At 43.2% G+C, this 72,089-nt stretch overlaps 1 protein-coding gene across 2 annotated transcripts; it reads right to left on the bottom strand.

Annotated features, from left to right (window-relative positions):
- Nucleotides 1–5,555: 5,555 nt before the first annotated feature.
- APOB (apolipoprotein B) lies at nt 5,556–43,395 on the bottom strand. 2 transcript variants are annotated; one of them, XM_036434702.2, is made up of 29 exons: nt 43,194–43,395; nt 42,802–42,840; nt 41,720–41,835; nt 40,125–40,270; nt 37,994–38,147; nt 37,038–37,193; nt 35,608–35,732; nt 34,873–34,958; nt 33,692–33,911; nt 32,706–32,933; nt 32,369–32,486; nt 32,118–32,264; nt 31,191–31,402; nt 30,677–30,914; nt 29,976–30,152; nt 28,381–28,572; nt 27,324–27,491; nt 26,657–26,871; nt 25,703–25,867; nt 24,102–24,223; nt 21,762–21,972; nt 20,990–21,165; nt 20,679–20,866; nt 20,071–20,204; nt 17,223–17,596; nt 9,166–16,707; nt 8,631–8,745; nt 8,345–8,528; nt 5,556–7,507 (listed from the first exon to the last, which is right to left on the bottom strand). In XM_036434702.2, exons 1-29 carry the CDS (start codon nt 43,258–43,260, stop codon nt 5,855–5,857), a joined length of 13,668 nt encoding a protein of 4,555 aa, XP_036290595.1. In that variant the 5' UTR covers nt 43,261–43,395; the 3' UTR covers nt 5,556–5,854. The 2 variants fall into 2 exon arrangements, with proteins under 2 accessions (XP_036290595.1, XP_045436454.1); XM_045580498.1 differs by having other exon boundaries at nt 24,102–24,232.
- Nucleotides 43,396–72,089: the final 28,694 nt, after the last annotated feature.

The following is a 72,089-nucleotide window of genomic DNA, read 5'->3' on the forward strand; positions in this document are numbered from 1 at the left end:
TTTCCAGAAGAGAGCAGTATGTGGACTGAGTAAAGCAGATGGTCCTCACCCATTTAAGTGGGCAACACCCAATCTGGTGAGGCTTAAATAGAAGAAAAGGTGGAGGAAGGGAGAACTGGCTTCTCCTTGAGCTGCACTTCCATCTCCTGCCCTTGGACATTGGTACTCTTACTTCTTGGGCCTTTGGACTAGACTTCACCATTGGCTTTCAGATTCTTGGGCTTTCAAGTTCAAACACCACTGGTTTTCCCAATTCTTCCTGTTGCAGATAGCAGGTAGTAGAATTTCTGAGCCTCCATTTCCTAGACAATTCCTATAATAAATCTCTTATCACTCTCTATCTTCTCAGTTCCACTTTTCTGGAGAACTCAGACTAATACATCCATCCTTTCCCCTGCCTCTCTCCACCAGATGTAACTTACCCTGAATTTTAAGTTTATTATTCCCTTTCTTTAAAACTATCATTCTGGAAAACAAATTATTTGGTTTTACATAATTCTAACTTTATTAAAAGGGAATCAGTGTTGTGTTTAACTTTCTGGGACTTACCTTTTTACTCCATATCACACTGGTAAAATTCTTCTCTACAGTTGTGTGTAATTGTAATTATCCTTCATTCATTTATCTTCTGTCAACATGATACAATCAATTTATCCACTCTGTGTGCAGGCACTTGGCATACATAATTTTATTTAATCTTTATTACAGTCCTGTAACAAGAGGGAACCACTTTTTACTCCTGTTCAGAGTGCCTCAACCTATCCTTCTTTAATGATACCCATTTTAAAGATGAAACCAATGGTTAGAAAGGTTAGGTTACCTTCCTGAGGCTACATAGTTCACCAATAGTGACAGTTAAATTTGGCCTCAGAGTTTAGGCCTTCTTTTGAAAAGAGGAACATATTAACTGCCCCAGGCTTTTCAGTACTCCAAACTCTCCCTACTGTTTCCCCCCATAATTTCCCAATGCATCATGGGGCCAGCTAGCCCAGCCCCAGGACAAGGACCTTAAGGCTTCTGGAGTTATCCTGGGCCCACTGCTCTACAGGGACCTACATGCCAGCCTGGTGGGGTCTCACATAATGGATGATAAGGAGTAGAGAGGCATGTTGGTGGAGCTGAGCTGTTGCTGAGCTGTCCTTCCTCACACCAGACTCTAGTTTAGAGCCTACACTCTGGGGGCCTCTGCTCAGTATGGCTTTTGGTACAGTTGTAGCCATAGCCATTGCTTTAAAACCAGGATGGACACAGGTCACCAGCCCATAGACCAGGCTTGAGTTATTCTTTTCACCCAAAACCAAGTCTCCAATGTGCCGTCAAGGGATAAAATTGACATCAGGGTCAGAGCTTGGTGCCTAGTACCCAGTATCACTGACCTGAAGCACTGCTCGGACCTGAGGCATGTGTGAGTCTGTTTGTAAAGAGAAGAAGGGCTGGCCCCTCTCCTCATAGAACATGTGTACCTACTCCACCAACTTTTATGAGGCCCTGGAATGTTATTTGTTGTTGGCCACTCAACTATCCCACCTGCAAATGGAATTCTCTGAAGGGAGTTGTAGCTGACCTTTTACTGTGAAACAATAAGACGAGGAGATGAGCTAAGAGGTGGGGTCTGTTTCTGCACATTTATCTCTGGTTATTAGACACTTTTAGAGGGAACATCTGTTTGTCCACTCCGGCTCCCATATTATTGCGGGCCCCTTTGAGGTCCAGCGTGGTCCTTTCTCTGACTGAATGGGGACTAAGTCATAAATTAGAGCCACAAGAGGGACCTGGAATATGAAGTCAGAGGGGGCTTTGATCACCTCACCAAAAAAAAAAAAAAAAAAAAAAAAAAAGGGCAATTGGGGCCGAAATCGGTTTGGCTCAGTGGTAGAGCATCGGCCTGCAGACTGAAAGGTCCCGGGTTCGATTCAGTCCAAGGGCATGTACCTTGGTTGTGGGCACATCCCCAGTAAGGGGTGTGCAAGAGGCAAGTGGTCGATGTTTCTCTCTCATCGACGTTTCTGGCTCTCTATCTCTCTCCCTTCCTCTCTGTAAAAAAATCAATAAAATATATTAAAAAAAAAAAAAAAAGGACAATTGGGCTCCTCGGCTGACCAGCTGAAAAGCAAAGAAAATGGAGGTAGCTTTGAATTCACCTGGTGGTGCCCACTCCCAACTGACCCATTTATGACAAGGCATAGTCTGGGGACAGCGCGACTAGTCTAGGCAGGATGTGGGAGTCAAATCAAAGCACACAACTCAAAAGTTCTTCCAAAATTCTATGAACCTGGGCTAGGTTCCATGATTTCATTTTTCCTTTGGTTTTAAACTTTGGGTATTTGTTTTACAGGAGGAATATCTGTGTTTATAGCAGGACTTTCCACATTATTGTACAGTATGTTCTTAGGTGATATATACACATTGGCTGACTCTCAGGATAATTGGCCAATTAGTAATTAATTGTACAAGAGGGAAAACTCTGTTTTCTTATTTAATTTGTAAAGGTACTTATAAGAACATCAAATCAATGCAACAATTGGTTAAAATATTCCTTTTTTAAAGAAAACAGATATTTTATTCTTTTAATTTGAATAACATATTTTATTGAATCCATCATATCCAAAATGTCATTTTTTCTTTATTGATTAAGGTATTACATATATGTCCTTATCCCCTCATTGCCCCCACCCCACCCCCACTCATGCCCTCACCCCCCTGGTGTCTGTGTCCATTGGTTAGGCTTATATGCATGTATACAAGTCCTTTGGTTGATCTCTCCCCTTTACTTCCACTCTCCCCTACCTTCCCTTTGAGGTTATGATGGTCTGATCGATGCTTCTCTATCTCTGGATCTTTGTTCATCAGTTTATGTTGTTCATTATATTCCATATATGAGTGAGATCATGTGATATTTATCTTTCTCTGACTGGCTTATTTTGCTTAGCATAATGCTCTCGAGTTCCATCCATGCTGCTGCAAATGGTAAGAATTCCTTTTTTTTTTTTTTTTTTTTTTTTACAGCAGCATAGTATTCCATTGTGTAGATGTATCAGTTTTTTAATCTACTCATCTGCTGATGGGTACTTAGGCTATTTCCAAATTTTATCTATGGTAAATTGTGCTGCTATGAACATAGGGGTGCATATATCCTTTCTGATTGGTATTTCTAATTTCTTGGGATATAGTCCTAGAAGTAGGATCACTGATCAAATGGGAGTTCCATTTTTACTTTTTTGAGGAAATTCCATACTGTTCCTCACAGTGGCTGCACCAGTCTGCATCTCCACCAGCAGTGAAAATATTTCTTTGGATATTGTTTCTCTAGCCCACATTTCCAATTCAGTAGTCTGCCAGATATTTCTGCTTGGACATACCACTGAAACTTGAGACTCACCATGTGACCTCAAAGTCCCTTTCTAGCTCTGAGAGTCTCTGAGTCTCTGCCTTACACTAAGAATATCCCTCTCCTCAACACACTCCTTTTGTTTCTATTGGTGCCCGCAGCTCTTCAAGTTATGCAGCTTCAAAATTTCATAATCCTGAAGTCTGCTCTTCTCAATATTCACCCTTGCCCTTCTTATCTCTCCCATTCTAGGTTCCAAAGACTTACCAAGACAGCTCTACTTCTGGCAGCTTTTGAATCTGACCCTTCTATTCTAACCAATCCGCCTTCTGAATCTTTTGATGTGCCTTCATGATGCTTCTTATATCCAAACCCTCCTCACCATTCCCAGCCTCTACAAAATGCTCAGCATCTTCTACTTGGGCCCTGGCACAGTCTCATCAAGATTCATCCATTTACAGTTCACTCTGCATGAGTTGCCATTTCAGTTTTTTATAAATCACAACTCATATCAACCTCTCACTCAAAAACTTTCATTGTATGTTCTCTCTCTCTCTCTCTCTCTCTCTCTCTCTCTCTCTCTCTCTCTCTCTTTCAGTAAAGAGAGTGAGATCTGATAAAAATGGCACTTTGCTTCTTTATAACGTTAAAAGTTACAAATCTTTCCACATCTGATGTTCATGAACAGCCCTTCAAGGCAGGCAGGATAGATATTATTCTCATTTTATAGACACAAAACCTGAGGCTCACAGAGGGGAACTAGGTTGCCTAAAGCTATAAGCAAGTAAAGACTGTAGCCATTAATTGAACTCAAAGGAGTATCCTGATACACGGTCAAAGACTAAGGAAGAAATCAAATGAAGCCCCAGCCATCCCAAGAACCCCTGCATCTTTCCACTTTATTGAAAATGATGAAGATATTGTAAGCCAGCCGGGAGCACCTCATAACAGGTTATTAGTCAGGGACCTGGGAAGGTGGTGCTGTGTAAATTACATGATCATTTTAAATTTGTGTCAATTTTTTTTAGCCCCAGATAGACATATCATCATATGAGCACCAGGAACCTCTTTCCCTTCAAATAAGTCATAACTCCAGGCCTTTTTTCAATTTAAACGTTCAGTAGATTCTGGCTGCTCATAATTCATCAGGAAACTCTGGGATCTGGGCCTAATTTCTTCCCTTTTCACACATCTGGAACTGACCCCTAATATACTTTTCATTCACTTATTCATCCATTCGATTCATTATCTAATATATTTTCTATTTACTAGACTTTTCTTGAGAACCAGATCCATGCACTGCCATGGATCTCACTTCCTAGGGCACTTTCTTAGTTCCAGGCTGAAGAATCCTGCAAAGTTCCCAATGGGCTAACGTGTTTTCTTTTCTAGATAACGTGTGCTCCACCAAGAGAATGTGAAGGCTTTATGAAAGAATGGTGGAGGTTGAAGGCATTTTTGGGTAAGAAGGGCCTTTTCCGAACAGGCCTCCTGTAAGACTTGGGGTGATCACTCATTTCCTGTTCCCCAAACTTACACAGCCTTCCTTTGTTCTTCAGTGCCATGGAAAGGAAAGCCATGTTTCGTTTTCCCAATGATATTAGTGAAAGTTGTGTTGCATAGGATCTTTGCCACTTCCCCTTACTGAAGCTCAGCTAGGATGTTCTGACGGGACCTCTCCAATGTTTACAATCAGAGTTTGAAGTGAGTGGATGTGGCAAGGGGAATCTTCGGGTCTTAATTACACTTGGGATTGTTAGAGATTACACTTGGAAGAATAAGGACATTCAAGAGAATAAATATGTGAGGAATTCATATCCCCCTTCTCTTCGACCCTTACTTTCTTTGCATTCAATGGATCCTGCCTGGGCTTCCGGGAGACTTCTGGGGTCAGGTTATCTCCACACCTAGCAGAGAGCCTGGCCTGGCAGAGGCAGAGGGAGGATTGGTGAACAAGGTTGTGGGTACACGAGGACAAATGACATGCTCCTCGGGATCAAATTATGTGACGACCTTTGCAAATTGTTTTTCCTTTCTACTTGGCAAACATAATCCCTGAGATCAGTTACCTATTTTTTTTAAGTGGCAAAATATTTCCTTTCACAAATTCTCCCTTTTCCCTTTGTCACTCTAAATACAGTGTGTTCTGGGGTTTTTGAAACATCAGACATATGAATCAAAACCCTCATTTTGCTTTCAAGAGGAATGAACCATATGAGAGAGGTGATACATAATAAAGAATTCATTTATTTGTCCTCCCTCCCCTTCCCCAAGTTTTAACAAAATAATTCGGATACTGATTTCCTTTCACTTGCAAAAGAAAATGTTTCCCAGAGTTCAGAGACCTTCAGAGACCTGCCACCAACCTCAGTGCAGGTCTACTTCCCATGTGCTTCTGCTCAGTCAGCTGCCTGCTCCAGGACTAGTTCAGTGTATAATTATGTCAATGCATCCAGTTTGATTTTTTTTCTACTATATGGAAACTTAATTGGAGTAGAAGAATAAATGAGAATCGCTTTACACAAATTAGAAGGCGACAGTTAATTCTCCTGGAACAATCTTTAGATAACGGCTTATGTCATAGACTGTGGTCGATTTCAGCTCTTCTAGTAACCCAATGATATATATCAGAAACAAGTGGTATGTTTGAATGGACAGGTCAATCAATCTTTGGATCTCAGCAATGAATTTTTCATAGTAATCAGAGAGTCGGTCTGAAAAATTTTCTAGTATATATTTGAACTGCTGGTGGTAATCAGAAATGATTTCCTTCATTGAAGCGGTCCAGCTTTTAATTATTTCCTGAGCACTGGTATAAAGCTCTTCAGCCTTCTCTTTCCCTTTTCCATCTGCATCAACAAGAATGCTAAGATATTTCTGGATTGCTTTCTGCACTAATTGCTCAGCTTCACTATAGAGTTGGGAAGCAGTGCCAGCAGCATTGACAATATATTTGGAATGAAAGTCCTTAAGGGCATGTACTAACTTCTTGACCAGGTCGATCATCTTTCCTTCAAATTCATAATATTTCAGTCGCCAGCTGACCACATTTGAATCAAGATATTCTTTGCAAAGAGCCTTTATGTACTGATGCAACTGCTCTAACTCTTGAGATGCTTCTTGAAATTTGTTTTGAACAAGATCATTTAACTTATCAAAGTCAAGGTTTAGATTTTCTTTCAGGAATCGAGAAACATATTGAATACAACTGTCGAAGGTGATCTTGATCTCGTGTTTGAAATTCTGAATGATAATAGGAAGTCTCTCCCTCTTTAAGTGGTTAATTTTTTCTCTTATGTATTCGAAAACACCTTCCAAATATCTCTGAAGATCACCTAGTATTACGGTAGTTTTGTTTGTTTTGAAGGCATTCAATGTCCTTTGGACCATTTGTGAGAAAGAGTTCAACTGTTTTCCATACTCCAAGGTTACATTGGTTAGTTTAAAACTTCTTGAATCAAAAGGAGATTTAATCTTTAGGTCCTTTATTAATTCAGATTTCTCCATCAGGTCTTGGACATAGGAAAACAGTATTTCTAACCCATTATGGATTTTTGAATGTACCTGCAGCAGTACCTTCCCTACTCCCCTCATGACCAAAGTTGAGAGTTCATCTGCAGTGTTTGTGAAGGCTCTTCCTGGGAGGTGGAATCTTGTGAGCTTCAGGTAATCAATAAGCCAGGAAATCACCTGCCTGACTATTGTTTCCCATTCCCTAGTAATATTTATTAGGATGTTAAGCACCTTATTTTGGAGTTTCTGGAGATCGATGTTGCCCTCTTCATCCAACAGACCCTGGTAGAGAATCTTGAATCTGTCATTATACAGCTGGTAGGTTCTAGCAGCATCTCGGGTCACCCTCTTGAATTCAAGTGTCTTGTCCACCTTGTCAATCAGAATCAACGCTCCTTGGTAGGTCTCCTCAGCCTTGTTCTGCAGACTTCTTCTCAGTTTTAAAGAGGCCTCTCTCAGATTAAGTCCTGTGTACTCCTGGTGGCACTTGTTGACATAGTTAAAAAGGGCCCCTGTTGCCTTGGGCACATTGTCTTTCAGAGAACTGAGCAATTGAGACACTGCTTCCTTTTCCCAATTAACTTTCATCTGAAATTTCTCATTAGATTCAGAGCTAGGGTGCCTAAACTCAATTTTGAATATGCTGAGGTTTTTATCTGGAGACGACTAAAATCAAAAGAAAAAAAAAAGAATAAAAAGAACATGCTTTCAATTATCCTGATTACATAATATACTACACTAAAACTTCATTAGCAGTTAAAAGTAAAGATCAGAGGGCCTTTCACATTCTCAAGGGAATTTATCTTTCTCATGTCAGTTCATGTGTTTGTCTTACGGTTAAACAAGTCTACTGTTGTTAATTCCTCTTTATCACGCACCTCAGAAAGGATAAAATTATGCATGGCATTTATACACAGTAACACTTCACATTAAGGCCTTCCTAGGACTGACGATCAGAGGAGGAGCCGGGGAGGGGAGGAAGTGGAGAAAGAGATGGGAAAAGACTAATTCAGAGAAAAAAGTAGTAGCAAGACAGGCCAAGCCCAGAGCCCATCCAGTAGAGGTCTAGAACACCAGCAGCAGAAGCCATTCATTTTTCCAAGCCTATGACAAACGTTAGTCATAGAATCTCATAGCTTCTTCTCATCTTTGACTTGACCCCGGAGAGTTTGCAAAGTACAATGAGAGCAATCCGGGATATCTCAAATTCTCCAGAAGCCACTGTCTGGAAATGTACTCAGCATTGCTCATGCCTCAGGTGGGGAGCCAAACCTTCCTCTTTCTCTATTTGCCCAATAGTAGTAAAGTAACAGTGGTGAAATGATGTCACAGGTACATCTAATAATTAGAATCGATGAAAGACTCATTGTAATATTTCCCAGAGAACCGTTCAACCTGCTCATTGCTGTGTTTCACCTAATCTGGGAAAGCCCTGAGGCAACACTTTGCACTGAATTATATTTATCTGCCCTAAACCTTTACTCCGCATTAGGGGGGACTCACCTGAGGGCGGTAGTAGACATTGTATGTTAAGGTGTTATTATCAGATTCCAAGTCCAAGGCCACCATGCCTATGGCCGGAGAGGCTGCTGAGTAGTAGACATTTTCACGCACACCACGGCAGTGAATGTGGACGTCAGTGAATGCGGGGCTGGTGATGTCCAGGCGGAACTCTACTTTCCAGTCCCTGCGGGCAGAAAAGCAGATGAGCCATCATGAAAGGGGTACAAAGGTGGTAAAAAATCACAATGGTCTGAAAAGGAACTAAGTTTCAAGAAAAGTTTTATACGGATATCCTCGTAATTTGGCATCTTCTTCATATTCCGCGTTGATGTCACGGTGTGTAAATGTTCCTTTACCCTCATAGACAAACATGCCGTCTTCAATCTTGTATGTTCCCATAACTGTAAAGGAGTAATTTTTCATTTGATTAATAACTGTAGGACACAAACATTTTCACTGTGAAAAACAGGAGAAATCTATCTCAACTCAAATGATATATATATATATATATATATATATATATATATATATATATATATATTTGAAACATGTAGCCACGTTTTTAAAAAATAAATAGGAGACATCAGTCCTAAAGTCATTATAGAAAATTCTATTTTCTTTGAACATGTTCTTCTTAAGTGTCAATAGATTTCTACAGGATGTTACATGTCGGTATAGATGAATCTCTTCTTTTAAATTTTCTATAGAGAGTAATTGTGCCTCTAGTCATATCTAAATACATCATTATTGATTCACGACTCTCACTGAAAACATATCCCATGTAGAATTTTTATACAGGAGGAATCGGGACATTTCCTTACCTTTAAGGTCATATTCCAGGAACTGCATGATTGAACTGCAGGTGGAATTCAGGAATGTTTCAACATGATTGTCTTTGTTTTTCAAGCCAGCATTCCAAGTAGCATTATACAGGGGAGAGGCCACTCCGAAACGTGCCGTCAGTGCTCCAAAGGAAGGGATGTAAATCCCAGCAGGTATAGAGAACTTAATGGAAGGAATCTCAATAGTCTGATCAGGAATGGTGATGTTTGGGAACCTGAAGTCTGCAATCTGGCCAGCCATCTCATTTAGATCCAAAACAGTAGCACCGACAGAAATACTGTTTGGATATGTAAACTGGGGCATGGTTAACTGAAATCCAGGCACAGTTATCTCAAAAAAGGGAACTGAGGACTCCTCTGATCCAGAATACTTTGTTAACACATCAACCTCAGGGAATTTCACTTTGGGTAGTGCTGGTACATTGAGGGCAAATGGAGAAGTATGTAGCTTCTTGTAGATCTTTATTTCACTGAAGTCAAGTGTGTAGGGTGGGACATGGAGATCTGTAAACGGGACTATGAATGCAGGTGTGAGAAGGACTGAGTTTAGATTATTCAGCCTCAGTCCAGGAATAACAAATTTATCAGCCAATTCTTGCACAGGTACAGAGAAAGTATAGCCCTTGGGGTTTTTGGTGTATACAAGGGCTGTGGAAGCATGAAAATACTGTTTCCTATCCTTACTGGTGGTTACATCCAGCTTAAAGAATTCCCATAAGGTCTTGTCATAAACAGGTAGGGCAATGCTATCCAGGAAACTTAGGTACCCTTCTAAGGAACCTGCAATGTCAAGGCGTGTCTCATCTTGGTCATTGGAGAGTTGTACATCATTCTGGAGAGACAAGGAATCAACCTGGATCTCACCTTTCCAGCTGGCCTTCTGGTTCTCAGGGTTAACATTCAGGGACATTTCCTGGCCAAGGTGTTTGAGATCAAGGAAGAAACTGAGCTGACTTGCATGGACCTGAGCAAGGGCTGACATTTTCCATGGGGAGAGTTCCAAGGTGGCTTTGCCTGAATGCTCTCCGGATGTTAAGGGGTACATTAGCTGAAAGTGGTTTTTGGTGTTGTGTTCCCAGGTGGCATATATGCGTCGGAGAGAGGCTTCTCCAGCAAAACTTTCTTTTACTTCAAGGTTCCAGAGTCTATCAACTTTGGAAGCCCCTTGTAGCTTCACCGAAGACCGAGTCCCCTTGGAATTTAAGTAAGTGCTGACCTCCTCGGCAATCATTCCTGAATATTCCCGTGAAAGGACTGAACCCTGGATATCTCCTTTGTTAGCTAATTCAATGGAAAAGTAAGAAGTGAGGCTTTCTAAGCTGAACTTGTGGTCAACTGTCCCTGTAGCAGTAGAGTGCAGTTTGGTGGAATTGAAATCATACTTTAATTCAATGGAAGAAGAGACAGTAGGTTTTGACTTGGTATTGCCATTCAGTTCTTGCTTGAAATTCATCCTTAGAATTGGAATTTGAACGTTTGCTGTTGTTGTCACTGAAGCTTCCATGGTTTTGGTTGTTAAGCTAATGGTACTATCATGATTGCCTTCCACATATTGGTTACTCAGAGACAAAGCTGTGGCTAACTTCAACCCTCTTTTCCTTGTCAAACTCGAGGTGCCCTCTAATTTGTACTGCAGTGCATCAATAACTGAAGAGGAGGAAGAAAGGAACTGAGCAACAATATCTGATTGGTTGTAAAGTCCGACATTTGTATTCAGTGTAATGACACTTGATTTAAAGGAAAAATCATAGGTAAGATTTCCCATGGCTGGAATTAAAATGTTTGGGATAGTTAATACCTTCAATTCTGGAAGAGAAAACTTGAGAAAATTCCTAGGGAGTTTAAGGGCTGGCAGCCCTAGAGATGGCAGGACTATTGCATAGGAGGGCACATAGAAGTCAGAATTTGGGGTGCTGATGTTGGGGGTGCTGACCTCAAAGCCAAATGTCCACATCTTTGCTGTGAATGGAGATAGTTCAGTGTTGATGACTGGAATAGTGTATCCAGGAATCTGAAGGGTTATGGGTCCTTTGTTCAGAGATTTTTCAACTGTGTACTTATCAAGCTTACGTTTTGCTTCATTATAGGATTTGGTTAAAAGATATAATGCCTTGCCTCTGACTTTCTCAAAATGTCTGTTAAAGGACTTGATGTTCCGATTGATAAACACACAAAATGTGTCCAAAGGAATTGGGATAGAATGTTTGTCTTTGTTTTTCTTATACTGAGCCTTTACACTTAAATCAAATGATTGCTTTGTTGTTTTCAAGAATTCCTTCAAGCCTGTTCTTTCCCATAAGGAGAAATCTTTCACCTGGGGAATTTTGTATCCTGTATAAGGTAGAGTCATTTCAGGAATTGTTAAAGGACTGTTGAGGAAATCCAGGTTGGCTTCTCCACTTAATCCTATATGGGCGTCGGTGCTGTTCTCATTGTTTCCAGCAGAGAAATTTTGATTGTACTTATACTGATTGAACCTGGCACTGGCTTGCCAACTTGCTTGCTGGGCATTGGGACTCAGGAACAGTGCATAATTATTCAGGAAGTCTATTTTCCCTGTCAGTTTTAATGGGAAAATAACTTTCAGATTTCCTTCATTGTTTGTGGATGCAGTAATCTCAAATGGAACTGCTAAGAAGAAAAGAGAATTTTTCAAACTTCCGCTAACTTTTCCATTTAATTGAGCATCATGGTTGCCAGTTACCTCTATCTTCCTTTCTCCAAGCTGTGCTGTGCCTTTAGCAGTGAGAATACTGTGGCCTACATGCTGGGATTCAACTTGTGACTGGATTTCCAATTGATAATGGTCGAGGAAGCGAGATTCATAAGCCAAGGTTTGGTTTAGTCTCAGGTGTTTGCTATTGATCTTATTAGAAAATTCAAAGGAAGTGAGGGGTCCTCTGAGAGTGAAGCTAATTTGTAATTCACGTGTCCCTTCATCTGAGAATTTGGGGCTGGCCAATTTCCATGATTCTCTCCCAGAAGAAGTCCATGCTATCTGTTGAGCGTCCCACAGGGCCTTGATTTCTTCGTGTAGGTTAGCCTGACTGGAGAAATCCAATTTGGGGATGTGCAATTTGTGAAAGTACTTTGTGTTGCTGTCCAGGTTAATCTGATTACTGTTAATCTTGATTAGCACACCATTACTAAGCTCCATTGTATTTTTTTCTGTTTGCACACCTGCCACTGTGTTTGATTTCCCCTCAATAGCATTTTCAAAAAATAGCACTTCGCTCTTATGCTCCGTGTTCAGGTACTTGCTGGAGAAACTCACAGATTCCTTCAGAATAAGTGGTTTCATCTTCGGGTACAAAAGTTGTGCATTTGCTTGAAGATCAAATTTGAGAACTTCTAATTTGGAATGTCCTTTGGCATTGATGGAAGCCGTAATCCCTGCCTCGTTCACGGATGTCGTTACATTGTGAATGTCAGCATTCGCATCTAACGTGAAAAGGGGAGATTGGATTTTCAAAACGCTATGCAGCTTGCCAAAAGTAGGTACTTGAATTGTCTGTGGGATTTTGGGAAGCTGGAATTCTGGTATGTGAAGGTCAGGAATTTGAAAATCTTTAAGGTCAAGCCTTGGGATTACGAATTCTGGAATTGTGATTTCTGATATATGGAAATCTGGCAGAGTGATTCTAGCAAGAATCGTGTCTGTGTCCATCAGATCCCTCAAGTACACTTCTGGAACTGGCCACTGCAGCTCACTGTTCAGCATCTGGTCAATGATTCTGATGATCTTTGCTTTTATTTCTACCAAGTCAATTGTGAAGGAAGGAATGTAGAAGGTGTCGAGGACAGTAAATTCTGGTGTGGAAAACCTGGATGGGACTTTTATATCTTCTAACTTTTTGAAATCTATTTTAACTGATGGAACCTTCAGATCTGTCAGGGGTACTATGAACTCAGGAGTCTGATATGTAGCTTCCCGAAGGACTCGGAGACTGACTTCAAAGGCAGGCATGGTCCCAAAGATGGTTTTGATTTCAGGAACAATGAACCCTTGTTCTACCAATGCTTTCAGATTTTCAGCCCAGCCTTGGACAGAATACTCTTCTGCAAATTCAGTGAGGATCTTAATAGCAAGACTCCACGAGTCAGAAATATAAGTAACAATTGTGTCGTAAATTTGGCCTACTAGGAACAGGTATTGCTCAACTTTTTGTTGAAGGTCCATCTGATACAGTTGGTCTCGTATATCTTCTAGGGTCTCTTGAAATTTGGCTTTCATGTAATTTAAAGATGGTGACCTTAAAGCCTCCTGCAACCAGTCAATGAAGAAGGTTATCTTGGTATTTTTTAGGTTTTCCAGTTGAACTGAGAGTACATTCTTTATATCCTCCACAAACTCTTTTAGTGCTTTAGCTTTCCGTGGAAGGTCCAGAGCCTGGATTTCCCCATTGATTCTCTGAGACACCTCACGGATTTTGTTATTGGTCTCATCTATGAACTGGTGGTAATTAAATGATCTTAATTGTTTTATCAACACGTCAAGGAATCTGTTTACTTCTTCAATGAAATTATTAAAAGACAATGCTTTAAGCTGAGTGACAGCATCATCAATAAACCCAACCAATTTCTCAAAGAGATCTTTTATCCCAACTTGTTTTAAGACATTGCCCAACCTCTGAAGAGTCTCCTTCAACTTATATTTTTGGGCCAACTGTACTGATTTATCCATTAAAAACTGGATGTGTTGCTCTATTTTATACATATTAATTAACTTGAGAACCATGTTTCTAAAAGCATTGATTTTCTCAGTTACTTCAAAATCTTCAATGAAATTTCTAACATAGTTTTTGACATGTTCAATCATTTGCTTTATTTTTTTAAATGAAATTGCAGTCTTCAATTGATCTAAAAGCATTCTGACATCAATAGCTTCAACCTGTTGTTTTAACTTTTCTGCAAAGTGCTGCATGTCAATATTCTGAATTTGTGTCTTGAGCTGTTGCAATTTTTCTTGTACCCAGATTCTGATTTGATACTTATCAGTCACATTTTGAATCCAAGATACTGTATTACTTCCCACTTTGTTAAAATCAATATTTTCAATAAATAAATATAAATTGTGGATTACTTTTACTAAATTTACACGAATATGATAATGTTCATCAAGAATTTTCAAATTTTCAATGATTTGATCAATAATCTTAGCAATAGTTGCTTTAAAATCATGCAAATCATAATTATCTTTAATATACTGATCAACTTGTATCACATATGTTTGTAGTTGAGATAGTTTTTCATTAAAGTTGATTTGGGCATTGTCCAGTGCAATTTTTAGATCATTTTCTGTAAGTCCATAATTTTTTATGAAAGCAGTCAGTTTCTCCTTGGCTCTTGAAACTTGTGTCTCCCAGTTGACTTCATTCAGCTGTGAGAGTTTGTCCAAGGCTGTTCTGTATTCCATCACAAACTGATCAATATCGATATATTTCAATTCCCTCTGTATGGCTTCCAATGCATTTATAATAATTATTCGACTCTTCTCAAAATGTTCTGGCAGGAGGTTAAAGAATGGGAGGTTCATGGTGTGAACATCTTGGTTCTTGTCATATTTTACAGAAGCAACCATAGTGAATTCCTGGGGCTGGTCAATAGTATCCCTTATCTCCAAAGCATCGATTACATTGACAGGATCATCGACTAATGGCACTTCAACGGGGGAGTCTAGCATGGTGAGGTCAGCCAGGGCGCGCCCAGTAAGGTCCATACCAATTTTGTCTTTGGTATTGTAAGCATCAAACTCCTGGGTGTATTCATTTTTGTTCACCTGGGTCTTAAGTTTCCAGGTAGCTGTCTGTTCAGCTGGAGTGAGGAGGGTGCCGACTTTGTGTTCAAGGGCAGTGATGAGGTGCCTTTTGGACTTGAGACGGTGACTGGTGGATCCTGTGTAGTCATGAGAGAAAGTTAGGGACAGAGGTTCTGCTTTCAAGAGGAATTTGCTGTACAGTTGCCCAGTGTGTTCTCCCCAGAGAACCAGTTTGCCGTTGCTGATTGTATGTACATCAACGGTCATTGTAAACGGAGCCATCACCGAGTGGAAAACGTTGCTGAAATGCAGTGAGTCCGAGTTGTAGCTTGTACTGATGTCAGTGGTGGAAGCTAGCCCGGCGATGTTTGTGCTGAGCCGATGGCTGAACTCTGTGTTCTGCACTTTAGCTACCGTGTCTGCTTTATAGCTTGCTGACAGGTCTGCATAAGAAAGGGTGTAGATGTGTTTTATTTCATCATTTCCGTAGGCTCCTTTTATGTTCCCACCCACATTCAGCTTCAGGGGTTCTAGCTGTAATTTCGCATGGTTGGTCACATCCAGATCACTGAACTCCAGGTCATTGTTTAAAGTAGTTACAAGAGAATAAGGCTGTAGTTGTAGATTAAATGTTTGCTTATACGACTTGTCGGAGCTGTAAATGTTGTCCAGTTTTGAAGAGAAGTCTAGTGATAACCCTGCAATATTCAGACTGTGTATGTGGTGGAGTTTCATTTCAGCATATGAGCCCATCATGTCATTTGAAAGCTTCAGTCCCTCCTGGTTCATTTTGAAGTTGAAAATATTTTTGCTGTCAACACCCAGAATCATGGCCTGATAGGCACTTCCCAGTGACACCTCCGTGAGGGCAGCTTTTCCATCTAGACTGAATTTTGCATTGTGCTCCCTGAAGCGACCGTTGGTTGTTAATTTCACAGATGCCCCAGAGAGCCCGAGGGCTGCATTCAGCTCATTCTCCAACATCAGGGGGCTATACTTCAAGTTAGTCGTTGCGCTGGTAGACATCCCATCTCGGCCAATCTGTAGTGTTGCTTTGTGAGCACCGGTATTAATTTTGTCAGTGCCCAGGATGTCAGCGTTTAGTTCAAGACCCTGGGCATTCAGGGATCCAGAAAGCAGGGTGAAGAACCTCAGGGACCTGTAGTCAGCCTGATACTCAGAACGCAGCGATGCCTTTTGCGTAGAGAAGGCCAGATCTACTTTGTTAGAAGTGGCAAAGTCCTCGTACTGCCCGTTGGTGTCAGATTTCACAGTCAGCTCATAGTTCTCATATTTCAGGGAAGCAGTATTTTTAATGATGCCATCTTGCAGATCTGAGCTGGAGGTGAGGGTGAATGTTCCATCTTCATATCTTCCTATTATCTGATTAGTGCCCTGGAGGTAGGTGGAATTAAACTTCAGGTTGGACTCTCCGGTTCTCTGGCCAGTGGTAGGATCCTTTTGATAGGACAGGCCATATGCACCATTAGCATAGAGTGAAGAGACTCTGAATTGCCCATCAATCTTGACTTCCTTGATGTACAAATGCTCCTTCTGTTTGGAGTCCAAATGCACAGAAGCGGACATCTGTGGTCCCAAGACACTAGATGCATCGAATGTTAGCAAACCCTTGGAGGCTGGATTGTTTCCCATCTTCTCTACATGGCTGAATTTGACATTGGAATCCAGAAGTTTGTGGTGTAGAGATCCACTGCATGATAACGTGAACGTATTCCTGTGGTCGTATGTTGTTTCTCCAGACCCTAGCACAAAAATTAAAATCACATGCATTAAATTAGGCGATACATTTCCAGAACAATTTCTGTGTTGTCAGACTTTCAATAATAAAGCCCCATTGATCTGGGTCAGTTGTATAACAGTCTCCTCCATCTCTACCATAAGCATAAAATCTGATAGCAAAGAGTATTCCTACAGGAAGACTTCCCTGGCCACTAACGATGTTTCTGGGTTTCGTTATTAAGTGCTTCCTCTGTACCTTATACTTATACATGATACGCTATCATAGTACCTCTTAGGGTGAATTTTAATTGCCATTTTACCTTTTTTCTCTGTTACTGCCTAGTAGGCTACTTAGTATATTTTATATGTTAAAAATATTTTTATTGGCTGAAAAAATGAACGAATAAATGAATAGACATCCAAGTAACAAGAAAAATATTTGTAAAAAGCCCAAGTCTTTTTTCTCCCTGGAGGAGGCTATCCCATCCGAGCCTGCAAGGAATTAGCCCTGTGTACCCTCTACCCAAGCATGACCCACCTTGTACACTGTAGGACAGCAGGTCAACCGCAGAGTCAGCCTTCATGTGGTACCGAGCCTGAAGGCTAAAGTGGTCTGTGCTGGTGTTGCCACCAGTGTAGGAAGCGGACCAGTTGTACAAGTTGCTGTAGATATTTGCGGAGAGGTCTAGAACACCCAAGTGAGGCACCCGCAGTTCATACAACTTGGGAACAGTGAAATTGGGGAGTTGGTATTCTTGAGGTGGCTGGTAGAATCCCAAAACTGGCAAGCTCATGACTAGTCTCTGAACAGTCTCCAACATCTTTAGATCTTTGGAGGATTTGCCACCCAAAGGCAAAGGAATCTCAATCTTCACACTGTTCTCATTGAAGGTGTATTTGACCCGGCCATCACTGAAATAAAGAACAAAGACAATGTCCATAATCAGACATCAAGAACTCAAAATTCTCTGCTACCTGATCTTCCAAGAGGTAGTGTGTGTACCCCGTTTCCAAGCCCAGTCTCACTTTTCCTCATGCTACTTATGCTTGAGTCCCTCTTCTTGTACGTCCACCTATCAAACACTCACATCCATTCCAAACCCAAGAACCACTTCCTTATCAGTACCAGCCTATTTAAGTCACAGTTAACTTCTCTTGTTCTGATAGTGACACAGCCCCTTACACCTATCTCAAAGCATGCCATAAATCTGCTTATAGAATTAGAACTTATTTGCTCGCACTTTGTCCATGTCTACATGGTATCTTTCTGGGAGGAAGGGTTACTTTTTTAGGTGATTCTTCTCACTGCACCAAGTGTAATATCTTGCACATAGGGGACCATTAATCCATACCTGCTAAACTGGATTCAAGCAAGATGACATGTGGAAAGAACACAGGATAGAGTGCTAGCTTCCACTGAGGGTGGAAGTGTTTTTGAATTCACTTTTCTGATGTTATCTGTGCAGTGATCTCTGCTGACCTCATGGTGGTAAATAGAAAATGAGAAAAATATCCAAACCAGGTTGCAATCTCTTCAATACTATCCACAGATCATGGCCTATTATCATAACTTATAAGAATAGAGTAGGATGACAGAGTTTTAAATGTTGTAAGTAAATCAGCTGTTCATTGCACTACTCCAACAGGGACTGGATGCCACCCATCCAGGATTCTGCCATACACTAGTGCAATTAACATGGTAAAGGCCTAGGATAGGACAGAAACTGGGGGGTGAGGGGCTAAGGCTGATGCTAAGGTCCATGGTCCTGTCTTTCCAGCACAAAGAAGACTGCTGGTCAGAGGCCCTGGTGGTGAAGGAAGAGGTTCCTGGATTCTTGGAAGCTGCCACCCTTTCCTGCTTATCTTCAACAGGCATGTCCACGTGAGTGTTTTGGTAGAATTCGTCTCTTTCACACTTATTTGGTTTAGTAAACTCTGTGGCTCAGCCACACACTATGGAAAGGCCCATGTGACACAGGCCCCTTATTTTCTTAACCCTGAAGATCATACAGAGAAGAGTCAATCTAGAAAAGACTACTGCCTTTGCAGCTCATGCTCAGATTTTAAATTTTATTTCCGTGAAATAAAGCAAAGCATTACGTGCATTTCCACAAAAGTAAAAGTGGCCTGAGCAATTGGGACTCTGACTTCACTGTGAGGATGAAGCTCTATTGCTAAAGTGAAATACTCTCTCAGAATGCTGCCTCTCTTCAGTGTTCAGTGACTGCCCCTTCCGAGCTCAATGGCAAACTTGTAGTCAACAATTCTGCTAGACACTCTTGAATTCTTCACAAACAATTATGAGTACATTCTGATCCTGAACAAAGGGGGACTTTACTTATAATGGAGGAAAACTGAATGGCTTTCAAGTTCAGGTTGCAGTGAATAAAACATACTAGGGTGAAAGTATTAAATCCTCAACTATTTCTTAGCTTCTTTCTTACTGGATTGGAATTCACATTCTGACCTCATGTTTAATAATGCAAAAATGCCACAGTGTTGATGCTTCAGTTATAACTCTCTGCTTAAATTATTTCCCTTAAAAATGTGAATTAGAGTCTAAATCATGCTAAGTAAAATCTTCCGCTTACTTTGTGTGATTCAAGAAATTTTTTTATTTACTATAAACAGCTAAGATATGGAAACAGCCCAAATGCCCATCAATAGATGAGTGGATAGAAAAAAATCTGTGATACATTTACACAATGGAATACTATGTGGCTATATATAAAACACAAGAAGGATCTTTTAACCTTTGGGATAGCAAGGTGAGACCTGAGAGTATTGTGCTAAGTGAAATAAGCCAGTCAGAGAAAGACAGGTATCACATGATCTCACTTATATGTGGAATTGAATGAACAAAATAAACAAAGGAACAAAATAGGTCCAGAGGTATAGAAGCATAGAACAAACTGACAGACCTCAGAGGGGGAGGGGGATGAGAAGAGATTAACCAAAGAACTTGTATTCATTTATGCATAACCTATAGACCTAGATAATAGTGTGATAAAGGCCTAGGGTATAGGACAGGAACAGGGGAATGGGGGGCGAGGAAGGGCCAAGAGGGGATAAAGGGAGACATCTGCAGTACTGTCAATAATAATAAATGGCCCTAGCTGGTTTGGCTGAATTGATAGAGCATCTGCCTGTGGACTGAGGGTCCCAGGTTTGATTCCAGTCAAGGGCACATGCCCAGGTTTTGGGCTTGGTCCCTGGTAGGGAGCATGCAGGAGTTGGATGATCAATGATGCTCTCTCATCATTGATGTTTGTGTCTCTCTCTCCTCCCTTTCTCTCTGAAATCAATAAAAATATATTTTAAAGAAGAACAAAATAATTTAAGAAAATATAAAAAAAGAAAATGTTCTGATTTTTTTTTTTTTATACCTGTTCAAGAAGAGGTTCTCTGGAATGTGGAACTCTGTCAGTGCCAACTTCTGCTTCAACTGCTTTAGGTAATCTTGCACATTCTTGGCATAAGGAAGATGCATGAATGCCTTCTGAAACCACGTGTTTGATGCCTACAAAATAATAGACATTTTCAGAGCAGTGGGCATAGAAAGGACTCAAAGTACAATTAACATTAGGTGATAATCCATATTTGACAGATCAATTTCTAAGTAGGATGATGCACTGCAAGTTAAAAACAAATTATAGAAAATTATACATTTTTTTGTTTGTTAGCCATGGATCACTTCCTATACTTTATTAAAGGAACATATAACATAGTCAGACTCCTAGCCAGTGCCTGACACTTCCTTTGATTCCTTTGTCTAGCCAAACTCTTTCGCTTACTAGTATATTTGTTTGCACTTATCATCTACAGTCTTGGGTAACTGGCTCACCATGCACGCATGTTTCTTTTTCCCCCAGAAAATTCCCTGGGGGCAGGAAGCATGCCTTATCCATCTCTGGATCCCCTCCTTCACCTAACTCAGGGCTGAGCATGTAATTAGCACTTATAACCATGTACTTATTGACTGATTTGTACTTACATCTATTAATTTGGAACCCACGTGCCGGAAAGTCTTGTCTGTTTTAGGAACTCTGTGATCCAAGAGACTGTTGGCGTACATATGCAACCTTTTAGAATAATCAGAGAGATCCACGGGGAAACTGGAAGCTGCTTTTTTGGTGTCTACATTGGTGCCCGTGTTCCATTCAAATTCAATCTTCTCTTCATCTGAAAGCACACATGTGAAATAGTTGTCAGTGGTCCCAGGTCAGCTTCTAACCAATGGCCCCCAACACCACACTCAAGTCCAGAGCGCTCTCAGAAGCGCTCCTATGGGGGAGAGGTACTCACCATAACGCCATACCAGCTTCTCCGAAATTGTTGAGCCATATGCTGTGGCGGATGAGTCCATTTGGAGGAGCAGTTTGGTGGGAGTCCACTGGGCGAGGGCTTCACTTCTGGCTTCAGCTTGCAAACGCGGTATGGAAAGAACACCTTTGATTTTGCCTTCTTCCATCTTGTCATAACTATTGGAAAGAAAATCATTTGATATCAATGACTTTGCCCATTCCAGGAAGATACACAAAAATAAACAGAAGTCCGACTTGTGGTGATAAAAATGAAATACATGGATGGCTCAGAGAAATTTCCAGAGATCAAATTAATGATGAATAGTAAGTGCCCAGTCAACTTCTATAGTCAACTTAGAACAAATTCAGGACTTTCCAGGGGGATATGGGAGAAAGAGAAGGGTTTCAAAAAATGTTTGAATGCTGCTCTGACATTTACTAGCTCTATGGTCTTGGCCAAAGTACCTAACCCTTCTGAGCTACTGTCTCCTTATATATGAAACACAGAAACTTGTACCTCCTTTGGAGTTTATTATAAGAACTGAGATGATGTCTTTAAAACACCCCGCACATTGCCTGATGAATAGTAAGTACCCAGTAAATGGCAAACAGGTCTAACTGGACATGTGCAGAGGCTCAGAATGTTGAGGGCCCTGCCCCTTGGACTGTGGACTGGGAATGATGGGTCTGGTCAGCTTTAGAGCTGCAAAGGAAGACAGGAAAAAGCCATGAGGGCCAGCCGCTCCAATCAGATCACCCCAAGCCTTCCTTACCTTATGTGGCCTGTGAAGGCGACCTCAGTGATTTTCTTGTTCTGAATGTCGATGGTGAGTTTGTAAGATGTTTTTTCCTCAGCAGATTCATCAGTAACTTTGAGGACTGTCCCAAGATCAATGTCAAAATCTGGAATTTGCGTTTCACTGGTCAAAGTCATAGTCTGCCGGTTATATTTGATTGTCATCGTGGCCTCGGTCTGCTTTACACCTGAAAGATTGCAAAAGATGATTAAGACATGCATTCAGAAGCTTTGTTTGGGAAGGAAAGAGAGAAAAGGGTAGAGAAACACCAAGTACTCTATGGGCTTGAAGGAGGAAACACTGCAGGATTTTACCCTAATTTTTTAACTCAGTGGTGCTCATGTACTTGTTCAGTCTGCCAATATTTATCATGTGCTAGGCACTGCTCTTGGCACTGGGGAATGGGGAGGGGGTTCTTGCCTTCATGGAGCTCACATCCTGGTGTGGGAATACAGATAATAAACAAGTAGTTATTTATGTCAGATGGCAAATAATATTGTAAAGAAAGTGCAACTGGATATGACAGTAAAGTTATAAAGGGATAAAAGAGGTGCTATTTCATGTGTGGTGGCCAGGGAAGTCCTCCCTGATAAGGGGATATTTGGGCAGAGACTTGAATGAAGAGAAGGGTAGAGCCATGGTACATTCTGGGAAGAGAGAATCTCACAAAGGACCTGCTGTGGGAAACACTAAGCATGTTCAGGGGTCAGTAAGGGCTCGAGGTCCTTCTGCGTCAGGCAGATGTGACAACTCTATATGACTCTCCAATGATGACACCCTCCCAGGTCCCTTGTCCCTCCCTCACCCTCTTTCCTGCCTGACTCCTTCTTTCTTTGTAACAGGGTTTCATATTTCCTTCAGTTCGGAGGTTTACCCATTTTATGTCCTTTGCCAAACTGTTACATGACATATTTTTTTTTAGCATGCACCCTGTGAGTTTGTTTTTCTAATTTAATTTTGGAACACACTATTCCTACCTAAAAAAATCTTTGGAAGTGAACATCTAAATTTGCCCCATCCCCTAAAACACTTCTCTAGTGGCCTTGCCCATCTCAGTAAATGGCATCTCCATTATTCAGTTTCATGGGCCAAAAAAACTTAGTGTCAGATCCCTTTTTTCCTTACATTCAACACCCACTATATCAGCAAGCCTTGTCAGCCTAATCTTCAAATATGGCCAGAATCCAATCACATCTCAGATCTCCTAGGCCACTGCTCTAATCCAAAGCCCCACCACCTTTGGCTTGGATTACTGCCATAGCCTACGTACTAATTTCTCTGCCTTTGTGCCCCTAGAGTCTTTCCTCAACATAAACATAAATCAAATCAGGAAAACTCTCCTGTGGCTTCTTATTTCACTTAGTAAAAGCAATGTCCTTATTGAAACTTACAAGGCTATTCTTTCTCCACCTCCCCTCTCATTCTGACCTCATCTCCCACAATTTCCTCCCCACTCTCTCTGCTTCAGTCATACTTGCTTCCTTTCTTTTCCTCAACCACAGCAGCCATACACCTGCCTCAGGGCCTTTGTACCTACTGGCTCCTCAGGTTGTAAAGTTTTCCTTATGGCTTACCCCATTACTTCCTTCAAGTCTCTCTTCTATGCTCCCTCTAGCGGTAAGACTGTATCATTCAAAATGGCACTTCCTTCCCACCTCTTCCTACTCCCAACATTCTCTGGACTCCTCTAGGTCCTATTTTTCTCCTCAGCCCCAATCTGACATTCTCAATATTTACTTATTTGGTTATCTTATATAATAAAAGGGTAATATGCAAATTAACCATAAGGGCAGAATGACTGGAACGACTGGTCGCTGTGACAGGCACTGACCACTAGGGAGCAGATGCTCAATGCAGGAGCTATCCCCTGGTGGTCAGTGTGCTCCCACAAGGGGAGCTCCATTCAGTCATAAGCCGGCTGATAGCTGCGAGCACAGTGGTGGTGGAAGGAGCCTCTCCTGCCTCCGAGGCAGTGCTAAGGGTGCTCCACTGCCACTCCATGCAGGGAGTGGGCCTAAGCCATCAGGTGGACATCCCCCAAGTGGTCCCAGACTGCAAGAGGGCACAGGCCTGGCTGAGGGACCCCCCGAGTGCACAAATTTTTGTGTACCAGGCCTCTAGTTTACTATAAACTCCAAAAGGGCAGAGACCATCTCCACTGCTTACTGTCCTAGCCTCAGCTCTAAGAATAGGCCCAACACATAACAGGCACTCAGTACCTATTTGTTATACACATTAACTTGAAGATGTCCTCCTTGTAAGTTCTGGACCTGAGACTGAGGGCAGAGATGGAAGAGCCATTTTCTAGATACTTACCTTCTGCCTGAGCTACAAACTCCAGTGTGTCCACCTGGGCCTTGCCCTCTTTCTGGAGATTGTAGATTGCACTGGCAGAATACTGCTCCACTTCTCCCGTAGGCTGCAGTTCCAGTTCATATCTAAAGATGCTACAATGCATAGAGAAAGTTGTTAGAGCTTTCCATGACGATGAGAACATCAACAAAGCAACTTAGCCTCAACAGCAACAAAAACACGGTCCTTTTTTTAAATTTTTTTTTTTTTTTAACATTGACTCTTCTCCTTCACTAATGAGGAGCTTTATGGTCCCTTTCAGTCCCTCCAAGAGCTCAAGGAAAGGACAAAGCCCAGGATTCCCAAGGTTTCTGAACAAGTAGAAAAGCAGGAGTTGCTAGTTGTGTGAGCAAAGCTGAGACCAAGCAGTGGAAGTGGGGTAGGGGTTTGAAGAAAAGTTGCTTTTAAGCAAGGCAAAGGCTTTGGACAACAATGGGCTCCAGGAAAGGCCACCCCAATGTATCTGGAGGCTCAGAAACTCAGAGTTAGAAGTAAATTGGAATCTGTGCTGCGATCCCCTTATCTAATGCATAAGGAGAAAGAGGGGGCACCTTCCACAAAGAGATGCTTTTACTACTTATTTATAAATTTATTTATTTAATCCTCATCCAAGGAGTGAGGATATATATTTTTTTAATATATTTTAATTGATTTTGTACAGAGAAGAAGGGAGAGAGCTAGAGAGCTAGAAACATTGATGACAGAGAGTCATCGATCAGCTGCCTCCTGCACACCCCCCACTGGGGATATGCCCGCAACCAAGGTACATGCCCTTGGTTGGAATCGAACCCGGGACCCTTCAGTCCCCTATCCATTGAGCCAAACTGGTCTTGGCAAGGATATTTTTTTATTGATTTTTTTTTTTTTTTTTTTAGATAGAGTGGAAGGGTAGAAAAAGAGGGAGGGAGGGAGGGAGGTAGGGAAGGAGACAGAGAAAGAGAGAGAGAGAGAGAGAGAGAGAGAGAGAGAGAGAGAGAGAGAGAGAGAGAGAGAGAGAGAAAGGAAATATCAATATGATAGAGATATATCCATTGGTGCCTTTCCACTTGTGTGTTGACTGGGAATCGAACCCACCATCATCCAGTTCAGAGGCCGATGTTACAACTACTGACCACATCAGCCAGGGCCAAAGAGATGCTTTGAAAGGAGTGTTTCTCAATGGCCATGGGTGTAGGTCCCTCAGGGAGTGTTTCTCAATGGCTATGGGTGTATGTCCCTTGGGGTGTAGGTCCCTCAGGGTGTAGGTCCCTCAAATAAATAAACTTGGCTATTTATTTTTTGAACTAAGACTTCCCTCAGTGGTCATGACTGCTCACCTTCCAATACTGCCCACTCCTTTCCCCGCTATGGAAGAATCCAGTCCTAGACTCAAAGTTTAGGCAGGAATTTGTTTCCTTCAGGTGTGCCGGGTAGAGGACCACTGTTTTAAATAATTAATAGATGGTGCAAATCCCTGAGGCTTGTGAAACAGGCCTACAACACACAGCATTTTTTCTGTTGCCATGTTAGGTGGCCATAAGGTGGAAGGTAAGCAGATGCTGGGCAAGACATTGAGCATGGCTGACCTGGTGTCTCCGATCAGAGGAAAGTAAGAACTGGTGTTGGAGTAAGTGCCCGTGGTGCAATAGTTCAGGCCAGTGAAGAAAGGCTTACAAGTTGACCAGGAATTCCTGTTCTCCGTTAGAGGTGGAGTCAATTCTTTGATGGCAGAGACCAAATGCATTGTGTTACTAGTGAAGAAAGAAAAATCCCGAGTTATCTCCAAGTCATGGATCGAAATGAACATCGCTGATTCTCTAAGCACAAATGCCCCCTGATCTTGCCCTTTACATCCCCCCTGTCTAAACTCACCTCAAATTCTTTGATTTATTCTGAAACAAATCATAGTAAGAAGAACATCAACAAGGCTAACAAGCACAGTGGCTCTGTGTTTCACTTGTTATCTGCAATCCCCACCACAGCAGGCATGGGGACCCTAATTTTACACAGAAAACAGAGGCTCAGAGGTGTTAAATAACCATTGTTGGGACCTGACCTCAGGAGTGTCCCTTCCTTCTTGTGATGCAGGGGAAGAAGTGCCCTGTGTCTCTTTCATCTGAAACCTCGGTCTCTACTGGCCTTTTTCCATCTGCATTAAACACACACACACACACACACACACACACACACACACACACATACACACACACACACACTCCCAAGGATGATTTCTCTAGAGCTAGTGTTTTTTTCATTCTCAAAACAAACAAATGAATAATGAAAAGTCACAACCTAATAACAATTAGTTAATCAGTAGGTCTTTAGTCTCTAGTAAAATGTGAAAGGTTGGGGAAATTGTAATTATTTAGTGAGTCTAGGCTAGGTTAAAAATAGGCATTCCAGTACCTTCTCTCCCTCTGTCCCCGTAGATCCACTGGGGCCAGAATTATCTCAATTAACTGTTTGGCCTGGCCAAGTCCTGCAGGTACAGACTCCATTCTCTTTCAAACTGGCTAGTCAGAATTAACTGAAGGAATTACCTGACACTGAGCAGCTTGACTGGCCTCTTTGGAGCTGGAATGCTGAACTTCAGATGCCTGAAGCTTAGGCCAACTCGGGCCTCCAAGCCCATCTCATGGAAGAAGTTCGTGTTCATTTGCACCCCATTCCTAGCAAAGTCTGGGATGACGATGCCCATATTTGTCACAAACTCCACAGACACAGAGGGCTTTGCCACCAGTTCCATCTGCATCTTCTGTAAGTCAGAAAATGACCTGTTCAGCCTAGTCCCGTGCAGTCAGATCAAGCCCCCCTCCCCATCCCTGGGCAAACATGTCTGGATAGAGCACACCTCAGCAAACATTACTGTGATTTGTTTGAAGGAAGAAAGCCAAAGTCTCCATTCTCTATTATCCAAGATAACACTGATACCCAGGACGAGAAAGTGCCCAAGTTAACTTTAAGCATAAGATAAAAAGATGACAGGGATCCTCATGTGTTGAAAGAATAGCTGAGTTCTTATGTGACCACCATGCCCCATGGCAGCTAGCGAGGTGGAACCCTAAAGTTTTTCATAAACATGAATGTGGTGATTACACCGATGAGACACTTCACCTTGAACCAGAAACACATTTGAAAGTTGCACAAGGGCATCACCCAGGAGGAAAAGAACAACCGGAGGAAATCAGAAGGTGAACGGACTCTTACATCCTTTACTTCCAGTTTCATCCCAGCCTGGATTCCAGGAGTGATGACTCCAGAGGAGGACACTTGCAGCGGTAACCCGAGTCCAGTGGGAAATTCAAAGGCATTGTCCATGAAGATGTAGTGAAGAAACAAGTCATTCTTTGAACCTTTCTTTAGGGCCTCTGCGATCTGTAGACCCAACAGGGGAGAACCATGAAACGTCAGCCTCCTCGAAGTGGGCTTTGTGAAATGCTCCCTCCCATTAGACAATAATTCTTCTATTGGATCTAGCATAGATTAGCTGAATAGTATAATAAGTAAACATGAATGATTATTGATTTCAACATATTGGGATATAAAATATTGCCCTGGATAGATATCATATCATTTTCAACAGATGATTCTGCAGGCATTTAAGACTTTGCTGTGCCTCAAAGCTTTTGGGATTGAAGTCTCACTGTCTGGCATGGCTTTATTCTGTTTTTTTTTTTTTTTTTTTTTTTTTTTTTTTTTTTTTTTTTTTTTTTTTTGAGTTTAAGCGTAAATGAAGATTTACTCAAAGTACAATATGTTGGGATAAAATGAATTTAAAAATCACTGAGTTTTTGAAACTGAGTTATTGAGATGACATACATATTAGTTTGCTTTGGCTTTTGTTTTTTAAGACATAGCTAGAAAATAACTTGAAATATTTTCTTAAAGCAAATTATTTATTAAATCCTAGGGAGTAAATGTCCATATTTTCTCCTTCTTAATAAATTAATAAAAACTATAGCTCACATTTAGATAATAGGTGAATGTTTGCCAAATATATTCTTACATCATTTCAATATTAAAATAAATCTGTAGCATTATTTTCCAGATGAACAAATGAATGGTCTTAAGAGATTCATCTAACAGTTTAATTTCTAAATGTTACCAATTCCCTGTGATCCAAGAATCTTCTTCACTGAACATCAAGGCAAACTTTGATGGGAGCTCACACACTTTTGCTGGGTTGTGTGGCTAGAATCTGCAGGGAGAGCTAAAAAGAGCACAGGGTAATCTCATCACCCATGATGGGGCCTGACCCACTTACCATTTGGGGGATCCCCTTCAGAATATGGACACCATTCAGGAGCAGCTTTCCCAAGAGCTGGAGGTCTTCGAGCCTGACAAAACCAAGCTCCTCTCCTAAGATGCGGAGGTAGGCTCTGGCTTCTGGGAATTCTTTGGATTTCAAGTCCTTGATCAGCTTCTCAACATTAACCATAATTCCTTTGACCATGTCCTAGGATTTTTAACAACAACATATCTAGTGAGATGTCAGAACTGTCAAACACCTTTAGGTTTCTGACATGGGGCCTGTCTGCTGACCACGAAGGACCTAAATACAAGCAGTCAGGGTCAGGTACAGGGAAGACAATGGAATCAGGCTCTCGTCTCTTCTTTGAAGGACAAAGAGCTTCTTCAAATTGAGATGAACAAAACTAAGGTCTTGTCAGGGACAGCGGTGCTTCCCCACTGTTCTTACTTTGAATAATGAATGCATAGAAAGAGGGATCTCTGCTCTCCAGGATGCTAGGATCTCTATAGCTCCACACAATGAGCAGATCCTCTATCTCTCTCCCCTCCCCTGTTTATGCCCCCTCTCTTTGGTCTACGGAAGAATACTAGGTAGGAGATTCTTGGGAGAACGATTTGCCAAATAAATTGGCCAAAAGTTTGAAAAATACCTGACACTTAACAAGTGTTTCTTAGAGATGAGAATTCCATAGACTGATGCTTAGGCATCTAGAGAGAAAAGAGTGATTGACAGACTCAAAGTATATCAAGGACCCTCAGCCACAAGTGGAGGTGAGTAGATTAGAAAATGGAGGTGGGGCTATCTGTGAGCACCTAGGCATGAATGACCTCCCTGCTTCTCAGATGGAAATGTGTGTGCAAGCTACCTGGGGATCCTATTAAATTGCAGGCTCAGATTCAGTAGATCCCAGTGGGGCTTGGGAACTTGCATTTCTAACAAACTTTGATTTGATGCCAGTGAATGAACCACACTCTGGGCAGCAAAAAGTTAAAGACTAAGAAGCTCCAGATTATACAATCTATTTTCTACTCTGTCAGTGGGGGCTTTGCTAGTTTCAAAGTGAATTTTGCTTTCAATAAGCTATTGCACTGATGTGAGAGCCAAAGAAAGAAGTGAATAATAATGAAAATATGAATTTAAAAATTATTTATAGTATCTGCTTATTGAATAATCAGTATCAGAGCCAGGCACTCGACTTAATGTTCTATATACTTTATCATATTTAGTCTTTAAATAATCTTGTGAAATATGGATTATTATTAGCATTCTGGAGATGTAGAAACAGACAGACATAATATCAAGCAGCATGCCCAAGGTTGCATAGCTTGAAGACAGTGAGGAAAGAATTCAAACCCATGCCCCAGAATTCACACTCTTAGTCAATAGGCTTCAGGGCCTCTAAAAAGTCTGGTTCCTAAGCACTCTACATTGCCAGGAGGCCCATAACAGCAGAAGATACTGGTTCTTACTTTCATAGGACTGATTAATAAAAGTCATAGTTGTCACTTCAGTTAAATAATTTCTTGGTTGCTTTTAGGCTTAGAAAAAGAATGTTTTTGCATTGAGACCCAAAGCTTTCCTTAAGAGAATTCTTAACAAACACATACCTGCTCACGTTTATCATCTTTTTTGAAGCCAAAGTGGTCCACCAGGGTCTCAGAGACACGATCGGGAATTTTACTATCAACCCAGTACAGAGCCTTGTTGACGCTGTCTGGGAAAAATCCTTGCTTCCCAAATAAAGCTTCCAGGGTTGGCTCAAACCCTTTTCCTTCCAAACCAAGCTGAGAAAGAAAACCAGGGAAGAAAAGGCTATCAGGTTTCCTTATTGCATTTCCACCTCCCATTTCCCTCTTTAGGTACATCCAATTAAACAAGCATTTGGTGAATACCGTAAGATAGGAACTGAACTTAGCACACCTCAGGTGTTGAATTATTTAAATCTTAGTAGAACCTTAAAAGATGGGACTTACTACAGTGCCATTTTCCAGAAGAGGCAGCTAAGGTTTAGAAGAGAAAAAATAATTAAATCAAAGGTTCAGAGTTGGGAGGTCTGTCTGACAGCAGACCTCATATACTCCCTTGGATTTTGGGTCCAAGGTCTTTCCTGGGACTTCTGCATTTCCATTCACAATAAGAAGTTATGATTCAGATGACCCCTAGCAGAGAGGCAGGGAGGTGGGAAGAAAAAGGCCTCAAAGTGATCATTCTTGTTCTTCTCCTATTGGCTCATGATCTCTTGACTTTCTATTTATGGTGTAGAACACAATGGACTAGAAAACATGATTCTTCTCAGTCTCACACTTACCTCGAAGAGGTCAGCTGATTCAAGTCCAAAGACAGTGAGGGTCGTTTTCAGCATGCTTTCTTTAGGCAGGTAATTATTTGGATCAAATATAAGATTACTTTCGATTTTGGTTGAGAATGGGGTAAGGGATGGAAGAGAAACGGATTTGGAAAAGTGGTAGTTCCGGGAAAATTTTCTGAAGTCCATGACAGTTGGAAGTTGAGAGTCCTTCAGAGCTTCTTTCACTAACTCTTTCAAACTAGATGAAAAGAAGGAGGATATTTTGAGCTGACACATCATGTAACTTATGCATTGTCTCTCTCACCCCAAGTAAAGATGGATTTCTAATTGTTACCAAATTCATGAGCCCCGAGAGTTTGACTCAGGTCTGCTGTACTTTTGAACAAGTGTTTTTGTTGTTGTTTTTTTTCCAGAAGAAAGAATGCTTTAGAAAGAATAGTCAGTGGCTAAATCCAAATCTAGGTTTGGAATTTCAGCCCTTTGTAACAGGTGGGGGAAAACTACTCTTACTTACCTCTGGACATACAATTCATTTGAGTTTAAGATGTTGGCAATGTGGGAGGCCACAAAGTTCTTCACTTGTTCATTCTGTTCCTCCGGGAGAAGTTGGGTGATTTTGCTAACATCTGACTGAGAAGGGTCCCTCATCAGCATGAGGTAGGCAGCCAGTCGCTTATCCCCTGGAGCGGCACCATCCAGGAAAGTCTGAAGGAGGACTTCCCTGACCTGAACCCAAAAGAGGAGATTGTTACTACTGTCCTTTGGTTGACACAGAACAAGCCTGGCAAACAGTCGGCATGATCTGTAAGCAATTTATAATGTGTAAGCCAAATTTCTCTTTAATAACTCTCCTAATGCTGGTACTGAATCTTCTTGCTAGTGTTTTCCAGAGCAACCAGCTCAAGGAGGGGTTCTCAGAAGATTCCTATTAAATGCATGTCAAATTCGATTTCATTAAAATATGCAAGTTATGGCCAAGCTATGACTTGTTGGAGACTTGCCACTAACTGAAAATAAAGTTGTTTTTAATATAAATTATTATATTTCAATATGAGGGTAAAGGTAGAAAGGAATAGTGAGAGTTGGGGCTAATCAACAAGGTAGAATCCAAAGATATGGAGCCAATGCTATCTAAGATGGCTGTAGGTTGCCTATCCTAGATTGGGGAAAATCAGGTCTATTTTCCTAAGATAAGAGTTCAATCTGGTAGGAGGACAGCATGTAATGAACATTTCAAACCCTGCATTCTGGAGCAGCAGCAAGGTCAAATATTTCTCTCGTGTTCACATACTGCCAGGCAGTCAAGTCAATAGGCTTGCTGAAAGTTTACAATTAGAAAGCAGTAGAATTAAGACCATAGAATGATGATATTAAGGCATGCATTCCAAATCCTTGTCAGTCTGAATAATGTTCAGTGTAAGACCTCCTCTGTGGACCTTACCTCGTCTTTATTTTCCATCTTCCGCAAGGCTTGGATAGCAGCCTTCTGAATCAGCAGGGATGGCGCTGTACTTTTGACACATTGCAAGACTGAAGATGTGAGTCTTGGGGTGATCTTCTGGAGGATTCCGCCAATGTTTCCAATGACCTGCATTGAAAAGCAAACAGAGGGAATCAGGATGCAGGAGAAGGAAGAGGTGGCCATGAAAAGGGCTTCTGAAATGATGCATATTACAGAAAAGATAGAAGTACCCTCAGACTCAAGTAGGTGCGATCTTCGTTCCCAGTGCAGTCATCTTGAATCTGCTCCACCAGGTAATCAGCAATGTCCATCAGCTCTTGAGTTGCTGTAGGGTGTGTCTTATGATAGCTACAAAGTAAGAGTTATGACTCAGCAAGCATGACTAGGTTTATCTCAAAATCCAAACTGTGTTTGCCGATTTCTTATTTCAAGTCACTACTCTCAAAAAGACCAAGGGGAAAAACAAGGGTGAGCATTAGAGTCTGAAAGTAGAAGAAGGGGTATACTCTTAATATAGAGATGTGGGTGTTCCTCAGCTCTTAGGAGGAGAACCAAGGGAAAACTCACTTGTGGATCACATGACTCAGAGCATAGAAAGTAGCCCGGCTCTGCTGCTCCTTTGCTGTGATAAAGATCTCCTGCAGCCTCTGGACTGAGGGTCCTGGGATCAGGGCCACCAAATAGGTCACAACATCTATCAGAAGTGGGTTGGCTTTCTCATTTCTCAGCCACTGGAGGATGTGAGTGTAACACTGGGGCTGTCCGCATTGAATCAGGGCTTGCAAAGTGATGGGGCTGAGGAGGAAAGGACAGAGACAGTTACATAGGTCACCTTCAAGGCAGCTAAAATCTCCTTGGCCCATGGTATTCCTTCTGCCCTTATTTCCCTTATTCACTGTCCAAACCCAACCTAGTTCAAAATCCAACTCAGAACCATTACCCCAAGGACCAGGAAGTCTTCCCTCTGAGCATTTTCCACCGAAGAGGCATTGTGCACCACGTCTGAAGAAGGACCTCTGGTCTTATAACTCAAAGAGCACTGTTACCACTGCCCTTTGGCCAGGACACAGAACATGCCAAGAAAATATTGGCATGGCCTCATCTCATGCCTCACTTTCTTCTCTGACCTTCACAGCACTAAGAGCCAGTGGCTTGAAGTACACAGAAACCACAGTATTACTTTGTTTCTTTGTTTGCCTAAGTTCTCTCCCCACTTAGAGGCTTCCAAAAGGCTAGACTTCTTTGTCTCTGAAACCTCCCAGGGTAACAACAAGGAACGAGAAGATACTCATCAAAATGTGGGAAATATTTCCTTCTTATTTAAAAACACACACATATCTTAGATGCAACATGTGTATGTACGTGTGTGTTCCCCATGGAACTCTAGGCAGCTTAGCTGCTCTTTCTCTATCCAGCGAACATGAACTGATAGACTAATAGACTAGCTGGGTCAATATCTTAATGGTTCCTGAGATTCGGTTTGGCCAACATCTAGCTCTGCCATAGGTGTATAAGGTGTATGAAAGTCTGAGCTGCCACCATTGAAGAAATACCTGGACACCTCGACCAGCTTTGGCAAGAGGGATGAGACCGCCTCATTGTTGAGGCCTCGCAGCTCAGTGACCAGTTTACTGAAGAGCTTAGCTCTCTGGGCATTCTGCTCGGAGGCGTGCAGTTTTTGAAGTTCCTGGAGGGTCTTGACAATGGCCTCGGCCTGCTTTGGTGGTGATGTAGACTTGGTGGTCTCAAAGGTAAGACCCACCTCCTCGGTACCTGGAAGGAGGAAAGTGTCAAAGGAACCCTTGCTTACTTCTACAGCTCAATCCTATCTAGGTCTACTGGAAACTGGGAATCAGCAAAGGGGCGAAGAAAAGAAAACTATCCTGTATCGATGCCTACTATGTGTCTGGCTCTGTGCTAGGCACGTGACTTCAAGGTTTTCACTGAGTCATCACACTATCCCCGTGAGTGAGTAATACTACTCAACTTAAAGATAAGGTAACTAAGATCCATATTGGAGTGTCTTGCCTCGTCCAAGCCCTCTCTGGATGTAAGAGGCAGAGCTGAAATTGAATCCAGGCTTATTTGAATGTGGCAGCAGATGACCTCTCTGCCCACAAGAACCCCTGAGTAGGTGCTGCTGCTAATATGGCTACAGCTAAGGCGAGAGCTGAGGCTCACCCATTATTTCTTCCAGTTGAATCTAACAGCATCTTGTTAGGGAGGGGAGGACCTTTTGTGTCCCTCCCGGTATTCTGCTCTGACCTGCTAGGGAGGATGTGTGTGTGTATGTGTGTAATGCATAAGACAGATTTAAATACAAGACAAACGCAGGGCTAGAGTTGGATTAGAGATTTCTGAAGTTCCTACCAGCTCCAAAGACTGACTCCTGACTTTGAAGGCCCTCTGCCACTTGCCCTGGGTTCAAGGCCTTATCACAGGGTGTATGAGGTTGTCAGATCTATGAAAGTTAGACTTAGGAGGTCAGTTGCCTACTTATAAAAACCTAGGTAGCTTTGGGAAACTTCTCCCTTCCCTGAATGTCATTGTCACTCTCATGTTCTCAGATGAACATGCTTTCTCACTACAGTATCCCCAGCTAAAAATCCAGAGCCCACTTACCTTTTTAGTCAGCAGAAGTTTCCTGGGCCCCAGCAAAGAGCTAAGCTATGACATGTCGACTATGTTGGGAAGATTTCCCAGCCCCAGCAAACATGTGGGTATAAAATCTTACCTTCATCAAAGAAGCGGCTATTGATCTTAGGTGTGTCTTCAAGTTTCAAAGTCTGTGTAACCTGTGCCATCATCCCATACTTGTTCCTGGAAATAAAGGAAAGACAGCAGGTAACAAGGGATGGCTTGCTCCCTAGAGCAACTTTTCATGTTGAATGTTATCCCTGCCTCCACTTCTACCTAAGTCCTGCCCATCTTTTAAACCATAGTTAAATCCAAACATCCTGACCCTCCTAATAAATAGGACCCACCTCCTCCTGGTCACACTAGCTATCTTTCTATCGAAGGGCATATGCATCTTATACCTTCAACCAGTTTGGAGTGTCTGGAGAGTAAACGACTAAGTCTGTGCCTCAAAAATTCCTTGGTCTCTCCCACCACACAGTGCCAAGAATGTAAGTTATTCAATAAACATTAGTTGATTGACCAATTTTCAAAATGGAGTTGGATACATAGGTCTCCAGTCTAAATTCCAAATCCTCCACAAAGTCTTTCTAACCAGTCAGACTGCAATGATCCTGGATTTTCCTGACCTATAACCCTTAAAATCTGGGTCTCAGTTTTTGCAAAATGTCTAAGATTTTCCCCAACAAATCAACTGTTAGCTTGAAAAGGGGTCAGGGATGGGCTCTGCTTTGTACCTCTTCACAGCCTAGCCTGGAAGAGGGAAGCTGAGAAGCATTCAGCTCACACTGACCCCATCACTGATAAACCAGGGGTGCAGCAGGTAACCTACTCATGGGATAAAGGCAGGAACAGGTGTTGTTCCTGGCAGGTGGCTTCTGACACATGCTTCCTCTTGGGGTCCAGGGTGTACTGGCAGGACTGGCTGCTGCTGATCTGAGTTGACAAGGGTCGGGTCTGTGAATGAGATGAGGGAAAAGCATTTAATAAGTCTCTTCTTATTCTGCCCCATAGGACATCTCATCCTACACAAAGAATATACAGCCTGGCATGGTACACATACCTGCCCCACCACACATTAGTACTTCACACACTATGCTCCCCATGTTTCCTTTGCCTGGAAGCCCATCCTTGTGTCTCTTCCATTGATGCATCCTTTGTATCTTTTAGTCTCAAGGTCCATATCCTCTGTGAAACTTAGCTAATGATGTTCACCCATCATTTCTCCTAACTGGTTTTACCAGCTGCTTTGCCCAAAGAGCTAGGTGACTAGTGCTTTCCCCTTTGTGGTCAGGCCCAGGACTGCTTGTCTGGCCTGTTCAGTTCATCACTGTATCATCTTTGTCCTCTGTCGACATGCATATGAACCATATTCCTGCACTAGACTGAAAACACCTTGAGGACAAGGTCCACATTCACCTGCCACTGACCCTCCGTCTGTGCAGCCCAGAGTGGGGCTGAGCACACAGTAGCTTCTTAGGAAAAAACAACAGACACCAGTGCACTGGCCTTTTTTTGGCTATGGCCCTGTGTTCACCAGACTCCCTGTTTTCTGGTCCAAGGACAGTGACCAGAAGCATTGCCAGGCATGGCATGATTACTCAAGTCCTTCATGTTTACTAAGTGAAGCTGTGATTCATGTCCAGGAGACATTATAAGCATTAGGTAAGCTCAGGTAATGAGGTGATACATGACCTTTGCTAAGAATAATCAGAGGTTAGTACCGACGGCGTGTCCCAGGCAGGAGACAGAGGGGCCAGGCATGGATCAGGGTCATACACGGAATGAAAAGACAGGACCCTGGAGTGCTTTCAGCCATGCCACCCCATGGGAGTTAGGGGGAGAGAAGAGCAGAACCCAGGTCTTCTTGGAGGTTAGAGGCTTAGAACTTCGGACATCCAGCCCTTGCACAGGAAGGAACCGTATGTGGCTTGCTCGCCTACACTGGGTCTTGGTGCCTTCTCAGAGATGGCTAGCCATTACTCTCAAGTGATGGCAGAAGATTTGGTGCCAATGACAGAATGACAGCAAAAAGGACAGAGTTCAGGACTGTAAGTCAGACACCTGATTCGAGTGCTGGATCAACTCATAATAGGCCATGTGGCCTTGGGCAGCCCTCCTATGTGGCCCTCAGTTTCCCACTGTAGTCTATAAGAAGAGGAGGCTGGGCAGGTCCTTCTCTGAGATCCCTCCTAGCTCTACATTCCAGAAGTTTACTACCAAAGGGGATAGTGTGAGGAGCAATGGTGATGTGAGACTTACCAAGCCTTTGATCAAAGCCAGTGGGCTCACTCCTGTGCTGACGGGCTGGAAGTGGTCACACTTCTCCAGGTTTCTCTCGATGGAAACTTCTGTTGCCACGTTCCCCTTCCTCGCTTTCACGGTAAAGTCACTGGAACAGTTTCCATACACAGTATCCTATGAGAGCAGAAGATACAACAGACACATTCCATGTGGGAACATATCCTTAGGTGCTTTGGAAAGGGCTGGGAAAGGAGCTGGAAGAAAAGGTAGGAATGACATGGATTTGGAGGGACCTTTCTCCTCCCAGGCAAAGCGTGGGCATAGCAGAGAGTGAGGACCTGGGGAAGGGGGTTTTGATTCCGAGGCACAGTGGGCTGGCCCCCTAGGACCCAGCCGACTCCAACTTTATGCTCTGTGCTCTCAGGACATTTTCTCCTCTGCTCATTAACGACGTGTTCCAATCTGCCTTGGGTTGTACTGTTCTGGTTCTCCCCCCAGACCCCAGGAAGGCCTCAAGGAAAGGTCTCTGCAGGATGCAGCTCTGTAATTCTCCAATCGTAGTACAGCCTAGAACCCAGAACCCAGAACCCAGCAAGGGCTCAGAAATGGTCCTGGGGCTGAAGGAAATGGAATTCTCTCAGATCGAAACCTTGAATTCTTAAACAAGGCTGGCAACCGGTTCAACACAGAGGCCTCGCCGTGCTGCACCTGGTGGGACTAGAACATAACCCAACAAAGGAGTAGGGTGGCCAGGGGTCCCCAGGAACTGCTGTGAAATGAGATCTGCTCGGGCCGATCTGACAGTTAGCCCGGAGGAGAGGAAAGCAGTGGGCACTGGAGTTTCACACGGACGTAGGGCCTCCCATGCAACTAATAGCTAAGTCAACACCCCACTTCATGTGGACAGTGGGACCAGCTCAGACATGGGGAGATGCGGTCCAAGGGCCATTCTTATCAGCTTTCTAAATTCTCACCAGGAACAACACTTGCTTGTCCTCTTCCGTTTCCGAGGGAACCAGGAGGGCGGAAATGATGCCTCTCTTGATGTTCAGGATATGTTTGGGCTCCTCCTTGTCTGGATAAAGCAAAACCTGTTTCCCTTCAGGAGTGGCCAGCCTCAGCTCGAACCTGTCCGAGAAAGAGAGAGAGAGAGAGAGAGAGAGAGAGAGAGAGAGAGAGAGAGAGAGAGAGAGAGAGAGAGATCACAGAAGTGTCCTTTTTACAGCAGGAGCCTGTCGGACATAAGCTGGGTGGCTTTGCAGCCTTTTTAACATTTTTTTTTTACTTTTGTTTTTCTTCTTACATCTTTTCTTTAGAAATAGATTCCTACCTTTTAAGAAGGTATACAAGTATGTGTATATGATAGCATTCTTTTCTTTCTTTTCATTTAATGCTGGCTCACCTGTCCCCTCTCTGCTCCACCCTCATCTCTGCTGCCATCCCTCCCCACTCAGACAGTCCTAGTAGAAGTGTGGGTATAAACATCTGCACAGAAAGAGTGCCTCAGCGCTTATTTTGTGCAAATGGCTTCGCACTCTGCACATCCTTCTCGATTTCCCTTTCTTCAATTCTCCTCCACGAAAACCCTTCTGCGTCAGTTGGTAGAGCCCTAACAGATTCTTTCTAAGAAACTGCAAAACACCGAATTCTATGCTTATATAGAATTATTACAATATTATTATTATTATTATTATTATTATTATTCAGACATTCACCTATTTAATGGCATTCATTTTCTCTCTGGGTTTTTTTTTTCTACCTGAACATCACTGAAATGAACATCCTTATGTCTATATCTCCACACATTACTGCTTTTCTTTTCATAGACTGGAATCCTGCAGTGCAAAACTGCTGTGCCGAAGACTATTGTATTTTTAATTGTAATAGATATTGACTAATGGTTCTCATTCCATCAACAATGCATGGAAGTACACTTTTCCTCACAGACCTACCAGCAACAGGTGCTGCATCTGCTTCACATTTTTGTCATCTTATGAGTATAAGGGGATACAGATCCTAGGACATCAGTTGAATTTCCTGATTGCTAGGCCATTTGAGCTCCTTTTCATGCACTTGTTGGACTTTCACTCTGTGACAGGGTCTCAGGCCATGGCCGGGCCTTCATTCTCAGGGCATTGCCTTTGGGAGCTGTCACACCTGCTCTAGTTCAGTCAGGAGGAGAAGGAGCACAGGCACGTCTTCCCCAGCTCTCGCTCCCACAGAAAGTTCCAGACACTGCGAGGCAGGCCTGCGAAGCCTTGAGGTGGTCAAGGGCAGGAGTCCCTTTTGTTTGGAGGAGGGTAAGGACCAACACGTAACTCCTGCTCACTCCCTTCCATCACTGTACCTGCTCCCTCATCTACAGCTAAGTCTCAGGTCACACAAGGTGCATTGATGAGAGATATCATAATAGCAGCGTCAAGGCCTTCTCTGCCAACCGGAAGATGGGAAGGGAGTTTCCATGCTACTGAAGCCATGAGTCTATGACTGCCTGTATTTCCACACTTACAGGAATTTACAAACAATGATTGGAAGATGAGGAGGAGCAACTTTCAAAGTATCTAGCAACTGGTACCAGCTGGCCACGATCAGTCAGAAGCGGTGCCAGCAGTGGAGCACAGGACTGAACCGGTTGGGGTGTCCTAGCAGAGGCTCAGGCCTGCACCCCCCCCGGACTCCTTGAAGCCAGGCCTGGACCCCCTGCAGACCAGCCCTTGCCTAGTCCTGCTGGGACCCTCCCTGGAGACCGCCATGCACCCACTCTTGCTTAATTCCTTAAACAAGAATTTCCATGTCTAAACAAACCATCTCAGCTTTATTATCTCAAGCAGTTTAAGCATGAGATCTTTAAGAAACTCATTTAAATAACAATTAGGGGACCATCATAAGGGGAAGGTAAACAATACTTTTCTCTATTGGACTGTTAAGAACACTCAGCAATTCCCTGATCCATGGTGGATATCAAATACAAATACCTTCATATATGTGCTTACTGTGAGCACACACATTCATACCTCAGTGGACACACACACACACACACACACACCCTAACCCGCAACACAACACCGGAAGCTCACGAGCTGGAATGCACAGGCCAGCACTTACTTGGCCATGGCCGCAGAAAACTCCTCTGAGCTCTTGGACTTCTTCAGCAAGGCCTGGCCCTCGGGGCTGAAGCCATACGCCTCTTTCAGGGTGCACTGGCTTGTCTTCAGGATGAAGCTGCAGAGTTGGGGGACCTCCAGCTCGACCTAGAAGACAGAGGAGCGGCACCTTAAGACCCTCCATCAAGAAGGTGAGATACCCCAGCCCCACCCCCGAGGCTCAGGGCTTCCTCTCTAATCGGACACCAAGAGGAATGCTGTTGGGGAACAGGACATCTTCTCCCCAACACCGCAGGTGTCCTTAACAGGCCTCAGGAGCTCTCCTGAATCAACCTAGACATAGTCCTACTTAAAATTTTTTTTTTTTTTTAAATTCATTTCAGAGGGAAAGGGAGAGAGAGGGGGGGATTGAAACATCAAAACTGAGAGAGAATCATTGATCAGCTGCCTCTTACATATCTGCTACAGGAGATAGAGCCCGCAACCCGGGCAAGTGCCCTGACCAGGAATTAAACTGTGACCTCCTGGTTATAGGTCGAGGCTCAACCACTGAGCCATACCAGCCAGGCCTCTTTTTGATCTTTTGTGTTCTGGGGTACCAAGTCTCTAAGCTTGCCCTCATGCATGTCAAGGAGGATGTCTTTTACTGGTTCTAGAAGTGGTCACTTAAGCTATAAAGGGGTACGACTGGTTAGAAGACATGTAGCCTTAGGAGTGTGAGTTAATAAGAAAAACAGGAAGGGGGAGGAGGGCTTCCATTGGGTTTAATAGCAAAGGTGTGCTTAAAAGTCACACACACACACACACACACACACACACACACACACAAAAGAAAAATCAGAAAAATCAAACCCGTTCATATCTCTTAGGAACCATTCAAGCCTTCACATCTAGCTGGATTTAAATAGCTCCCTACTTGTTACCCAGAACTGTTAAAAAACATGCCATATGGTGGGTGGGATCCCTATTTGCACTATCTAACATGGGAGACACCAGCTGGGCGTGGCCTTCGGGCCCTTGAAATGTGGCTGGTGGGACTAATAAACAGAAGTCTTACTTTTATTTCATTGAAATGGTTACATGTGACTAATGGCTACCTTATTTGACCACAGACGATGGGGCCTTAGAAAGAAGACTCCCTGAACCCCCATAGTGGCTCTTAGCTTTGTCCCATACCAACACGCATGAGTGTGCTCAGCCTCAATACAAAAAGTCTGACTTGAGAACCAACTTCATGCTTCCCTTTCCCCCCCTTTCCCATTTGTTTTTAGTAAAAGATGCTATTTGACTGAGATGATCAACACCGCCTTTCAGAATGCTCTCCCGAGATGTCCACTCCCCTTGCTCACCCACCAGACCTCTCTCGTCATGTTCAATTACAATGACATCTTAGAAGCTGGTGGGAAAATAAATACGGTTGGCATTTTTTGGGGGGGGAGGAGGGGGTGCAGACAACTTCTCAGCAAAGTGGCTTTCACACTGAGGGCCAGCTCCCAGCCCTTTGAGATCATAAACGTCTTGGCATGAGCTGGGTTTGCTCAGCTGTGGGCTATGGGTCCTCCAGTGCCTTCCTCCCTCACACCCTCCCCTTCCTACCTTGCAGTTGATCTTGGTGACACTCCTTGAATCAGTAGACGTGGGGGCGCCACTGGAACTCTCGGCTTCATAGCTGTACACGTACTTCCTGAGGTGCTTGAATCGAGTTGTGCCTTCTAAAATGAGGAGAGATCAGTCAGCCATGCAGCAGAAATAACTCTCCTCAGAGTCAGTTCTGGGCAGAGAATGGCAGTGGCATAGATACTTTTTAAAAAGGTAATTAAACTCAAATTATTTTTAGTTGACTTTGTATTATGCCGAATTTTCCCTTTATCAATTTAATGTCTCCACCATGTTTTGCTGAGGATAACATTTCAATTAGCTAGATTTCCTTGAATATGTCACTTGAGATACAAGGAGGTTATTTTCAAGTGGTGGGGCTCAGAAAATCGTTAGGAGAGACTGGAAAATTAAGAGGACAACATAAAGCAGAGATCTCTAATGCCGTGTCAGCTAGAAAACAGCACAATCCTGTGGCGCTTTCTTGGTTTTCCTAAATACCAGAGATGATGCTCATTAAGCATTAGGGGTATCTGGCTGAGTGGAGAAACACCTGAATGTTGCCATTGAGCTTGAGAGGAATTTACTGAACAATTTGAGAAAAAAGGGACATTTGAGACAGCTGCAGTGATGGCAGATTTCCACCAGATGGCAGTGCTTCCCCATCAGAGGCCAGCCTCCTGCTCTCAGAAGAACACAGGGTACCAAAGCAAGGCCAGCTCCCTTGACCCTTAGGGGTCAGGTAAACACAAAGGGGATCTGGGTCACTGCACAAAGGTTAAAGTCAGCGTTTATTCACAGTCATGTGCCTGGAATCAATGATTAGCCACTGACAAACAGGATGGTGATGTCCCAAAATGTCCAGGGGTCAACAGAGTGACATTCTTTTCCCCACCCCACCCACCCCTGGCTAGGATAGGCAGATAGGATAGGGAGAAAGGAGCTGAGACCCCTTGGGGTGGGCAGAGGCCCAAGGAATGGCTCCTTGGGCTCAGTGCAGCATCCTGGCATCTTGATGTGCAGGTGGGTGCGTGGGTGGGGGTTTGGGGTGCCCTTCCATGCCCAGTGGGGAAGCGCCTTACTTGCACAGCTCGGGTTGGCATTTTCCAGCACTTCGTCCTCTGTAAGAAATGGAGAAGGAGAGCTGTCGGTTTTCCCTGTCTTCCAGTGGGCCCTGGGGTCTTATAGGGAGGACCTCTGCACACACAGCACCTTTCTCTTTTAGGAGGAAGCAGGTTCTGGAGAACCATCTTCCCAGCCCCTCCATCCCCTGTCCCTAGGCCTTCCCCCACCCACCAGGCCCTGGCTCCTGGCCTTAGATGTGACTGCCCTCCCTCTGACCCAGGTCTGAGCTGCTCCAGCAGGTCTGAGTCACCTCTCCTGCCACTGGCTTTTTGCCCCTCTGTCTGGGTTCTTGGACACCCTGGATGCTGTGGCCCAGCAGGGTAGGCGGGTAGGAGGCCATGGCACTCACCTGACTGGGCACCTGCTGTGATCATCAACAGCAGCAGCGCCAGCAGCGCTGGGCCTGATGGGCCCATGGCCGACCTGGGCCTGCTCCTTCTTGGCACCTCGCAGGCTGGGCCTGGCCTCAGGACGTTGCTGGTTCCACACGCAGGGGTACACGCAGGCAGGTCTCCGCACTGAATGAGAAGGTGAGAATGCGCTCCCTGAGTCGGCACCCTATTTATATGAGGCCACCCGCCCCGCTTTCGGAACGCCCAGAGAACTGCAGAAGGTCCAAAGGGCGGCCCCCGGGCCTGTTTGCTTTTCCAGGGCTCCTCTCAGAACCCGAGGAGGGGCCTGCGGCCAGGGGGCTCAGCTGGGACCCAGACAGAGCCACACCGCCTTTCCTCTGGCTGGCTGGTCCTCTCCTGGGAGGGGGGGTCTCAGAGGGTGAGGCCATGGGGACAGTGGGCTGGCATCTGAGAAGCCTGCCTGGCCCAGCAGGGCCTTCAGATGGCCAGGCACTGGGGCCAACCCACCCCAGCTCCCTGGTCCCCTGGGGAGCCAGCCCTTCACAGCGTGTTGGAGGAGACATTTTTCTCTCCATTCTTTCCCATTTGGGTGGATATTGGGTTGATAGGGCATCCCTAATCCCGATAGATACGTGTGGCTGTGGTTATCTGCTCAGGATTCAGGTCACGGGAAGGCAGCAGAGAGAAAGGGGAAGGAGGGAGGTCTGGCGAGTAACTGACCCAAAGTTACCCTGAGGGGCCTGAAGTCACTTTGAGGGGCAAGGAAGTCATATTCACAGCAGGAGCCAGATGCCCAAATCGTCCAGAATCCCTCATGAAGTGGGGGTCTCCCCACCCCCCACTCCACACCCCAGAGCCCACCCCTTTGGCAGAGTCCTCTGGGCAAATTGAGGGGAGGAGCCTGGGCTTCCTCCAGAGATTGGGAGGCTGGAAAGGAGAAGCAGAGTAGTGGACTGGATATGCCTCGTTTCTCCCAAACATCCGGAACCTTCTCCCCATAGGAGACTATCCCTAGCCGCAGAGAATCACGCTCAGTGCAGATCGCTGAGGACTGGCCGTGTCCACAAGGCACCTTCAATCTGGTTGGGGAGACAAGATGGGTAAACAGGAAACTGCTGGTGAGCCATGGAGGTAGGCTGTGAGCGGGGCAAAACGGTGCAGGTATGCCTGCTGGCAGAGTGGGCATGGAGGGGCCATGAAGAGAGAGTGTGGACTAACGAATACCCTAGGCGCCTATCACAGAGTCACTACTTGCTGAAACTCATTGTTTCTGTGCCATATCTGGATGTAACCAATAATTGTGAAGCTGTTTAAATCTTCTGGTGGCAGGACCGATGATTCCAGAAGAGTCATAATCTGAAACAGTAGTAGTGTACAAAGACCACAATGTGGGCCTTATTCCCAGCCTCGGAGCTCCACCCTTCTCATTCACGTACGGTTTCGTGGTGTTTAATACAACCCCTGCGGGCAGCCACACTCTCTTCAATGGTCAGCTGCTTTGCATACGTGGCATATTCATACGGTAAAAAGGAGATATTACGAAGGTCTCAACCCTAGGCGGGCCAAGCCTATGCCACTGAACTGTGAAGGTGCTGGAGAAGCTAGTCACTCCAAAATGGCATTTCTCTGAGCATTAAAAATTTTTTTTATAAATAGGATTTTACTCTTATTTTTTTTAATATATATATATTTTTAAATATATATTTTATTGATTTTTTACAGAGAGGAAGGGACAAGGATAGAGAGCTAGAAACATCGACCAGCTGCCTCCTGCACACCCCCTACTGGGGATGTGCCCGCAACCAATGTACATGCCCTTGACCGGAATTGAACCTGGGACCTTTCAGTTGCAGACTGATGCTCTATCCATTGAGCCAAACCGGTTTGAGCAAGATTTTACTCTTTAATTACAGCTTACACTCAATATTATTTTGTATTGGTTTCAGGTGTATTCTCTGAGCATTTAAAATACACACACACACACACACACACACACACTACACACACACACACACACACACACACACACACACACACCCCTATTTTAAGTGACTGACTTGCCAGAGAAGGAGCTGCTGTATTTTAGGAAATGGTCTCTTTAAGGAGAATGGATGAGTCACAAAGAAACTAGACAGAGATGGCTAACTCTAATTTACCAGCACAAATACAGGCTTTCTATGTTGGGAACAGATGGAGTCACTGTCCTTGAATCAGCATCAACAGACAGATGTGATTTTTATGATTTGAGAATAAAAATGAATCTGATTACTTGGGTGCAGGGAAAACTTGTGGGATGTTTGGCTCTCTCTGGGTTGACTGTCATCTCTAAAGGAGAAAGCCTGGAGACTGGGGTGATCTCCTTCTTTCTCTGATTTCCTCTGGAAGTCACCCTGTGCTGGGCCTCCATGCTCATTCTCAAGTACACCAGCACCACAGCACATGTTGAATTGTTGAGTTGAACTTGAGGATACTCACGAAAATATGATAAGGCTTAGTGCATAGATGTTTCTTAAATTACAAAATCTACCTAGATCCTTTTTCAAAAGCGATTTGAAAATATAGTTTTATTTGGGACCACAGATATCACCCTTCATTCCTTCCCCTTTAAATAGAACATTTCTCAATTCCCTCTCCTAATAATGTTTTAAGTTTCAAGACTATAGATCAGTTTTCATATAGAGACCTCAGATAGAATGAAGAGTCAGAAAACCTTCCAGTATAAGTTACTCATTGGACAGAGAAAATACTGGTTCATAGAGGCCAGCTTTACGTAAAGGAAAGCAGTGTCAGGAAGACCTGGAATTGAATCCTGGCTGGGTTTCTCGCGAGGTCTGAAAGCTTGGGCAGAGACTTCACCAGCCTGGGTCTCTTTTTCACCATCCCTAAAACAGAATAAAAAAGATCTACCTTCCCCATAGGAATTTTTGTGAGAATGAAATGAAACAGTTATGCAGATTGTTGCGTTGATAGCATGATGCCCAATAAAGAAAAGATCCTCAATAACTGGTAACTTACGATGTGTGTGTTAGAGAGGAAGTGCCTTTTAGGGTACCTATGGGAGCTAGCTAACCACAACTTCTATGAACACAAGCTAATAGAACGAAAATAGGAAATCAGTGCTGAAGATAGGGTTCAGAAACAAAAGAGGGCATTCAGGAGGGGTACGGATAGCTGTGGCTGCTGCTGAACTTGAGACACCATTTATCTCTGCTGATGCCTAATATTCTGGATATTTGAAATCACTGTTCTCTTGAGGGGAAAGGAGGCCTTGCTCCAGCAGACAGACCAGTGACTCCGGCAGAGACACACTCTGCTGTCACAAAGCTAATCTCAGTGAGTGGCTATGGCTTATCAGCTCATGAATGCAAAGTCCCATGGGGTGAACCATCGGTCTGAGAAATCACAGAGCTCTGGGAACCCATTAGAAAGCAGCCTGGCCAGCGGAATTTCAAGGAATTGGATAATGTGTACTAAAGCAGTGATGGCCTCTGGAAGGGAGCCAATGCACTCTGTTTATCTGAAGATGACAGGAAGGGTCCTGGCCCAGTCTAGGAAACCGTGGATGCTATGAAAGGCCCCTCAGAAGCCCACATTCTGAGTTCAGTGTTGTTCTCATACTGAAATAGGTGCTCTGGTACAGAATTTGGTGAATACAAATCAATGAATCGATGCCTTTCATATACCCATGGCTACCAGGATACTTATGTACAGTGACCATGATGCTAAATAAAACAAAGGTATTTGGATTTGATACAAAGTACCTCCAGCTATGCTGCCCGGAACACTCATTTGGCAAATAGAGACGAGTATTGACAATGATTAATTGGTCTATCTCTTTTCTGCTTTTGATGGCATTATAATTGCAAATGATGCCCAGAAGCTGGAAATCTTGTCAACTTTAAGAATTATAGATGGAACTATTCCCAGTGTGGTCTGTACATGCCAATCTCTCTCCCTCTCTCTCTCTCTCTCTCTCTCTCTCTCTCTCTCTCTCTCTCTCTCTCTCTCTCTCTCTCTCTCTCTCTCTCTCTCTCTCTCTCTCACACACACACACACACACACATACACACACACGAGAACTGTCAAGAAAAGGTAGAGCATTCACGTGAATGGCTCAGGTAGGAGATGGTGGAATGGGCCAGGGTCACCAAATGGAGATATCACCAATGGATGATGAACTTCCTGTGAGGAGGGGACAAGAAACCTTCCTATTCTGCCTTTCTGCTATCCAAGAGCCAAGGTCAGAATGTTGAGGAGCAGCAGTTCCTTCTAGGGGAAAGAGGCCCAAAGTCAGCACTGTCCATGTGCACTCTGTGGGATGAAGTATCACTTCCTTGATGATGCAGAGCATATCCATCCAGCCCCACCTGCTGCGAGGAGCCTTTCACTTGTCCAGCCCAGTTAGACCTCCGGGCCTCTGACCCTGACCTCCTATCAGTTTCTATATAGGGCAATGGACCCCAGAGGGCCTTCCGACAAACTGTCTATATTTTTCTCCGGCAAGATGACTTAATTTTTCACCTGTTTACATAGTGCTTTGACAACCAGAGAGATAAGCTTGGAGGGCAAGAATGGTATGTAGTTTTCACCTTTGTATTCTTCTCTCCTCTCCCTCACCAACACCTCTTCCTGGCTAGGCAGATAGTAGCTAAGGAGTAAACACTCTGCTTATAATGTGGGATGGTCCTTGTGAGATAGGTTTGCTTTATATGTTTAGAGCTTAATGCAGAATGTATAGTGAATTTGAATCACTATGAAAGGGGCAGCATCTGTAAACCAGGATCATAAACTCTAAGACTCTGAGTGTTGGTTCCATCCGTGTGACTAGATGACCTCTTAGACCCGTTGTAGCTCAGACTACTTTGATACTATGAGGATGTGGTAATTAAAAAAGAAAAAGAAAAAAAAAAAGAGGCATACATTATATGGGGTTCAAGCCTCAGGGCATTTAGGGGCTGAGAATTCAGAACTATTAAGCAGGATGGGTTTTCCAGGAGGTGATCCACCTCTACAAAGACACACTGCCTGAGAAATAGAACACTCTCACCAATGAGCAACACTGGTCAGGGTGGTCCATTACTCTTTACCCATTTGTGTGTGTGTGTGTGTGTGGTGTGTGTGTGTGTGTGTGTGTGTGTGTTTTAAGTTTTCTGACTAAGAACCAGAAAAGAACTACCCTCATAAGACTGAGACAAGTGCTCATGATAAATGACTGGCTGGCTGGATAAATAAGCCTCAGCATTCCTAGGACCACTAATTCTCTTTAAGGACTTAAGGAGCCCCTGAGCCTTCTGTCCACTGAGAGCTTACCAAAAAAGTAAAGGGGCATGAATACGCATCTCAGCTAGGAATGAATGCCCATAAAGCCACAGGGAGGATCTACACAACTAGATCACATTGGTCTAAAGCGCTCTTTCGGGCTCTGGAGGAGGTGAGACACGAGCAGGATCTTGGTTGATGAACGGAATTGGGTTGGGTGGCACCACTGAAGAGCAATGGCAGAAAGCTGAAACGATGTTTGACATGTTTGACAGCCTGTAGCTCAGCCAGCCAGCTGAGTCCACGGACATGGAGAAGGTGAAGAAAAGTTGGATGAGGACTGGGAGAGAGCATACTTCACTGTGCCTGGGCTGTGGACAGGACTTTTTGGCTAATTCCATCTTTGTTTAACCATGGGTTACTGTATAAACTGCATCTTACGTATTTAGCATAAAATTTAGCACATATATTATGAAAACTCTAGATCACATGTGTCAAACACAAGGCCCGCGGCCGCGGGCCAAATCCGTCCCGCCAGGCCTTGCAATGTGGCCCGCACCGCGCTGTCATCACTGCACTCTGCTGCGTTTCCATCACAATGACAGTTTATGACTGTTCAGTAAACCATTCGGCCCGCGATTTAGGCTGGATTTTAGATTTTGGCCCCTTCTCTGATTGAGTTCGACACCCCTACTCTAGATTGTGTAGAATGCCATGGGTATTGGGCTGAACCTCTTGGTCCAGAGGGGCGAAGGGAAATGGAGAAGTTCTTAACATGGGGATGAGGAAGAAGTCAGGCCACCCCCAGAACCCAGTCAGCTTTGGTTACTAAAGCAGAAGTGGGTGTAGAAACATGTGCCAATTAGTTTCAGGGGCGCCTTCTCTTTCTTTATTTAATGGCAACATTTCGCTTTTTAATAAAGTCATTAAAAATAATGGAGACCTTCAGTTGTTCTATGGTCAACCCTAGAAAGGGACTTCTTTTAAAAATAGTTTTATTGAGAAAAAATTAATATCATAAAATGCACCCCTTTAAAGTGAAAAAATTAATGGTTTTTAGTATATTCACAGGATTGTACAACCATCACCACAATTAATTTTGGAACATTTTTACCACCTCAAAAAGAAATCTTGTACCAATTAGACATCACTTCCTAAACTCCCTCATTCCCCCAAATCAAAGCAGGGATCTACACTCTGTCTCTATAGAGTTGTCTATGCTAGCTAGATCTTTTGTACAAACGGGATCACACAGTATGTGGCCGTTTGTGACAGGCTTTTTTCACTTAGCATAATGTTTTCCAGGGTCATCCATGTTGTAGCATTTCATTCCTCTTTAATGCCATCTAATATTCCATGGAATAGACGTAGCACAACTTAATCTATTCACAAATGATGGTATTTGTGTTGCTTCCATTTCATGGCTATTTTGAATGATGCTGTTGTGAACAGTTTTTTTGTTTTGTTTGTTTGTTTTCATGAATATGGGTTTTAATTTCTTGTGGTTATATGCCTAAGAGTGAAATTGCTGGGTAATATGGTAATTCTGTGTATAACTATTTGAGCAACTGCCAGATTGTTTTCCAAAATGTACCATTTTACACTCTCACCACCAGTGTTTAAAGGTTTCAAACACTGTTCCTTGTTAACACTTGTTATTATCTGTGTTTTTCATTATAATCTTCCTAGAGGGTGTGAAGTGATATCTCATGATGGCTAATGATGTTGGGCATTGTTTTGTGTTCTTATTGGCAATTTGTATATCTCTTTTGGAGAAATGTCTATTCAAATCTTTTGAGTTTTGAACTTTTTAATTGAGTTTTTTTTTCTTTTTATTAAGTTGTAAGAGTTCTTTGTATATTCTACATATGTCTCTTATCAGATATATAATTTTCAAATATTTTATTTTGTGTGTTGTCTTTTCACTTAAAATTTTTTTATTGATTTCAGAGAGAAGAGAGATGGAGAGATAGAAACATCAATGATGAGAGAGAATCATTGATCAGCTGCCTCCTGTATGTGCCCCCACTAGGGATTGAGCCCACAACCCAGGACTGACTGGGAATTGAACTGTGACCTCCTGGTTTATAGATCAATGCTCAACCACTGAGCAACACTAGCCAGGCTCTTTTCAGTTTCTTAATGGTGTTCTTTGAAGTACAAAAGTTTTTAATTTTGATGAAGTCTACTTTACCTATTTTTTCTTTTGTTACTTGTTCTTTTGTGTCGTATCTAAGCACATTGCCTAAAACAAGGTCAAGAACATTTATTCCTATACTAGAGTACTAGAGGATCAGTGCACAAAATTTGTGCATAGGGGAGAGGAGGTCCCTCAGCCCAGCCTGCACCCTCTCCAATCCAGGACCTCTGCTGGTTTAGGCCCAATCTCTGTGCCCTTAACTGCCCTGACCCCTGCCAGCCTGATGACCCTTAAACCAGCAGTCAGACATCCCTTTCTCAATCTGGGACTGCTGGCTCCTAACTGCTCACCTGCCTGCCTACCTGATTGCCCCTAACCCCTCTGCCTGCCTGCCTAACCACCCCTAATCACCCCTGCCTCGGCCCCCGCCACCATGGCTTTGTCCAGAAGAAGGACTGGATGACTAGAAGATGTCTGGTCTATCTGGTCTAATTAGCATATCACCCTTTTATTAGTATAGATTTTCTTCCAGGAGGTTTGTAGTTTTAGACCTTATGTTTATGTCTACATTCTATTAATTTTTGTGAATGAAAGATTCATTTTGAGCCTTGTTTTTAGACATTTTCAGGTTCTGTGAGCTTGCGTATAGCCACGAGTGACCTCTTCCGCCTCCCTGCTAACAGGGTGCGACCTCTCCTCATGTGAGGATGACATCAGTCCTCTTGCTCAATGAGCAAGGCCAGTCCCTTATCAGGGCACTGCACCTCTCGGGTGCTTTCCAACTGGTGACCAGTCACATGGGTCTGAGAGCCACAGTCACTGAGGGGCTAGGCCCTGAGCCCTTGTCTTTTCAGAAGGAGAAAAAGGGATGTTCTCAGTCTATGGGTCTGCTTTTGTAGTTCATTGCCCTCTGATGACCATTCTTTTTTTCTTTCGGAAAGTATGCCCTGGTTGAGACATGAAGCTCTCCTGCACCCAAACAGCTCAATATGTTTTACAAGCAAATATATACAAAGCTAATAATACTTAACAAATAAAGTGACACCAAACATCTTAGAACGGTTGCTTTGGGGTGAAGTGGAGAACAGGAGTTGGGAGTAGTGATGTGAAGTCAGGGTGGGGAAGAAACAAACAACTAAACAACAACCACAAAATGAGAGGGGGCCTTCATACTTCACATGGTTACTCTGTGCCAGGTGCTGGGGAGGGTGAGCAGTCATCCCTCTGCTCAGTCAGGTCGTTCCAAATATTTGTTAAAAAACATTTTTTTTTATTAAGCACCAAAAATGTACCTATCATTGTGATAACTAAATTTCATAGATGATCTCATTTAGGATTCAAAAGAAAAAACCTACAAAATAGGTATTTTAACCCCAGTTCCTACCTAAAAGGAAGCCAGGGCTGCCTTCTGCATTACTCACCCAATTCTACCGTCTTCATTAGGCAGCTAGAAGAGATGATGATGGATGCGTAAGAGGGTCAAATAGCATCAGGTTGCATTTCAGTGATTCTGAGCATCCACACACTGCTTACCCTCTATCAGGGGAAATAAGTCAGGATTATATGAACAAGAGCAGCCATTGCACATTGTTGTTAGGTTTGGTAGGGCTTTGGTGTTCATTATTTCTTTTTAATCCTTTTCATAATACTGTGAGTTTGTGGTATATATCACAGGTGAGACACCCGAGGTTTCCTGGAGAGCAGCGGCTTTCAGGATCACCTGGCATCACAACTCACTGAGCTAGAGCTCAAGCCAGCCATCTCAGCCATTCTGTGCTTTATACTCCACCAACCTGAATCTCAATGAGAGCATTAGGAAATCCAGATCTCTAAATCTGGCTTATTTTTCCTTATTTCTTTTTTTTCTTTAGAGCAAAAAGGCCTGGGGTTCTGAGCCTGAGCTGCCTTTCAGAGAGGATACTAAGAGAGACAAAATGAAAACACCATAGAAATAATGCTGCCAAGAGGAGAGAGTTGGTGGCTAAGTGGCATTTGCTAAGCTATGCCTTTGTTAACATCCAGACTTCCGAGGAAATGTGATTGGGGAAAAAGCACCGATGTGCCGAGACACCTGTGCTTGCTGCTCTTTGGATGAGGTCTTAGCATAAATGCTGTTGATTGTTAGTTTCCCCTTCCAAATGCCTGCATGCATTTTCCTTAAGTAGGTAAACAGGAAGCTGGCTCAGACACCTCTGTTCTTTTTCCATTCTTATCCTGCACATCATGATCTTTGCATGGGTAATCCTACTGGATTGACACACAGCCTCACTCCCAGAAAATACCTCCCAGAATGAGTCAGTGTGAAATGATGTCTGTCCCCTCATTCCAGACCAGAACACTCGCCAGCAGCATTTCCATCACTGCTGACCCATATGCACAGCTAAACACCATGTATGTGACTTAATTTGGACAACTCTAATGTAAAATGGTAAAGTGAGGCAATTAATTCGGATTCATCTATTCTGCTTGACTTTTAGACTTATTTATTTATTTATTTATTTTTTATCTGAACATGTTAGTTGAAAATGGTGATGGATGTTTGAATTGCCCAGAGAATTGCTGGTTTTCACTTCATTAATAACAGAGCTGTGTCTCCTTATTAGAAGGCAGATAAGCTATTTCTCCCTCAATGCTCAGAGCAGCTAGACCCTCCCCAAGAGGAGGGAGGTGGAGCGGTGGGAGACTCAGATAACTTCATCCAACTGCTGAGTGGATCCCTGTCTTTAAAGCAGAGAGCAGCTGCTCCTCGTTCACCCCTCTGGAAATTCTTCCCTTCCTTAAATTCTTCCAGAATTGTGTGTGCGACTTTCTTCATCTCTCAGTCTCTCCTGTCACTTCTCTTCCCCTCACTCTTGCTCTTGTTACCAAGCCTAAGCCCTAATCTCCACTTCCTCTGTTAAAGTTGTCTATACTATTCTTCCTCTTCCTTCACATTTTCTTTATCATCACCACCATTTTGGTACCAAATTGAAATGATTTATTTTTGAATTAAGTTATGAGCCATGATTCAGGCCCATGTGGAATATGCCACGGTGACTGCTAACATAGCCTGTGTATTAGTGATTTCTAGGGTCTGTCTGGCCTTTGTGTCATAAGAAATTCCTTGTGGGCTCTCCACTTCATAAGACATTGTTCTGCTCTGAGCAATAGCACAGGCTCTTTTCAGTTTGATTTTATGATTCAGTAATAAGACATGCTTTCACTCTAGTACAATTCTTTGGGTTTTCTATTATATGTTTGTTTTTTGGTTATTCCTCACCTGAGGATATTTTCCCATTGGTTTTCAGAGAGAGTAGAAGGCATGGGGAGAGACACACAGAGAGAAATATCAATGTGAGAGAGACACATGGATTGTTTGCTTCCTGCACGTGCCCAGGGCCAGAGATACATACCCTTGACCAGAAGTGAACTCAGGACCTTTTAGTCTGCAGGCCAGCACTCCATCCATTGAGCCAAATCAGCTAATGCAAGTTCTTTGGGATTTAGAAAAATATAGTAGTTAGAATTGGGAAGTATAAATGTTCTGGTACATGGACCACCAGCTTACATCTTTAGCAAAGAATCTATCAATTCATACCAATGAAACATAAAGCTATGGAGGGAAGAATATATTTCTTATACCTCAACTACTGGAAAAATGTTACTGGGCCAATTCTAATAATCTTTCCCATTATCACTTAAATATGTATTTGAAATGCAGCCTCATAATCTAAATGGATATTTTTAAATTGTTGTATTAAATTTTTACTGGTCACAAAGTTCCTTAGTATTATTTTCTATTATCTTAGCAGCAAACCAGAGGTTATTCTTTACAATTATTTTATGTTGCTCTCCAAAATCAACATTACATAACTAAAGTTATATGGTATAGTTAACTATGAACTTTTCCTACCCTTTAGTATTTCATAAAAATAATTACCCAGCTGTGATTTAGAATATTGGACAGAATGAATAGAGGACAACTTACATTTTCTGCATCATAAAGTTTTCACTTGTTGTCATACTGCTGCTTTTAACAGTGAATGAATTAATATTGCTAGTATTAAGTCTCTGTAAGAAACCTATTATTTTAAAAAATTAGGTATTTTCATGCAAAGCGAAAGAAGCAATCTCAATTTAAGTTCGGAGTCAACCTTTCCACCTCAGCTTTTTTGAGATATACTTGACAAATAAATTTAAGATACTGAAAGTGTACAATAAAAAAAATTGCTATATGTATGCATTTAATTAACATATCCATCACCCCATGTTTTCCTTTCTTTTTTGTCAGAACATTTACATTCTCTGTTCTTAGCAAATTACAATACAGAGTCACCAACTATAGTCATGTTACACATTAGATTCTCAGAAATAATTCATTTTATAACTGAAAGTTTATTCCCCTTTACTAACCTCTTCCTTCATCCCCCATCCCATGGAAATTACTTTCCTACTGTCTGCTTCTATGAGTTCAAAAAAAAATTAAAAAATATATATTTTGTTGATTTTTTCAGGGAGGAAGGGAGGGAGATAGAGAGCTAGAAATGTCAATGAGAGAAACATTGACCAGCTGCCTCCTGCACACCCCACACCGGGAATGTGCCTGCAACCAATGTACATGCCCTTGACCGGAATTGAACCTGGGACCTTTCAGTTGCAGACTGATGCTCTATCCATTGAGCCAAACTGGTTTTGGCTATGAGTTCAAATTTTTTAAAAGAAAATATTTCACATACGAGGGATCCCGTGAAGAATTTGTCTGGCTTATTTCACTTAGTATACGATGCCATCCAAGTTCAACCATGTTGTCACAAAGGACAGGACTTCTTTCCATTTAAGGCTGAGTAATATTTTATTATATGTATGCCACATCTTTATCTGTTTTTTCATCGATGGACACATAGGTCCTTTCCATTCCTTGATTATTGTAAATGATGCTGCAATGGCCACTGGAGTGCAGATATCTCTTTGAGATACTGATTTTATTTCTTTTGGATATGTACCCAGAAGTGGAATTTCTGGATCATATGGGAGTTCTGTTTTTAACTTGTTGAGGAAAGAAATACTTCATACTATTTTCCACAATGGCTGTACCAATTTACATTCCCACCAACAGTACTCAACGGTTCTCCTTTCTTCATCACTTTGCTAGCACTTACCTCTTGTCTTTTTTTGATTAGGAGGTGATATCTCATTATGGTTTTATTTTTTACTTTTTTTTTCATTTACAGTTGCATTTAACATTATTTTGGATTAGTTTCAGGTGCACAGCATGGGGAATGAATGTTTTTTAAACTAAGGAAAGCTACAAGCTGTGAAATGAGGTCACAGTTAATCTTTTGATAAAAACACCTGAATTTAGATTACACAATTATGTAAAAGTTATTTAGTAATTTAGAGGACAATTTCCTCAGGTAAACTTTCTCCCCAGATCCTCAGCAATAAAGAAAAAAAAAGCCCTAGATGGTTTGGCTCAGTGGATAGAGAATTGGCCTGTGGACTGAAGGGTCTTGAGTTTGATTATGGTTAAGAGCACATGCCTGGGTTGTGGGCTCAGTCCCCAGTAGGAGGCATGTAGGAGGCAGCCTATCAATGATTCTCTCTCATCAATGATGTTTCTATCTCTTTCTCTCTGTCCCTTCTTGTCTGAAATAAATCAATATATATTAAAAAAGAAAAAAAACCCCTCTTCTACAACAATAGCAAAGAAAAATTACCCAATTTGAAATTACCCAATTTGAAATTACCCATTTTAGATTTGCTTAGATTTTGTTTTTAGAAATCAAAATGTATACACACAGTGCAATCAAACAACAATTATCTAACAGGGACTCTGAATTTCATTAAGCTAACTCAAAAAGAAACAACCTGACCCAGCTGGATATATTATATTCAACCTGGTCCTTTCTCTCTAAATTGTCACAGCAGTAATCATGGTGACAGAACTCACCATGAAGCAATTCCCTTTCCTCACCCTGGTGACAGAAACAGTGGGATTGGCTGCATTTCACAACAAGTTGACTACCATCCATTTACTTAATGTGAACATGTTACTAAATAGGGCAGACTCTGGAATACTTGCACAAGTATTTATAGGAAATGAGGGTCAGCCCTTCGCTTTGGTTAAAGTTCTTCTGAACTTTACAGGAAACATATTTCTTCTATAGGAAACATATTCCCACTGAGGAGATGATACTCTGGTCAGAAGAATCTGCTTATTAACTACTTATTGAGTAGATGCTGGGCAGTCAACCAGAGAGAAGCTAGTTTCTGTTACTTAAAAGGCCTTCCTCTCGTTTTTTAAAATCCAGGATTAGAGAGCTATTCCTCTTCTTAATATGAGAATATATAAAAATCACAGTTGAGAAAACTCACCATTTCTGAAATGTTGGGACCACAGAGTCCTGCCCTTTGATGATCTGATAAAAGCTAGTATCCTGTTACTATAAAAATCTACAAATGTCCAGCAAATAACTGCATAGAATTTCACTCTTCAGGTCGTGAAGCCCCTGACCCCCGTCAATAGAGCCCAACAACTCCTTGGTTAAGGTGCCTACTGTGACAACTAAAGGGTCAGACTCACACTTTATTCATCTCTGTATCTCTACACTTCCTAGCTCAGTAACTGGCCTGGAGTAACTTTTTAGATCCTGTGGGGATAATTGACCAGGGGTTGAGGCTGGTGCTGTCACCACAGGGAGCTCCAGGGCACCAGTGGGAAATCATCTAGAAACTCAGTGCTCTGGTGTCTGCCATCTCCAGAGGACGTTCCCACCACTGCCCCCAGTCCATGATCCCAAGAGAGAAGGATTCCTCAAGGCTGGCAAGGTGGGGCTGCACTGTGAGTGCTGGGTGTGGGTGGCAATCAAGGGCAGGAACAACAACCCCAACCTGACCACACTGGGCAAGTCATCAGTGAGGTCACTGCTGTCAGTGACCATGATCTTAGAATATCAGAATATCATTGTTTTTCATTAAATAGTACAGTTTTTCTAAAAATATATATTTTTATTGATTTCAGAGAGGAAGATAGAGGGAGAGACAGAAATATTAATGATGAGAGAGAATCATTGATAGGTTGCCTCCTGCAACACCCCTCACTGGGGATGAGAGGGATCGAGCCCGAAATCCAGGCATGTGCCCTGACCAGGAACAGAATGGTGACCTCCTGGTTCAGAGGTTGATGCTCAACAACTGAGACACGCCATTTGGGCAAAAGTACAGTTTTAATGTACTTAAACTGTCACCAGAAAAATCTCTGGAGGAGCCACAGGACCAGAACCAATTGCCGTGACAAAACTTTTGTGCTTTGGAAAGAATACACCCAGTGGTGGCTTCAAATTAAGTTCCTGCTCCAGCCTTAGAATCGGGTCTTCCTACGGGTGAGGAGATTGTTGATTCCTGTGTGTGTGTGTGTGTGTGTGTGTGTGTGTGTGTGTGTGTGTGTGAGAGAGAGAGAGAGAGAGAGAGAGAGAGAGAGAGAGAGAGAGAGAGAGAGAGAGAGAAATAGGAAGTGGGGACAGAGAAGGAGGTACCAACATGATGGGCTCTATTCATGCTTCGAGGTGTGTTCTAGGCAAGGCAGCAAGGCATCCCAAAGTCCATGTGACTTGGGCCATGACTTTAGCTCTGATTCAGAGCTGTCAGCATTGTCACAGAAGACCCTCATCCCTTGCCTTATAATGGAGCTGCACCAAGTCATGTAGGTAGGATGTGTCACTGATAGGTCCCGAGTGCAGAGGTCAAGCTTCTGTGAGAATACCCTGACAGAAAAGTTTCACTTCAAGTACATGCATCAAGAACACAAATGTTGCAAGTCTCATATAACAGACTGGTCCACTCTCCATCTCTTGCCCTTTTCTGGCTTACAGTTACTGTATGTAGAAATGGCCATGGTCAAGGCTGAAAGAAGATGAGCCAAGGGAGAGAAAATCCAGGCTATTCAAACTTTTGGAAAGTGATACATACTAAGAAAATATTTTCTCATAATAGTATAATATTCACAAATCTATATATAATAGAGACAAAAGTTACCTGAAACAAAAATGCGCATACTACATGTAATATACTCTGATATTTTCTATTCTGTTCCACTTAACAACAACATCAAAAAAGACCATCACCCAGTAAATTGATTTCATGAGCCACCAGTGGTTGATAATTTGTTTGCAAAACACTGGCTTTAAAAAAAAATTTTTTTTATTGAGTTATATTGAACCTGACAAGTAATTCTACTCCATCTTGAATTCTCTAAAAACCATAAAAATATTTTCTATCCATACATCCTATATAATAAAAGAGTGATATGCAATTGACCATACCCCCGCTACATCCACAAAGCCATGCCCACCAGCCAATTAGGAGTGAGTATGCAAATTAACCCAACCAAGATGGCTGTAGCCACAAAGTGAGCAGGAGGCTTGAGTTTCCCTGGCAATGAAGGAAGCCAAGCTTCCTGCACACCCTGGTCGGCCCAGGCCTCCACTCAAGGCTACAAAGCTTCAATTATAGAAGACAAATAAATCCCAACAAAAAGGGCTGCAGCCACAGAATTGCAGAGAGCTGGAGGCTTTGGTTGCCCCCAGCAATGGATGAAGCCAAGCTGTGTAGCCTTCCTTGGAGTCTGCTCAAGGTTACATGTTCAATTATAGAAGATAAATAAACCCCAGATACCAGGGCCTCTGTTTGGGTCATGGAGGGGTGTGGTCAGCCTGCAAACCACCACAGGCCCCTCACCACCATGCCATAAGGGAGCCCCCAACCTGATTCAGGACACACTTCAGAGCAAACCAGCTGGCCCCCACCTGTGTACCAGGCCTCTATCCTATCTAATAAAAAAGTAATGTGCAAATTGACCATCACTCCAACACACAAGATGGCTACCCCCATGTGGACACAAGATGGTTGCCACAAGATGGCCAGCAGGGGAGGGCAGTTGGGAGGGACCAGGCCTGCAAGGGAGGGCAGTTGGGGGTAATCAAGTCTGCAGGGGAGGGGAGTTAAAGGTGACCAGGCCAGCAGAGAAGTTTGGGTGACTGTGCCTACAGAGAAGGACACTTTGGGGGGACCCAGGCCTGCTAGAGATAGCAGTTGGGGGGGTGGGGACCAAGCCTGCAGGGAAGGGCAGTTAGGAGTGAACAGGCCTGCAGGGAAGGGCAGTTAGGGGCAATCAGGCTGGCAGGGAAGTGGTTATGAGGTGATCAGGCTGGCAGGCAGAGAGGTTAGGGGCAATCAGAAAGGCAGGCAGGCAAGAAGTGGGGAGCCAGCAGTCCTGGATTGTGAGAAGGATGTCCAACAGCCCTACCAGGATCAGACCTAAATGGGCAGTTGGACATTCCTTGAGGGGTCCCAGATTGGAAGAGGGTACAGGCTGGGCTGAGGAACACTCCCCCTTACTCCTCATGCACAAATTTCATGCACCGGGCCTCTAGTAATTTACATAATATTTAAAACAAGTCCTTACAACAATTATAAACTGAGTTTCACAGCTAACAGTGGTGACATTTAGAGCTATGACCAGTCTAAAGATTCCAAGTCAAAGGCTCTTCCCACTTTATCATGCTGCGTCCATCATCTTATTAGTACATGTCTAGCCTAGTCAACTTGGTTGTAAGTGCCAAAAAGATCAGGAATGTACCTAATACCTAATGCCATGCTGGGTGCCCAGGAGGTGCTCAATGACTACCTGATAAGCAGAATGGTATATTAATCTTGGTCAAAGGCCGTGTCTGGGTTTTGACATTGTACCTTAGGACATCTTTATGCTAAAGATGCTAAACCTTATATAATACTCAGTAATCTTGCCTTTTATGAGGTATAATTACACTTCATGCATGATATCTAGATCTGTGATATTCTGTGAGCCATTATTTGGTGGGTTGTCACTTGGGAAATGTTTCCCAAGCTTGTAGGGCTCCTTTGTGGACAGATAGGAGGTACTGAGAGAGGGACACTGGCTCCTACCTGAACATGGACTTTTCCCAGAGTTCAAAGAGAGAGAGTTCCAGAAAGGAAAGCACCCCAATGAAAGCACCAGACGGGAAGGTTTTCGTTTCTGTTTGTTTTCCAAGCAGATTGTCTTCCTAAGGCTATAACTTTTTGGCTTAGAATCTACCAGATTCTGACTCTGTGATCGGTAATAAACTATCAAGTATATGTCCCAATCTGCTACTTTGGGCCTCTCCAGCTAAATCCAATGTCCTTGGGGAAACACAAACTTCCATCTGTCCAAAGGTGGGGAGGTAGGGTAAGGACAGTTAGCCACAGAATAATCTGTTGAATGAATAAATGAGTATATGGGTGAAAAAAATAAAAGTGTGAATAGATGCTATATATATATATTTTTATATGCACTTATATGAGGCTATTTTCCTGTGAGCAATTGGAAGGGAAAGGACTGGAGGAGAGAGGAGTTGAGGGGAGAAATGGGAAAGTAAGAATGGGGAAAAAAGAACGAGAGGGAAACATGGCTGGTAGGGCAGGAAGAAGGCCCAGCAACTCTGAAGGTTGATTACCATCTTTGTTAGTTCTAGAATTAACCTTTATCGTACCTGTTACCAGGTAAACTTTGTAGGACTCAAAGTACATGTTTCAGTTGATGGAATGTTCCCTGTTTACTAATTCTTCTGGAACCAGTTGTAAAATGTGTTTGATCACCTCAGTATGTTCTTAGGTAAGGAATGGGAAAAAGCAGTGACACGTAGCTTCCTAAATCCAATTTCTGTGTAAGAGCTAATCCAGGAAGCCTTCCCTAATATTAAATCAAACAGAACCCCCATCTGTAGGAGGAACATAGGTGATGTTGCAATGACAGGACTCACCTTTCAAACTCATGCTTGATAAGATTTTAGGAAAAAGAGCAGCATTGTGTTGAAAAGTCAGGTCAAAAGTCTCTCCACACGTTGATTTCCCAATCCAGGACCTGTGATATCAAAGTTCCTCCCTCCAAATGAAGCCATTAGCAAATATCTCTTTGCTCTCCGGGGAATTGTGTTCTCTCCCAGAACATTTCTGCATTATCAATGTGTATTGAGATAACAGTTTAATTTTTCAAGCGAATTATTTGTAGACAGAAGAGGCCAATGGTTCTGAGGGCAGAGCTGAAGTCTGTTGCTACCCTTGTTCATGCAGAATCATCCAGATGAAAAGCATAGCTGCCGATCTGACATTGGATCTGTCAGCAGCTACATAAGTTATACAACTTTTCTATGCCACCTATGTGCAAGGGGGATAACATAGTTTTATCTCCTAGGAATAAATGAGTTAATACAGGTGATACAGCCAAAACCGATTTGGCTCAGTGGATAGAGCGACAGCCTGCAGACTGAAAGGTCCCTGGTTCGATTCCAATCAAGGGTATGTACCTTGGTTGCGGGCACATCCCCGGTAGGGGGTGTACAAGAGGCAATTGAACGATGATTCTCTCTCATCAATGTTTCTAACTCTCTATCCCTCTCTCTTCCTCTCTGTAAAAAATCAATAAAATATATTAAAAAAAATACAGGTGATACATTTCAAATAGGGCCTGAATGTAGCAGGCATTCAATAAGTTCTAGGTATTAATAGGATAGGAGAAAAGAAGTATTTTTAAATGATTTTTTAATTGAGTTTTAGAGAGAGGCAAAGTGGAAGGGGAGAGAGAAACATCAATGTGGGATCTGCTGCCCCCTGCACATGCCCCTTACTGGGTATCGAGCCTGCAACCCAGGTATGTGCCCTGACTGGGAAACCAGCGACCTTTTGGCGCATGAGACGACACCTAACCAACAGAGCCATACCAGCCAGAGCAAGAAAAGAAATATTCATTTGCTAAATTCATGCAGCCGGCTCTGATTTAAGCTATCTATGAAGGTACAGAAAAATGAAACACAGCCCTTGTCCTTAAAAGATTTCAGTTGAAACAGGAGCATTAAGCTAGGCAGAAATAAAATTATACAATAATACAATCATTTACATATAAGGTGAAAAGTATTCGTGAGGTTAGGCATCTTTTGCTGGATAACCAATCGAAAATCCAGTGAAAGATTCTAATAAGGTTAGTACATATATGAATGACTGAAATAATAAGCTATGCAGGTCTGCTACGAGTTGTGCCGTGTGCATTTGCTGTAGCTGGAAGTGCCAGAAACGTCAAATTTCTGTAGTATCTTTGATTTTGTCTGCCTTGTTGTCTTTAGGAACTAAAAAACACCTCCTCTTTAGAGTCGGATTTGAAGTTGAGCTGTAATCCATTGTAATGTCAGAGCTCTGTTGGTGGGGTTGGGTTGGTGGTAGGAGGGGTATGATCTCTAATTTTATGACTAAATCTCAGTGTTTTAGTGAGCCTGGGACCCTGGGATGTATCCTTCACAAGTGGTTCTTAGACCCCTCCCCTCTTAGGTAAGGGTGAAAAGGTAGAGGGGACAGGGCAAGGTGCATCTCCCAGGTGGGCTAAGTAAACTCTTGCCCCTGGAGAGTAGGGTTTTGCTATGGAGGATACTCTGCACTTATCTCCTTCTCACTGTTGTAGACTATATACAGACAGGAATCTAGATTTCTAACAGATCTTTTAGAAACACACACACACACACACACACACACACACACACACACAGATGTATTTTCCACAATTATTTTTAATCCTATCTAATAAAAGAGTAATATGCAAATTAACCATCACTCCATGATAAAGATGGCAGAGCCCATAGCAGCCAGGGTGGACAAGGTGGTGTTGCCTCTGCAACTTGAGACCAGCATCCACTCCTCAGCTGTGGAGGGAGGGGAAGGGCCTCTGGCCAGAGGCCTGGGCATGGGACACTGGGCTTGCATCACCCCTGTTGACACGAGCCCAGTGTCCACACCCCGGTCACATGGAGGGAGTGGGAGGGGCCCTGGCCACACATAGGGGTGGGAGGACCCAGAAAAATGGGTCTTCCCAGTTCCTGACATTGATGGAGCCCTATGGGTGCCTGGGTCCTCTGATAACAGCCCCCAGTTGCAGCCCAGCAGCCCCAGTCCCAGACTGGAAGCCTCCTGCCTGCATTTGTGGATGTGACCAGCATGGCACTATGGTGGGCATTGGGAGGCAGTCAAGTGAGCATGCTAGAGACATCAAAGTGCTGCTGCATGGCTGCCCCCCTGTGCATACGAGTAGTATGGTTTGAGGGGGCAGCTCCTGAGGCATGGCTCCCATGGCAACTTATGTGCAGCAAGCTGGCGGGGAAATAGGACCTGGGAGCCCAAGCCCCCAAGTATCAGAGCTGCTGGGTGTCGCAGGCCAGAGCCCTGAGGAGGCCCCAGGACAAGCATCTTCCCGGAGGCTGTTCAGAGAGATAGGAGGGGCCTCTGGCCAGAGGCCTGGGTGAGGGACACCCCAAATTGCCCGCCCCTCTGTACATAAATTTCGTGCACTGGGCCTCTAGTATTGTAATAACTACATATAGTGCCAAGTGGGTATTTGAATTATCAGAGGGAACCCAACACTTTGTACACGGAGTTATAACTGGCAGGGCCTGGCTTAGCATTTAGCTGATCCTCATTCTCACCACAACCCCCTTCTAAGCCTGGATAACTTCACATAATGTCAGAAACGACCCGATGAAGATCTGTCCCTTTACCTCTGCAGGGCAGCGGGAGGCTTCTGTTGACACCCCCAATCAGTGGAAGATCAATGCAAATCTGCAAAGCAGGATCCCTCTTTCTCCACCTGCTCTAGGTTGCTTTCTCTCTCAGATTTAATTGCCTGAAGTTTAGAGTCTGTAATAAGAACTCAGGGGTAATATCACACACCTCTGGAATCCCTCCACTGATTATGGGCTGTGTCCTGCAAGTGATGGTAACAGGATTTGGCCAATTAGGAATGCAGGGTTTTCTGGGCACTGCCAGGATCTTACAGAGAATGTTGAGCTGTTCACACTCCCGTGGAGCCGGACTGATTTCACAATGTTTCACACCCTGTAGTAATCTACAGCCTGCCTGGAACAAGGATCCCGTCCAAGTGTGCTTTGATGTTTTATGTGCTAAGTTGCCAAAATTTAAGATTTAAACATCAATTGAAGAAATCCACATTTCCCCTTTTTATTCTGTAAGATTTAGCATGTTCGTTTTATTTTTAATCCCCCAAAGACATACTGAACAAAGTGTATTGTGCTGGGATTATAAAAGTGTTTTTCTTTTAATAGTTCACATCATTTGACATTTTTTTTATTCAATAAAAATTTATTATATCTATGACTCAGATAAATGTTTAAAGAACCTGGCAGGTGTAGCAGGGATTGGTGGGCCTCTGAGGGGCTTTGTAATACTGGATCATAAAGTCACTCCATCACCTCTACAATGAAGTGAAATGCAGACTTCCAGGTTGTTGGCCTCGCTGAGGTTTACAACTCCGGGAAAGATCTGAACTCATCAGAATTATTATATAAATGAATCTCTAGGGCCTGAGGGGTGATTTTGGTGTTAGTTTTATGGAAGAAAACACCCAGATTTAGAGCTGAAATGCTCCAAGACATCTCCACTGGAGGAGATCAAGGGAAGACATGTGGTTCTCCCGACGAGGAGAGGCCGGGGGAACGTTATTAACGCCCCTGTGGTTTCTGCATCTTCGGTGTTTTCCTCTGTGTGACTAACTAATATGCTCTTTGTTCTCTGTTCCAGAGTCAGAGACAGCCCTGCCACGCAGCGCTCAGTTTTATAGCTCAGGGCAAAGGTTTCAACAAATATGAGTTCTTCGCTCCTAAGAACGGTGCATTCCTGTCTGCGGGCTCTAATCCCCGGAGCCTGGGCCGCAGAAGCAGGAGGAGTTCCGGAAAGGCCTTCTCGTTGCTCTGGAGATAAGGACCAGCTCAGCAGGCCAGTGCTTCCTGGGGACACCCATGGACGTTAGTGCTCTCTTTGTTTTTTTCACACCGACATTGTGTCTGCACTGTCACAGGCACTGTCTGTGTGGACTTTCACCTGAGGGTGTAAATGGACAGATCATAACCCTCAGATTTGGTGAAAACACATTTCTTATCCAGAGAATCCATTATAATGTTGCCATTGAAAAGATCTACTCAGAAACAGAGAATGAGGTTTAAAAAAAAAAAAAAAAAGAAGGAGACATGACCTAGGATTAGGTCTCACTATCTGGAACCTGCAGGCATAATAAAGTTTCTGATCTCCTATCTGGGATCTGGGTACATGACCTGGGACATAAATCAGAATCTCCCATAGCTGTGTGGCCCTGCCCCATGCCCCACCCCTCTCATGAAGATTGGCCACAGGGAAGGTGCTTGCATTCCTTCTGGCCCTAAAGATGTCTCTGAGCAAAATGTTTCTTTAGCATCATGGTGGACACAGCAGAGAAAGTTCACCTGGGGCCTGACTACAGTGCCATCAGACAAACATCTGGATTGAAGCCAATGTGATGACTGAACATATGCCAGCGAGCAGTTTGGTATGAGGCATTCATTTTGGAGGTCAGCCCCAATGCTGGTGGAACTCAGTATTATATTTCAATCTGATTTACCACCAGGTTTTCTGGCGGAGTTCAGTTCTGGCGCTAACCTTTGAATTAATCACCTAATCTGGAAAGGGGCCAATTGGCCTATGGAACACCTGAAAATGAAACAGGATTCTCAGAGTGGGAAAGTATGCCTGCCTTCAAATCTCTGATAAGAGTCCCTAGAAAACTGAAAACCACACAAATGCTAACAATGCCTGGGTTCTTGAGACATTCACTAGTGGGAAAAGCAGATAGAGAAAAAAAAAAAAAGAAGAAGAAGAAGAATCTTGCCTGGCTGGTGTGACTCAGTGGTTGAGTGTTAACCAGGAGGTCACAGTTGGATTCCTGGTCAGGGCACATGCTGGGTTGCAGGTTCAATCCCCAGTAGGGGGAGTGCAGGAGGCAGCTGAACAATGATTCTCGCTCACCATTGATGTTTCTCCCTCTCTCTCCCTCTACCTTTCACTCTGAAGTTAAAAAAAAAAATCTTAAAAAATAACCTAAGTGTTCCTTTGAGCATATGCACAGGATGCTGTCGGAACTCAGAAGAGGGACACCTCATGCAGCCAGACGGTGAGGGCCAGAGAAGGCTGCCACTATGTCCATGATAAAAAATTCAGTCAGTTGATGTAGCTTGTCATGAAAATGACACTTATCCTCCAAATAAATTAGATTCTTTTCAGAACCGTCCCAAAGGACTTAGCTTTTCTCACAAAAGCCCTCTGTATTTATTCATTTGCATCCTCAGAGTATGGAAGGAAGGTGAGAAACGTGTCAATGCTTCCAACACGGGCCGGTGTCACTTCTTACCTATGGTTCGCTGCCTTGTCTCTGAAATGAGTCCCTGCATTAATATTCCTCCCTAGACATTTTTTCTTTAGAGAGCTGGTTCTTTCCTGTCTTACAAAGTGGGCCCTTACCTATTTTTACATAATTCTAAACAGATCTCTAACCACTTAGACAAGCTATTTAACTCCATGCAACATGATTTTCCTTTGGATGATAAAAGCGTAATTGCCTTAATGTTTTTTGTTTTGTTTACATTATACAAAATTTTGCCTCCCTAGATATTTGCAATTTGCCCTTCCCTGTCCTCTGCATACTTCGTGGAGTTCTGAACAGTACGTGCTGAGACAGCATAACCTGACATTAGTATCAGGTCTGGTTTTGTAACTAAAAACCTACCAACAAAGTCACTTCCTCTCAGGGTTTGGAGCTACACACTCAAGAATGGGCTCTACCCGGGCTATTGGGAGAGCTCAAGGCCCTAAAGGTTAACACCGTCTAATTGCTGTTATCTCCCATGGCTTAGCAAGTCCATCCAGGACAGGGTCTGACCAGCCTGACACATTATAAAATTAGGCTGGCCCTGGGAATGCTCTTATCCCTTCACCTTTTCTCATTGGCAATGTCCATTATTCCTCCAAAGAGACCCTTTCCATCCCGGCTGGGTTATAAAAAGAGTTATCTGTCGGCAGTGTGCTCTGGGAGTGGGGTGTTTCGTGTTGAGGAAGGGCCATACTCAAAGATTTCAGCCTGAGTTTGGATGCAATGTGGGGTCACTTCAATGATCTTGAAAATGTGGGTGGTGGTAGCCAATGGAGAGACTATTTTGAAATATATATGATAATGACACTATCCAAAGCCACTTCCAGTTCAAAAATAAATATTAGGTTACTGATTGTTATGATCATTCAGATTTTCTTGTTACTAGTAGATCTGTTAATGTGGTGGGGTTTATTCTTGTAATATTATTTATTAATTATTGCATTATTTTCTGTACCAACAACTGTAAACCTGCCTTTGCCACACTCTGTATAGTGACCACGTTCCTGAGTAATCAGTCTCACAATTGATATCACTGCTAGATTTATAGACAAGAGTCAATATATAGTTCTAATGAGAAGTTTCCTCAAAAGTTTTAACAAACCAAGGATTATATTAGTGGTTTTTATTACAATTCTTTACCGATTTCTTGAAATTAACACTAGTGATCCACTCGATGAGTACAACATATTGCTAAATTGTGTCAAGGCTAAATGTGAGTGAGTGCCCTGTGATCCTGGCATTGCAAATGAATTCAGAGAAAAATCCATACTTAGAGAGGAGGATTCCATGTGATAAAACGCCACCCAGTAATTAATTGGATCATGCCCTTCCCTATCTGAACACTGATCACTCTAAATCATTATTGCCTGTTTGTGATGCTTGACTCACAGAATGCACGCAATAAATATTTGTGGTCTGACTGACCATTCTCCAGGAAATAAATTCCATGGGTAGAGGGATAGTGTCTACTTATCTCCAGCTCACAATATGGTGGATCTAGCATGAGGTAGGCATGAGTAAGGCAGAGTTATAGATGAAGCTACTTCCACATGCATTTCCAGTCTCTCCAGACAGAAGAATCTCTTCCTGTCAAATGTCTATCCTCTGAGAATGTATAATATCTCTTCTTATAGTTCCTTTTGTTTATGTCTCATGTCCATGGCTACATTATACTATTTCTTGGTTTCTTAAGAGCTGGGATCATTTCATTTTTGTTGTAATTTATTAGAATGATGGAAAGTGAAAAGAGCCTTAAAGCTAAAATTCATTCATTTTCACACTTTCTACATTCAGCAGAATTATAGTGACTTAAAGTATACTACTTCAGGCCATTTAAAATGAATTCCACTTCCATGTATTAAGTTCGCTGGTAGCAAAGACTAGCTATTATGTCACACCACACCGCTTATAGGGCTGGTGCGCCTGTTTGCTCAGCTATTCCCATATTCCCAGCTATTCCAGAGAACAAAGACAGCTGCTAAACATTTTCTAAGTCATTTGTTCTATTTGTAAACAGAAAGTGTATAATACTTAAGATGTAATCATTTGCAAACTGGATTGATGCAGAATGAAAGAAGTGGGGGGGGGGGGAAGGATGGAAATTAATGCATGTCTGAAGTGCTTAATGACTCCATTAATCCAGAGATAGGTAATTGGAGAAAATAGAAGAGGTAGGTGCCTTGGAGCCATTAACCTATTTTGGGCATGCTGCTAATGATTATCAGCTGGCTCTCTTCTATTAGGGTCTACATTAGGGGTGTCGAACTCAATCAGAGAAGGGGCCAAAATCTAAAATCCAGCCTAAATCGCGGGCCGAATGGTTTACTGAACAGTCATAAACTGTCATTGTGATGGAAACGCAGCGGAGTGCAGTGATGACAGCGCGGTGCGGGCCACATTGCAAGACCTGGCGGGACGGATTTGGCCCGCGGGCCTTGTGTTTGACACATGTGGTCTACATGCACAGCTCTTGCCTCTGGCTGATCGTAAGAATCACTTGGAAAGCTTCTAAACAATGCAGATCCCTGGGTTCTCTTCATATTTCCTTACTCAGGATCTCAGAGGCGGGACTCAGGCACATAGATAAAAAGAAAAAGTTGAACAGATGATTATTTTGATTTTTTGATAAAATACTAGCCAGATTTGGACTTCATTGCTTTAGAACAGGGTACTCAACCTTGGCACTATTGGCATTTTTGGATGGCTAATGATGTGGAGTGTACTGTGCACACATCGGACACTGCATAAGGATGTTTTGGTCAACAGTAGACCACATGTATGATGGTTACCCCATAAGATTATAATGGAGCTGAATTTCTAGTAATCAATGGAAGGATTTGTGGCTCAGGAGGACTCTTTTCTTCTCTGACAGGAGCAATATCTGTGGGGCTTGGCCACAGATTCCCTCTCACTCACAGCACCTGGATTTTGAGTGCACAGGTGACGTCCTAATCAGTCAGCCTCTGGCCTGTTTCAGCACAGAGGAGTCAGCTCTACACACTCAGAGATCTGGTGGGATGGTCTTCAGAGAAATTGCTGTAAATTCTTTGTGGAGGACCCAAGTTGCTGTGCAAGGACACAGGTAGAGAGATGCTACCTTCAAAAGTATTAAGTGCCTCTGCCACTGTAGTAAAAGGTTTCTGAGGTAGTGTGGGACCAGCTTGTCCTTATACATTGGAAATATTTTCAGGTGTAGTCAAGAAAAACATTGATAAGTTTTTTGGTGTGTTTTTTTAATCCTCACCTGAGGATTAAAATTGATTTTTTTTTTTTTTTTTTTTAGAAAGTGAAAGAGGGAAAAACAGAGAAATATTGATGTGAGAGAAACACTGTGCCACGCCAGGACGGCCAAGGGTGAACCTGAGGGGGGACAGTGAAGTATTGAGAAAAGACAGACAAGATAATAAAAGCTGGGTCTTGGAGGGATGCTGCTTCTCTAGTGGAGAGACAGCGACATTGCCTGCAAGCCAAGTCTTTATTTTATAGCCAGATTCCACGAGGTAAAGTAAGGGGGTGGTCAAGATGTTAACAATGTTCTACTCAATTACATGCACCTGAACTCTATCAAGCCCACATAACTCAGCCACGTGGGACCACAGGTTTGGACCATAAGTTCAAGCTTACAACTATAGATGTTGACTATAATTGTGCTGGGAAGGCTTTGCTGTCCAAGCTGGGACTTGCACATGGCTTTGCTAGTGGTTCTCGTCACTGTTGGAGAGTGAACAGACTTCTTGCAGGACCGTGCCCTCTCATTAGTCTGAAGCTTGAACCTGTCCAAACACTGTGGCTGTCTCACAAAACACATTAATCTGTTGCCGCCTGCATGCGCCCCGACCAGAGCCCAGACCAGGGAGGAGCCTGCAACCAAGGTAAGTGCCCTTGACTGGAATCAACCTGGGACTCTGGTCTGCAGGCCAACACTCTATCCACTGAGCCAAACCCGCTCGCAGTGGTTGGCAAACCACAGCTCTCCAGCCACATGCGGCTCTTTCCCTCCTTGAGTGTGGCTCTTCCACAAAATACCACAAAATAGATAGCCTGGGCGAATCTATTTTGAGGAAGTAGCTTTAGAATAAGTTTAAGTTTAAAAAATTTGGCTCTCAAAAGAAATTTCAATCTTTGTACTGTTGATACTTGGCTCTGTTGACTGAGTTTTATTTTCTTCCATCAACTCAATGCCAGCGATAGCCCTTTGTGCCAGATAAGGTCAATGGAACCAAAAACAAAGTTTCAAAGTCAACATATTGAGTCCTCAGATCTACATATTAAATACCCTCTTTAAAAATGAATGCCACAGAGTTCCTTAATGTGTCCACTGCTCTTGCTTAAAAGGTGACATCTTATTTTTTTGTCAGTTTCATTTAGTTACAATTCACAAATAATAAAATCCACCAATTTATTTATTTTTATTTAGGCCACTTTATTTAAATTTTTTTTCACTTTTATTATTATTATTATTATTAAATTTTCTTTATTAAGGTATCACATATTTGTCTTCATACAAAATCCACCAATTTTAAGTGTATAATTCACAAGGATATGGCAAGTTCTTATCCCTCACTTCCTCATTTTAACACTATTATTTGAAAAAAAAAATAAAGCTGAGGTTTAATTGCATCTTAAGTAGAAAAGACATCTTCCCTTAGGACTGTGATTCTCAGCCTTTCTAATGCCACGACCCTTTTATTTATTTATTAAATTATTATCTGTGTACATATCTTACCATTGCCCCCCCCCCCCCCCCACACACACACACTAGCCCTCCCTCCCTGGAGTTTTGTGTCCATTGGTTGTACTTTATGCATGCATACAAGTCCTTAGGTCGGTCTCTTATCTCCCCCAGATCTCCCTCCCCTCCCCTCCCCGCTGTCCGTTGACTAATGCCACCACCCTTTCATCCAGCTCCTGTGCAGCGGCCCACCTGGAGCTGAGCTCCCACATCAGGCACAGCCCGGGGTCAGAGGGCACGCGTGGGGGCGGAGCACTGCCCGCACCTGGCGGGGAGCCGCACGTGGCCTGCACACCGCGCCTGCGCGGGGCCTACCCAGCGGGGGAACCAGCCTGCAGCCCGCCGCCATCTTGGGCCTGCGGTCCTCCCGGAGCTGCACCCGGAGCCCCTGTAAGTGCCAGCTCTGCTTATTGACGGCCCGCGTTACTGTTTCCATGGCGTCGTGTCCCTCCCCCTCCCCGCTGTCCCCTGAACCTCGTGGCCGTGGCCTC

Source organism: Pipistrellus kuhlii, unplaced genomic scaffold (genome assembly GCF_014108245.1).
Source record: "Pipistrellus kuhlii isolate mPipKuh1 unplaced genomic scaffold, mPipKuh1.p scaffold_m20_p_13, whole genome shotgun sequence".
Lineage (NCBI taxonomy): Eukaryota > Metazoa > Chordata > Mammalia > Chiroptera > Vespertilionidae > Pipistrellus > Pipistrellus kuhlii.

Coding starts and splice junctions, on each gene's coding strand:
- APOB (XM_045580498.1), bottom strand. CDS start 43,260: ATGGGCCCATCAGGCCCAGCGCTGCTGGCGCTGCTGCTGTTGATGATC. Junction 35,733..37,037: donor TGGCTTTGATCAAAGGCTTG/GTAAGTCTCACA, acceptor TCTCATTCACAG/ACCCGACCCTTGTCAACTCA. Junction 30,915..31,190: donor AATGAATTGTATGTCCAGAG/GTAAGTAAGAGT, acceptor CTTTTCATCTAG/TTTGAAAGAGTTAGTGAAAG.